The 72,089-nt window shown below is 41.8% G+C and overlaps 1 long non-coding RNA gene across 1 annotated transcript; it reads right to left on the bottom strand.

Annotated features, from left to right (window-relative positions):
- Positions 1-15,562: 15,562 nt before the first annotated feature.
- Positions 15,563-48,082, bottom strand: LOC129627185 (uncharacterized). The gene is made up of 4 exons (XR_008702465.1): positions 47,984-48,082; positions 32,468-32,530; positions 16,723-16,838; positions 15,563-15,728 (listed from the first exon to the last, which is right to left on the bottom strand). It is a non-coding gene; the product is annotated as an uncharacterized LOC129627185 (long non-coding RNA).
- Positions 48,083-72,089: the final 24,007 nt, after the last annotated feature.

Genomic DNA, 72,089 nt, shown 5'->3' with positions numbered 1-72,089 from the left:
AACCCAGAACTTCATATTATATAGGCCTCTGGTCAGTAAAAGTTTGCTTATGATAATGATGCTGACAGTAACACAAAATCTGGACAAACCTTTTCCCTATCACAGAGATTCCCTGCATAAACCAGAGAATTAAAAATGCATTTATAAATATTATTTGCATTATGAACAGTAATAAAATAGCAATCAATTGGGAAGTAATTAAAAATAAAAAGAAAAAAAAAACCCTTTAGTTCCACCATTTCATCACTGAAAGATACTAATATATTTTATAAATGAAGGATTGTAAGGTTAGAAAAGTTAAAAACTCTCATTCCAGGTTGGAGATTGGATGAGAAGACTTTTTGTTTCCCTTCAACTCTAAAATCCCTAGATTCCAAGGGCCTAGAAAATTCAATTTGGAGATATCCTGTTTTCCCAGTATTTTTGAGATTTAACTCTGAAAAAGTAATGAAACATTGTTACCATGAAAATACCATTGATTTTTATTAGAAGCGGTTAAAGATACAGCTTCATTTATTCAACATTTAACAAATATTTCATGATATTAAATATTTATATGCATTTGGAGCTAGGTACTGGGGATACAGTTGTGAACAACAATAACAAAAAATATATATAATCTCTGCTTTTGTGGGCATTGTAATCTGATTCAGGAGACAGACTTCAAATAAGGCATCACATACATAAAAACACAGAGTTCCAAACTGTAATAATCATAAGGAAACACAGAGCCTCCTCAGAGACAGTGTAACTTGAGGGCTATTTAATCCAGGAATCAGAGAAAGACTTTTGAGTGCTGTTCATGATGGAGGATGGGTAGATACTAACAAGCCTATAGGATGGAATTAGATTAGAGTGGCTGCATTAATTTACATTCCCAACAACAGGGTACAATGTTTCTCTTTTCTCCACATCTTTGCCTGCATTTGTTGTTTGTACCCTTTACTATTATAGCCATTTTAACAGCTGTTGGGTGATATCTCATAGTGGATTTGGGTTGCATTTCTCTAACTATTAGTGATGTTGAGCACCTTTTCACGTGGTGTGTTTTCTTTGGAAAAATGTCTATTCAGGTCTTCTGTCCATTTTTTAATCAGGTTGGAGTGAAGTTAGATTAGAGGAATGGGTGAATATGGGAATTAAGATCCCAAAGTAAGAAATAATTTGGTGTGTTTGAGGATATGCAAGCAGAGCGGTGTGGTTAGGGCCTGGAAGTTAGCAGGACGTGCCCTGGCAAGGGGGCCTTGCTGGGTATGGTAAGTTATAGTAAGTTCCCTACATATGAGTGAGCTCCATTCCAAGAGCAAGTTTATATGCCCTGTTTGTTCGTAAGTCCAACAAAGTTAGCTTATCCTGGGTACCCAGCTAACGGGCTATATAGTACTGTACTATAATAGGTCTATCATACTTTTCACACAAATAATGCAAACATAAAAAGAAAGACAAAAAGCAAAGAAAACCTGTTTGATCTTATAGTCAGTACCTTGAAAAGTGCAGCACGACGGTACAGCAGCTGGCATACAGGCGCTGGCGTGCATGTTGGCGTCTTTGAAAGTTTGGAACTTGAAGGTTTGTATGTAGGGGACTTACTGTATTTGGATAATATGTGAAATGCAAAAGTGAGTGTTGAAGTGTTTTTAGGGAATAAGTGGCCTGATCAACTAACACATTCAGGGAAGGGAATCTCTGCTGCTGTATGGAGACTGGATCAAAGGAAGTGGAAGGACAAGGGTAGACACAGAGAGAACAGTGGGAAGGCTCCCAGGTGGTCCAGAAAAAATGATGACATCTTGACCCTGGATAGGGTCGCTGAAGAGTTGAAAAGTGGGAGATTCGAGTATTTTGGAAGTCAACTTGATAAGAAGAATTCATGAAAAACTTAGCTTGAAGGTTAGGGAGAAGAATGTCTCTCATACTTCTGGCTTAAGAAACTTGCTGGATGCAGCTCTTGTCACTGAGAGAGGAGGTCAAAGGGGAGGTTTGGGGGTTTGATGAAGCTTTCAGTTTGGATCAGGTTGAGTATGAGAAAGTGTGATATGTCTAAGTGCAGATGTTAAGTAGCAGTTGAATATACAAATCTGGCAATTGCTTGTATATCTCATTTCTCCCATGGATTCTGAGAACCAATGAGCTTCTCTATTGCTTTAGTAATTTTTACTAAGCTACATCTAATAGGCATCTGTGAGGCAATACTTGGTGGCTCAGATGGTAAAGAGTCTGCCTGCAATGCAGGAGATCCCGGTTCAATCCCTGGGTTGGGAAGACCCTCTAGAGAAGGGAATGGCTACCCATTCCAATATTCTTGGGCTTCCCTGGTGGCTCAGATGGTAAAGAATCTGTCCATGGGGTCCCAAAGAGTTGGACTCAACTGAGTGACTAACGCTTTCTCTTTTCACTTTCATGAGGTAATACAAGGCAATTTCCAAATATTATCTTATTTTGGACTGATAGGCAGTGAAATGTTCTTCTCTAATTTCAGTTGAGCAAATTGGGACCCAGAGACATTAAACATCTGAGATAATGCACACATTTTGGAAGTAAGTAAAGTCTGCTAATAACGGATAAAACAAAGATTCAAACCTGGGTCTTGTTCTAGACTGAATCGATAGCTTCTTATGCCATTTCTGCTGTGAACTTCCTTCCCTTCCTTCCTTCTTTCCTTCTTCCTTCCTTATTTCCCTCCCTCTTATCTGAAGGAGATCAGCCCTGGGATTTCTTTGCAAGGAATGATGCTAAAGCTGAAACTCCAGTACTTTGGCCACCTCATGTGAAGAGTTGACTCATTGGAAAAGACTCTGATGCTGGGAGGGATTGGGGGCAGGAGGAGAAGGGGACGACAGAGGATAAGATGGCTGGATGGCATCACTGACTCGATGGACATGAGTCTGAGTGAACTCCCGGAGTTGGTGATGGACAGGGAGGCCTGGCGTGCTGCGATTCATGGGGTCGCAAAGAGTCGGACACAACTGAGCGACTGATCTGATCTGATCTATCTATCATCCATATATCTCTATCATTATCTTTGTTATCATCTATCGTCTCTCTTTATATAATTTAGCTTTCTGGGTTTTTTAAAGTCTATCTATCTATCTATCCATCCATTTCCCCAGGAATAAATATATCTCTTCCAAACTGAAGGCACTTAAAAGGTCATTAATTTGTATGGGTAAGGATATTGAGACCCACAGGAGAGAAACCTCTAGACCAGAAGCACTGGTTAATATTCCACTTCTGCTCATAGCATCCCCCCCTCCCACTTATCCAATACTTTTCATCACTGTGGCTCCTTAGGGAATGGCTCTGCTAGAAGGTGAGCCCCGAGAACACTGCTAGGCCTCACTAGGTAGAGTTTGCATCTATTTCCAGCATTTCCTTCCCATGGTGCTTGACAGTACGGGCTCCCCCTTGAAGTCCTGCAAGTGAAAGTATCAGCAGGTGGCCTCTTTCAAGGAATCTACAGTCAGTCCGCTAACACACAGCTGGTCTCCCCTGCTGCTGGGCAGGACAGAGAATGGGTTTATAACCGGGACAAAATAGTGATCAAAGGGAAACTTAGAGTAAGGGTTCCAGAAATCTCTCCTGTGGTTGATTTATAAGTGGAGAAAGCGGAAGCTGCCAGCCTCAAGTCTGCATGCAGATTTGGCAATCTGCCAGGAGTTAACTCTTTGGGAGCCGCTGGACCGCAGAGCTTCAGAACAGGAGAGGAGCATCAGAAGAGAGGTAGAGAAGGATGCTCTTCTCATCAGCCCTGCCCATTCCTGACTCATCTCTGCTTTGAATTCTCTCCAAAACTCAATGGCATGGAATGAAGAATTAAAAAAAAAAAGGAAAAAGGATAAATCCACTGTTCATTTTTATACCGACTACATTTAATCCAGGAGTCAAATAGATACTAAGGAGCTCAATGGTTATGTCTCTTGGCTGATTACTACAGCACATATTTATCAAGTGCCTGCCAAGTACGGGGCATCACCAGGACACTAGGGAATCAACTGTGAAAAAGACCATTTTCTCTGTGCTGTAGCTCTGGGCTCCATGGTTTGCCCTATTTACACTCCCAGTCTCCTTCACATCATACCCCAGACTCGTCTCCTGGTCAAAGGTCTTGGCATGTGCTCTGGCCTTTGTTGAGACAGTCCTACTGTGCTCTGATCTGCCAGTGAAACATCTGTTTACCCTTCTCATCTTATCTCCAGTAATGACTGCCCAGGCTTCTTATCAGGGGCGAAGCCTGATGTTATGGAAAACACTTAAAGACCTCCCCTTAGAAACTTGACTTCAAATTAAGGCTGCCATATTCCACCGAGTAGACTAGATTTGCAGGGATAAAAGATATAACTACCCCCACTCAAAGAGATGACAATCAACTGGAATGGAGGTAATTGAAATTGAAACTGGCACTGTATCACAATAGGTGCAGTGATGATGTGCAGTGATGGAGGCGAGCCTGCATGTTGGGAGAACACAAAGGAGAGATCACTAGTCCAGACTAGACTTACTGGGGAGGTCAAATGAGGCTTCCTGGAGGAGGGGTCATCCAAGTGAGTGGTACAGAATGAGTAGAATTTAGCAAGCAAAAATGATGGGAAAAGAGCAGGTGCAAATACAAGGAGTCTTGAGAGATTGCAGCCTGTTCAAGCAACTGCTGTTAGTCCAGCCTGAGTGGGAAGTAGGACATGCATTAAGAAAAGTACTGAGAACCAGGAAAGGAGAAGATGATGCTGGTGCTGGTGGAGTGTAGATCGTAGAAGTTCTTGCTTGGAGTTTGGGTTGATCCTAAAGGCTTGTGACAACATCTCTCTTTCTTCTTCCCTTCCTTTTATATTTTAAATGGGAAGATAATTGCTTTACAATGATAAATGCTTTACAATACAATAAATGCTTTACAATACAATATATACAAGATGCAAGATAAAAGCTTTACAATACAATATACCCCTTCCCTCTTGAGCCTCTCTCAGCTGTAATGAAGTGGATGAAGCTAGAGCCTGTTATATAGAGTGAAGTTAGAAAGAAAAAAAAAGTATTGTATATTAACTCATATATATAGAGCCTAGAAAAATAGTACTGGTGAACCTATTTACAGAGAAGAAATGCAGACTCAGACAGAAAACAGTCTGATGAACACAGTGGGAGAAGGGCAGGCTGGGATGAGTTGAGGGAGTACCACTGACATACATTCGCTATCGTGTGTAAAATAGGTACCTGGCGGGAAGCTGCTGTGTAGCCTGGCGCTCTGTGACATCCTCCCTTCCTTTTGATGAGTAAATGTATCAGGTTTTGCCATAAGATGCTATGGAAAAATCCAAGCTAACTTTTTGGCCACCCCAACATTAACAAACCAATGCCCCGACATCTCAGGGTGCCAGGACTTGATTTAAGATTCATAGTTCTTTTTCTCATGTCTTCACAAAACCACGAAACCACAGAGGTGAGCACCACTGTGAGCTCCTGTCCCCTACCTGCCCAGCCCCGGGAGAAGCTGCAACCCGCAGACATGCAGCCGTCCCGGCTATAAACGCGACACCCACCCGCAGCCTGGCCCCTGTTACTAGTGCAGCTCTGAGCACGCCGAGCAAATGCCCTCCTCTTAGGAGCTGCATGAGAAACGGCCCAGAAAAATCATATGAAGACCTAAAAGATGCAATTGAAGTTTCCTGCGGCTGTGGAGATGGCAGTTACGTGGTAATTACTGATGTTGGGCAAGGACAATGCAGCAGGGGACCGTGTAATTGGAGGTCCCAGGCTGTGGGCAGTAGAGAAAGGTGAACTCCTGGCAGAAGGCCTGTGTGCATTGCTAGACTGGTTGGGTGTCACTGGTGCATGGCACCCATTCTAGGGGCCATTTGTTTCAGAGGTAGAAGGGGCTAAAGAGAGTGGTGAGTCCAGAGAGTTTTGTCTTGTGACTATGTTCAGCATATTCAGAGCTGTCTAATGTCTGACCCGGAAAAATAAGGAACCCACCTTTGAGGATCAGTGGAACCATTAAGAAAAATCCTGTGGCCACTCTCTCAACTATCAACAAAGTCTGGAAGAGATGCTGCCAGAGATGAGTCTGGCACTAAATATGTGAATACAGGAAAATCACTCATCTCTCTCAGCCTCGTTTTTCTCATCTGTCAAACGGGAGGAATCATCTTTGTTGACAGGGTCGACAAGAAGTTTAAATGACAAAATAGGCATAGAAATCTCCAATTAAAGACTAAATTGAATGCTACGAAGACAAAAAAACTGCTGCTAATTCTGAGCAGGCAGACGTTAATGTGATGGGGAGTCACCAGAGATTCTGGTGGAGAAGGTGGGTTAGACACAGTGAACATAGAGGAGTTTTGCTGATTTTTAAGTTTTTATCACACCATTGAAACAGTAATGCATGCTCATTGTGAAACATTTGTGGCAGAACTATAAAAAAGAAAATTGAACTAATTTCCAGTCTTATCACTCAGAACCAATGCTTGTTAGTATTTCTGGGAAAACTTTTTCACATATACCTTAGTTTGGTGAAATAGAAGAGGAAGAAGATTCTGATCACTTAATATTATTTGAATACAGAGGCTTAGCTTGAGCTAGGAGAACGTTTGGGTCAGGGGTGGAAGAAAATGAAGCAGAAGATAAAGTTAGAGACAATCAGATGAATCTGTATGCAAAGGCACCAACAGTTTTCCCTTTCTACATTTTTTTAAAAGAAAAGCCATAAAACCCTAAGGTTCTGTCTCCTCTTCCTGCTCTTTCACCTCCTGATCTTTATCAGTTCTCTCAAACAAATTGACATGATTTGTTATGGGAAAGGCAGACTCCCTTTGGTCAAGGGAACAGAGAGTTTGAGGACACTTTGGTCCTCAGTGGAATTGTTGTGCCTGAGTGAATAGTCCTCTCCTGCAAAATAAATTGGGAGTCTGTGCTGGGTTAAGGTATGGGTCACCCACTGGGTTATTAATGATTGGAACACTTTGCAACCTTCAGGCTCTGAACCCTGCTGCACACATGAGCATCTTCTTAGAGTGAATTTTCTGGCTCCTGGCTTTCTGGAAGTGGGGCATTCTCCTCCCACCTTCTGCATCTTTTATAATACATTTAGATATATTTCAAAAGGTGAGATGAGATGGTGGAGCAGGAGAGAAAGGGATGTGTGTGTGTGTGTGTGCACGCACACGTGTGCTTGCGATAGAGAGAAAGAAACCCAGAAAGAAAGTCAAAGATGTGGCATAAAGAATGGATGGAGAAAAATGCAGAGAAGAGGGAGAGAAAGATGATGGGAGACAGTAAAGGATGCTTGAGTGACAGAGTGAGTGCAGGGGAGTCAGAGACAGTCTAGTTAATGATTAATACAGGATCTAAATGAAATATTCATGAAAAGAAATTGGAGCTATAGACAAATCCAAATGCCACTTCCCCAATCCCCACCTCCCCATTTCTGCTCAAAACTGAATTCCTTGGAGATTCATGCCCTCTATTGTCATTACATGGGAACAATTGATGGATGTAACCTTGAGAGCAAAGCTTGTTCCTTTGATGGTATTTGGCTCCATTAAAAACATGTTGACTAATTAGCTCTGAGCTTCTGCAAGAGTGAAGCACTTTGGGGAATGTTCCTGGCACCTTGGCTTCTCCCTTCCTCTGAGCTCTATCTGTGGTCAGAGGCTCCATGTTCCCTGACTCAGGATCTTCCTTTCCTGCAAGTGACAATGAAAACATCCTTTGACATGCCTACAGGGCCCAGTGGTGGTTAAGTAACAGAAACTCAATACATCCAGGTGTACAGCCATTCGCCCTCTGACCCCTAGTGACTCAGATGGTAAAGAATTCGCCTGCAATGCAGGAGACCTGGGTTCAATCCTTGGGTCTGGAAGATCCCCTAGACAAGGAAATGGCTACTCACTCCAGAATTCTTGCCTGAAGAATCCCATAGACAGCCTGGTGGGCTATAGTCCATGGGATCACAAAGAGTCAGATGCAACTGAGAAACTAACTCTCTGTGTCTCGAATCGGCAGGTGATGAAGCTCATGTCACCTGCCGGGGTCCAGCCCCGGCTGATCCAGGGTATTCGAAGCGGGGACGGCGTCGGCGACCTATTTATATTTATTTATTCATCAAAGATTCAAAGAGTAATAGAATAAGGATAGCTCAGTGAGGAAATTCAGTGGAAAAAAGCAGCTGAAATAAGGATAGCTCAGTAGGAAAATTCAGTGGAGAAAAGAAGCTGAGTGGCTTGGTTTACGCGGAAAATCAATATAACCCGTGACACCAGGTTAGCTCTGACCACGGAGGCCGCAGGCGCCCTCTCGAATAGCGGAAGGTGCCCCACCTTAGACACCTTCTCGAGTGGGTCTTAGAAGCCCAGGCAAATAAATGGTCGCAGAGGACATCCGCGCTCCAGATGGACGCTCAGCTGGAATTTGGGAGAGAGAGTGACATGGGGAGACCAAGTTTCAGTGAACAAGGCCCGCACTTTATTTTCCAAAGTAGTTTTTATACCTTAAGGTATGCATAGAGGATAATGGGGGAAGGGGTAGAGTCATGCAGCAAGCCAGGCTTTCTTCTTGCAAACTTATCATATGCAAAAGTTCAGGTGATTGACATCATCTTCTGGCCCGGAGGCCTGTTAACATTTTAAGAAACTTATCTTTCTCTAAAGGTGATTATTCCAAAGTCAGGCGCCAGCCTTCCAAAAAGCATTGGACAAAGCGGCATTTTACATTTCTATACACCCATTATATCAATCAATACACTGCCAAAGACACAGTAGGTAAGGAGTATGGAGACTTAGCAGCAAACATTGGCCCAACAAGTGAAAAACCCTTCACCAATACATTTTCTAATCAATCTTTTAACTACTCAAAGGAATCTGTGTTTAGGCAGTTTAGAACATCTCCTGCCTCTCACAGTTGGGAGGCTCTGAACAATCACATGTGGCCAGAAAAACCTATTCAGGCAGGCTAGAGGATTTCCAAAGGAGTTTGTAGGTTAAACACTGTCACATCCAAGAATTATTAACTGGAGCTGTAAGCTAACTCTTTTTTCAGAGAGAGGTAGTGGGAGACAGCCCCCCGTAAAGTCAGAGGTGTAGGTGAAAGCACAAAGCAGAAAGTAGGCAGACTCTGGTTTTGGGGGTAGATGCTCGAGAATTTCCAGGGGGACTCCTGAGGCTCGATCCCGCCTTTGCGTATGCCGAGCCTCCTTCCTCATGACCTTTGTCATGGGCGGAGTGCCTCACGCTGGCTCCCGGAAGTGATAGAATTCCAGTTGAGCTATTCCAGATCCTGAAAGATGATGCTGTGGAAAGTGCTGCACTCAATATGCAATATGCACTCAATATGCAATATGCCGGCTCCCAGCATCTCCCCCTTTTTTATTTCTTAAAACAGCCAGATGCAGCTCAGTCGCGAGCTTCTGAATGTTCTGCCGAAGAATCCTGACAATACAAGGAAGAATGAATATGAGAAGCAAAATTAAAGCACCAGCAGCGATGTATCCAAGGATATTAGACAGAATGTTTTTTCCTGAAATGAAAGTTAGAGAAGGTGTGAAAAAAGTCATTAGCTGCGGTAAAATCCAGTCAAGAGTGTTTCAGGGTCTGTATTTGATTATGAAGTTTCACTAAGTCCAGGCCAAATGTCAGAGCTGTTCCAAACACCTGAGATATGATTTTTGATTTTTTCCCATTCATAATCTGTCTCATGTACCTTTAAAGATGTCACGCATATCCACCGGTAATCAGCGTGGCAAGACAAAGCCATTTTCACTTTTAAAGCCTGTAAATCAGTCCCAATATGCATTATTGCCTCTTCTAAGGCGTCTACTCTCATCTCTAATTTCCTATCTATAGCTTCCTGTGTTGTTAGAGTTAGTGAAACATTTTTAGACATGGTATCAACATATTGGGCAGTATGCACTTGTTGAGTCAATGATATTGCTGCCACAGTAACAGAAGTAATTGCGGTTATTAAAGCTGATATTCCTAAAATAAGTAAGCCCACAAATCGTCGCAATCGCATTAAATCCTGAAGTTGTTGTAATACAGCAAGACTATAGTTATATCAATAAGTGGTTACATTATAAGATAAGGTGGACGTTGTAACACTACAAAGGAGCAAACATTATATTGAGGGTTTAAACAAGATGAGAGCATACATTATTCACAGGTCACTACATTGGGTCCACCAGTTTAAAGTCACATGTACATTAAGTTTTCCAGAATCATTGGTAAAGAGAAAAACATAAGAAGAGGGTAGACAAGCCAAAACAGAATAAGTAGAATTATTTTTTGGTTGGAGTTCGCGCTGCAGCAGCCCCGTCGGTCCCGCCGGGATCTCGATGTTTATCTTGCCTCCCCTTCTGGCGGGCTCCTCTTTTGTGATCGAAGCAATGGGTGAACTGGATGTCTGGGGGTCTGCAACATGGCGAATCAGCCTGTCTAAATTGAAGAATCTGCATTTTGTGGAAAAATATAAGCACATCTTCGACCGATAGTTAATAATGGGTCAGGACCCTTCCATTGTCTTGAGAGGGCCTTCCATTTGACTAATGGTTTTGTATTTAATTGTTCCAGGCACCAATGACGAAGCATTGCAATAGTTCTGGCTGAAATCAGTATTTAAAATATTTATTACGAAAAGAGCATGTTGCAGCAGTCACCCCTAGATCTTGTCCCCTCGGGAGTAATGCTGAAGTTAGTGATTGGGAATTAGGGTCCTCTCTGCCTGCCCCTGCCCCTGTAGTGTTGGGGAGGCTCACCCTTGGGGAAGTTGTACAGACGCTCTACTTTTCACACTCCCCCATATGCCTGTGCCAACCCCCCAAAAAATGTTTTGTTTTTATATTGAAGTTATGTATGGGCTAAATTGTTGCTTTTGCATGGTTTTTAAAGTACCGTGTTGCCTCAGTTCCGGAGGAGCTGGGAGGTTAATCTTCTTACCATAAGAATAATGGGAGCTGTCAATTTCCCATTAGAATGATGTCTTAAATGGTCTCCTTACCTTCTGACTTTCCTTGCATAGTCTTGGAATCTCAGTTACTTCATTTAAAATGAAGATGATAATATTTATTTTCTTACGGTCATCTGAGGACCAAAGGAGGGCTTTCGATAGTGTTAAATCTATTCAGATGTTAAATATTGTTGTGACAGTGTGCGTTCAATCTTGCCTTAGTCTGGAAGCTCAGGGAAGATAAGGAGACACCTCCATTTTTTCACTGTTGCATACCCAGCGCCTGTGCAAAATGCCAGGCACATGGTAGTTACTCAGTTAATGTTTTCTGAACAAATGACAGACCACAGATCTTCAGATGTTAATCTTTACTGCCTTATACCTATTTTCATCCCCTTAAAAAAAATCAGACTTTGTAGCTGCTGACATCCTTACTTCAGTCCCCTCAACCCGCCACTCCCAGTCCCTACCCTGGGCTCTAGGGGAGAGTTAATGAATAATTCAGCATTTCAGATGATCACTTGGACCAGACAACACTGGACCACAGGACTTGCAAGAGGCAAATACAAAGAGACTGGACCACTGTAGGCAGAATTAACACAGGTGACACAGCTGTGCTGCCTTCAGGAATACAGGGTTTCTGTTTAACTCTATGGAATGGGTAAGAGGTAATTCCAAAGCAACACAAAGGTCTGAAAAGGACACTGTCTCTACAGAGATATGCAGGTGTGACAGGCCAAGGATGGCTGGATGTAGATATCCAGAGGTTTCTAGGTACAACCTCAGATGATTCAACCACAGTTGGTCCCATCCTACAAACAGGATCTGTGTACAGTTTTCATATTATTGTATTTATTTCACTGAACCGGGATGTGTATTTCTGTTTCAAAGGCCAAAATAGGCCTGACTTTCTATAGGGGTTTAGCAGAGTTGGTTGATTAAATGGCAGGTGCTCTCCTACCACCTTCCCCTGCATCGTCTTTCTTCTCTAACCCTTAATACTATCTAGCTTGCTGCCCATTTTCCTTATTTATCTTTATTCTTCCATGTTTCCTTCCAGATCTGTAAGCTCCACAAGAGCAGAAATATTTTTATTTTTGTTTTTCTTCTGCTCTACGCTTGGCATTATTAAGCATGCACTAATTATTATTTGTTTATTTAGCTAAACAGTGAATTTCCTATGTAAGTGGTGCTTATTCCTTCATGTTAAAAGAAAACCAAACAAATATATGTAACTGCATCTTCTTGTGTGATAGAAATGCCTTAGAATATATTAGCCAATCCCCTAAGTTTCTCAACAGAGCTTGAATAATAATAGATTGGATTTTTAGTGCTATTTCTCTTAGTAATGAGTCCTGTATTGAATTTATTTAATTTTTGTTATCAGTTTTTTCTGTAGATGAAGAAGATGAAGCACAGAGAGGTGAGTGATCTGCCCAAACTCACACAGTAATTAAGTTACAGGTCTAGCATTTGAACCCAAGCCATCTGGCCTCAGAATCTGAGGACTTAAGCTTTACACTAGACTGTTTGTGAACGAGTTTCATTATTTGCAAAGAGTCAGTGTCTCCTCTATGAAGGTGAAAATCTGTCATAGTGACTCCCTACCCTTGAGGTGGGAATGCTTCTTCTTCACTGTTAGCTATTACTAGGTGATGTTGGCAAGACTTTCCTGAGAAGTCCTACTGCCATGATGCTTCTGTTTTGCTAGATCCAAGAGGAAACCAGATCATGAAGACCTTGTTTCATGCCCCAAGGGAATTCGTCTGAATCCCATTAGCAAGCTTCTGGAGAACTCTATACGCTATAGAAAAATCAATACCCCCTGAAGTGCAACCTCTTTACAGACTGAAACTGTTGAGAAAATGTTCTCCACAGGCTTCGAGGACAGAGGTGTCCAGGTGTTGGACAAGTGACCAAACCAAGCATTGATGTGTGTTGCTCAAGGCCCTTTATCTGTGACTGTGTTAACATGTGCTGGTTAGCATTAATTGTGTGTGTGTCAGTCACTTTGCTCTTCCTTTTTCATTGCATTGTAAAGGTGATGGGTAAAAGCAAATCAGTGTGATACTTGGTCATAAGGCACAAAGCGCCATGCCCCCTTCCCCAACCCCTTGCAGACCAGAACAGAATTTCCATCTTGGAGACAAGTCAAGTCCTCAGAATTCTCTAAATATGAGTTTGTTCTATACTAAAGCGATCATATGGGCTTCCCAGGTGGCTCAGTGGGTAAAGAATCTGCCTATAATGCAGGAGATCCAATCCCTAGGTCAGGAAGATCCCCTGGAGGAGGGCATGGCAACCCACTCCAGTATTCTTGCCTGGAGAATCCCGATGGACAGAGAAGTGTGGTGGACTACAGTCCACAGGGTCACAAGGAGTTGGACACAACTGAAGCAACTGAGCATGCATGAAAGCAATACTACGAACGCTGAAGCCCTCGCTATTGACAAGAGCTAAAGGTAGTAACATGTATGGGCTTTGCGACAGCTTACAAGCTTTTGCCCTTGCGTCTGCGTCTGTGGTGGGAGGAACCAAGGCCTACTATCTATATAGATTGTGCAAATTTACTGTCATTGTCTTGACCTTTCAAAGTGCATTCTCCAGCCAATCAGGAAGGCACCAACCACATAAAATCTGGGTGAAACAGATACATGGCCACTCATTTCTTTCCTAACCAGGTTTTTTTTTTTTTCCTCTTAAGAAATAACTATTGACAAGCGTGGGAAAAAATTCAGTGATCATCAATATTTTTATCAGGATCAAAGATCCATCCTATAGATAACATTTTAACACTTATTTCACATTGGGAACAGTATTAAGTGCTTTATTGGATTAACCCATTTAATTCTCAAAACATAAATGAAAAGCATGAGAATCAAGAATGTGGAAGGCTTTTAAGACAATTTTTTTTAATGAGTGTAAATTACAGTATAATGTACCCCAAAATCTGCCTTATTGACTATGCTGTTTAGGTCTTCTATGGTCTAACTGTGTCATCACCTCTTTATCTCTTCCTAGGAGTGACATCTCAGCATCTTCTTTTTCTTTTTCTTTTTAATTCACTTATTTATTTTAATTGGAGGTGAATTACAATATTGTAGTGGTTTTTGCCATACATTGACATGAATCAGGCATGGGTGTACATGTGTCCGCCATCCTGAACTCCGTCCCACCTCCCTCCCCATCCCGTCCCTCAGGGTCACCCCAGTGCACCAGCCCTGAGCACCCTGTAAGACCAACTTTTTACTCATTCCATATCAGAGAAGCCAGCCCTGGGGAAACCTGTAAATATTCCTTGTGACTAAGAATCTCCTCCTGATTTCCACTTTCAAACCTCTGATTCATCAAACATTGCTTCCTCTACTGAAGCCACCCTCATTTCTCCTAAAATAGGATCTCCTCACCTCATTTATAACCCCAAACAACCTGGCTGTAATGTTCTCTGCACTGATCCTATTCTGCCAGGAACTGTCATTTCCTGAGGGTATGTAATATGCTGTGAGCAGGGGATTTGGAATCAAAAGACACCGGTTTGACTTTTCCAGACTCACTGGGTAAGTGGTGCCTGTGCGTGTGCTCAATCGTGTCCAACTCTTTGGGACCCCATGGACTTTACCCTGCCAGGCTCCTCTGTCTGTGGGATTTTTCTGGAAAGAATAGTGAAGTGGGTTTTCATTTCCTCTTCCAGGAGATCTTCCCGACCCAAGGATTGAACCTACATCTCCCGTGTCTCCTGCAAAGCAGGCAGATTTTTAACCTCTGAGCCGTGGGGGAAACCTAAATGATACCAGCAGCAGTGTTATCGCCCTCAGCCATCTTATGAGACCTAATCAGGAAACGTACAGATAGCATTTTGTTACTGGAAAGAAGGTTCACAAAGTTTGTTACTTTTGTGTAGAAACAAGTGGTGAGTTGAGATCACCACTTTATGACACTTTGAACATTGCCTGGAAATTGGCAGTCTGGTCTGATATTTTAAAATTAAGTTTTAGTGAGTATAGTTGCTTTACAATGTTGTGTTAATTTCTACTGTACAGCAAAATGAATCAGCTATATGTAGACATACATCCCCCCTTTTTTTTTTGGATTTCCTATTCATTTAGGTCAGCACTGAACACTGAGTAGAATTCCATAAACTATACAGTGGGTTCTCATTAGTTATCTATTTTATACATAGTATCATTAGTGTGTTCTATGGAAAAAAATCCCATGGACAGAGGAGCCTGGCAGGCTATAGTCCCATGAGCTCTCAAAGAGTCAAATATGACTGAGCCACTAGGCATGGGTGCATCAATAATGTCTATGTGTCAATCCCAATCTCCCAATTCATTCCACCCCACCTCCCAGTCTTGCCTGATTTGTATTGAAGGCATCTTTTCAGGAGATGACTAAATGTCTTCTTAGAAGCCAAATAGCTCTGTAGCATTCCAACAGCACCCTTCCCAAGACTCAGAAGTAGGCTAGTTAGACCCTTAGTTGGTGCTGGGTTTTTTGAGATCAGTGAGGTACCAGGAATCTTTTTGATGGCTGGGAGGAGATGACTGATGGGGATGCTTTTGTCAGCAAAGAAGAAACTACTCTTTTTTTAAAAATATCTTTATTAATGTAATGAAATCCTTGATCATGAGGTCAAAAGGCTCAAAATGAGAGATTAGCATGGTATGCTCTATACAGGAGAGATGGACAACGCTTTACCAAGTTCAGTTCCCAGCCATGCAGACATGCTTGGTTGTTCCGTACTTCTGGAAGGAAGACTCCATTTGCAAGGTGACGGAACGATTTCCATGGCAACAGACTGTCTGGTGGCAGAACAGAAAAGAAAGCTTCACATGCCAGCTCCGTGTTTATGTGATGCTTATCACATAAGCTGCCTCCTGCAACCCTGAGAGGGCTTGATCTTTCAGCAGACAAGGATGCCAGTGCAGAAATTGTGCCATCCTATCAGTATTTTCATATCTCAAAACTGAGTGTGCTATTTTTGTCTTGTAAAGTTTTTGGTTGTCTGAGTGGAGCTGTCAGGGTCCTTGTAAACAGATCTTCTGGGACCTGCAGGGGTGAACAAGAGGGAGGCAGCGAGGGCTTGGGTCTTCTGGGAACACGGCATCATCACCTACCTGCCCCCTTGCTGCAGAATAAAGGGAAGAAGGAAGTGCAGTCAGAGGACCTGGGTGGACCCTTGACTCTGGGTGGCTGGCCAGGTTATGGGCCTGAGCAGACTGGCTGGGCTGGCCTGTGTGGCCGCTGCTCCCTGTCGCTATAAGCATTTTCCTGCTGTTGCTGACCCCTGCTCTCACCCTTGGGTCCTAATCTTTGATACTTCCAAGGCTTTCTCACTGTGATCTGTGCAGGCGAGACCTCAAATGAAAAGACTTTGCTCTCGGTGCCTTTCCTGACCTCAGGCTTCTCCACAAACCATGAAGCCCTATCGTGTTGCTTCTTAGGACTTAGCCCTTTCCGACTCATTCCTGTCTGTGCCAACCATAGGCCAAGTACATCAGGAGATGCCTGATCACACCTGCCTGGCTCAGAGACTGGATGCTGCATGATGTCTCCCAAAGGGCAGGGCTTTCTATCACTGTCAGTCAGCAAGAGGCCCACAGGAGGCAGGCACGTGAGCATTTTCAAAAGGGTGTTTGTTTTTGTTGCTTAGTTGCTAAGTTGTGTCCAACACTTTCATGACCCCATGGACAGTAGCCCACCAGACACCTCTGCCCACAGTATTTCCCAGGCATGAATACTGGAGTGGGTTGCCATTTCCTTATCCAGGGGATCTTCCTCACCCAGGGGTCTAACCTAGGTCTCTTGCACTGGCAGGTGGATTCTTTACCACTGAATTACCCGGGAAGCCCAAAACGGAGTTGGTCTCGATTAAAACGTCCTCAATTTGCTTGTGGTCATGGCTGCATGTTCTGTGAACACATTGAAAAACATTTTGGTTTCCCCTTTTTTTTTTTTCTCATTGGAGTTAGCAAAATTGAATTTTGCTCATTTTTTTATTGAATGAAGTATTCTTTAAATTTCGTATTTTTCAATATTCAGAAGTTTCACACACATAATTTCATAAAATCCTGTAATAATCCCCCTTTTCCCACCTCAATATCACCTCTCCCCACTTCCCTCTCCCCACTGGTGACCACTAACTTGTTCTCTATACCTGTGACTCTGCTTCTTGCTGGTAAAAAACGACTTTGCTGGACACTTTACATGGGTGGATTGTATGATACATAAATTACATCTCAATAGAACTCTTTAAAAATGAGTTAATAGGAGAATGACAATGACATAAAACTAGAGAGATCAACATCTTACAGGTATTTAGCTCAAAACTGAGTGGATTCAGAGAAAAATATTGTCTATATCATAGAACAGGTGGTATGTGGATATGGTCTGGATGTTTAGGGAAAACTGGTAGAATGGGAAAAGCCTGGTTGTTTCCTCCCCTTCTGCCCACTCCCACCATAATTTCTGAACTCTTTCTGGCTGGCTTATATGCCATTTCTAAGACTCCATACACTGTGACCTACCCTTAATAAATCAGTCATCACACACTGTGGTTACTGTTTTCCCCCTCCTAAAATCTTCTGCATCAAGCACTGATACTCGGCACTTTGCACCACATTTGGTAGGCAACTTGTGGGCTAAGAGTCAGGCTTTCTCAATCTTGACACTCTTGACACTTTAGATTGGACAGTTCGCCACTGCAGGAACCCTCCTGTGCATTGCAGTATGCGTGACAGCATCCCTGGTCTCTACTTACTAGCAAGATGCCAAGAGTACACACCTCAGCTGTGACAGTATGAACTATCTCCATGCTAAGTTGCTTCAGCCGTGTCCGACTCTTTGTGACTCTATGGACTGTAGCCCACTAGGCTGCTCGGCCCATCTCTAGACCCTAACAAATATTCCCGGTGTCAGGGGAAACCATTAGTACTATTATGAGTCAGTTCTTGTTGAATATTCAGTTGATATTTGTGGTCACTTTGGATGAGCCAAGTGCCATTCTAGGCAGTGGGGACACAGCCTGAATGAGGTGAACAAAGTTCCTACTGTCAAGAAGTTTATATTCAATAGAGGGAAACAGGCAGAAACTAACTGAGAAAATTAACAAACACTCTGATTCAGATGGTAGTAACCACTAAGGAGAAAATTAAACAAGGTGATGGGATTGAAAGTGGTGGATGGTCAAAGATAGCCTTTCTGGAGAGGTGACATGGGAGTGAGACCTGAGGGTCTAGAGGGGCCAGCCATAGGGAGGGAAGGGACTGGCATAGAGACCATTGGAAGGAGGAAGACTTGGGAAGTCTTGAGGGAAAGAATAAGCTTGGAGTATTTGGGGACCAAGGAAGCTGGAGGGACCCAGACTAGTAAGAGAGGTGGGAAGTGGACCTGGGTCATGTTAGGCTTGCAGAGTTCAGGGCAAGATACTTGGATTTTGCTCCGAGTGAGATGAGAAGCCGTTGCTGTGTGTCAGCATGGAGTAATTTGTGTTTTTTGTTACTCACTCTCGCTGCTTCATGCAAACAGTTTACAGAGGTGCCCGGGGGGGAAACTAAGGTCCATGAGACAGCAGCTGCCATCCAGGAAAGCGTTCCTGAAGCCTGGACTAGGACGGTGGTGATGGAAGCGAGGGCAATGAAGATGAATGATCATAATTGAGGGAGGGTAACAATAGCGATGACAAGATGAATGAATGAATGAATGCTTTGAGAGGACACGTGAGCAAGGCAAAAAGAGAGATGGAGCTTCTCTCTGAAATGGGGAGTCCACAGAGCTTATGGAGAGGAGAAACATGACTGGCTAATCCAATTAGACTACACACTCATGAGATTTTCCAGCCCATGGTTCAAGTTGGGTTTCTATTTTAGAAAGACCATTGTTTTCTTCCTATAAAGGGGGTTAATAGACTGTAACACCAGCTTAATTATACCTGTTTCTTTGACCGCTTCTTTAGTTTAATATTTACTCAGCTTAGCATTTATCATTATCTAAGGGTAGGGTGAAGCCACTGGAAAAAAAAAAAATCCCTGAATGTAAGCTTTCAATAGTTTAAACCTTGCATTAAAAGCAGGCCAGTCTTTCATCACATATTTTGGGGACAGGAAATAAAGTCCCTGATTATTGCTTTGATTCAATTTTTTGTGAAATTCATAGAATTAGTAACAACAATGTGATAACTACAACTACTGTTATTGAGCACCCACTAAGTACCAGGTTCCTATGTTATTTTAGGTTTAACTCCCACTAAAACCCTATAGGTAGGTGTGCCTTTCCTCATCTAATATATGGAGGAAAAGTGGCTCCAGCCACTTCAAGTACCACATTCAAGATCACACAGATGGTGTGTTATTAATAGTTTCCTAGGCTGGCTGTGATCAATTACCATAAACTGGATGACTTAAGACAATATAAATTTATTTCATCATCACAGTTCTGGAGGCCAGAAGTCCAAAGTCAAGGAGTCAGGTGGGTCACTTGATCCTGAAGGCTCTAGGGAAGAATTAATCCTTGGCTCTTCCAGCTTCTGGATGCTGGCTTGTTGTTCAGTAGCTAAGTCATGTCCGACTCTTTGTGAACCCATGGACTGCAACACACCAGGCTTCCTTGTCCTTCACTATCTATCTCCTGAAGTTTGCTCAAACTCATGTCCATTGAGTCAGTGATGCAATCCAACCATCTCATCCTCTGTCACCCCCTTCTTCTCTTGCTCTCAATCTTTCTCAGGAATAGAGTCTTTTCCAATGAATTGGCTCTTAGTATCAGGTGGCCCAAGTATTGGAACTCGAGCTTCAGCTTTAGCATCAGTCCTTCCAGTGAATATTCAGGATTTATTTCCTTTAGGATTTAGTGGTTTGATTTCTTTGCTGTCCAGAGGACTTCCAAGAGTTTTCTCCAACATCACAGTTTGGAAGCACCAATTCTTCAGCATTCAGGCTTCTTTATGATCCAACTTTCTCATCCATACATGACTACTGGAAAAACCATAGCTTTGATTATATGGACCTTTGTCAGCAAAGTGATGTCTCTACTTTTTAATATGCTTTCAAGGTTTGTCATAGCTTATCTAGTGATTGCAAAACTCTGCCTTTCTCTTCTGTTTCTCCCATGTTTTCTCTGTGTGTCTCTTATGAGGACACTTGTCATTGGATAGAAGACCCATCCATATAGCACACAATGATCTCATCTTGATATTCTTAGTAAGCACATCTGCAAAGGCCCTTTTTCCAGATAGGTTCATATTCATGGATTTCAAAGGTTAGAATAGGAACATATCTTTTTTGGGGAGTGGTAAGCACCATTTGACCCCTTACAGCTGGTTACTTGTAAGTGTCAGGGCCTTTGCTTTACAGTATAGAGCCTTGTTCCTACTAAGTTTTCATCATAAAAAAGTAGATATGCCTTTATAGCCTCAAAAATTCTTATAGCCTGTTTTGAGTGACTCTGGACTAAGAGTCAAAGAATTTTTTTCATCTAAAATGAATTTAGTAGCATAACATGGCAACATAAAAGTTAGAATTATAGGTTTCACAAAGGCAGACGTCTTTTTAAAGAACATTATCTTGTGAAAAGATGCTGGTCCTGATAAGTCTAATTATAAAAGAGGGTAAATAATCTCAAAATATATCTTGGGAGTTTTCAATGCAATAAAAAAATAAGCTACAACAACTAAATGGCAACTGATATATAGATGGATAGATGATACAGATTTTTCTTTCTTTTTTTTTTTTAAATTTTATTTTATTTTTAGACTTTACATAACTGTATTAGTTTTGCCAAATATCAAAATGAATCCACCACAGGTATACACGTGTTCCCCATCCTGAACCCTCCTCCCTCCTCCCTCCCCATTCCATCCCTCTGGGTCGTCCCAGTGCACCAGCCCCAAGCATCCAGTATCGTGCATCGAACCTGGACTGGCAACTCATTTCATACATGATATTTTACATGTTTCAATGCCATTCTCCCAAATCTTCCCACCCTCTCCCTCTCCCACAGAGTCCATAAGACTGTTCTATACATCAGTGTCTCTTTTGCTGTCTCGTACACAGGGTTATTGTTACCATCTTTCTAAATTCCATATATATGAGTTAGTATACTGTATTGGTGTTTTTCTTCCTGGCTTACTTCACTCTGTATAATAGGCTCCAGTTTCATCCACCTCATTAGAACTGATTCAAATGTATTCTTTTCAATGGCTGAGTAATACTCCATTGTGTATATGTACCACAGCTCTCTTATCCATTCATCTGCTGATGGACATCTAGGTTGCTTCCATGTCCTGGCTATTATAAACAGTGCTGCGATGAACATTGGGGTACTCGTGTCTCTTTCCCTTCTGGTTTCCTCAGTGTGTATGCCCAGCAGTGGGATTGCTGGATCATAAGGCAGTTCTATTTCCAGTTTTTTAAGGAATCTCCACACTGTTCTCCATAGTGGCTGTACTAGTTTGCATTCCCACCAACAGTGTAAGAGGGTTCCCTTTTCTCCACACCCTCTCCAGCATTTATTACTTGTAGACTTTTGGATCGCAGCCATTCTGACTGGCGTGAAATGGTACCTCATAGTGGTTTTGATTTGCATTTCTCTGATAATGAGTGATGTTGAGCATCTTTTCATGTGTTTGTTAGCCATCTGTATGTCTTCTTTGGAGAAATGTCTATTTAGTTCTTTGGCCCATTTTTTGATTGGGTCATTTATTTTTCTGGAGTTGAGATTTTTCCTTTCCTTTCCCCCCCATGTTAATTAAATGTTAGTTGTACCATTAGAGTTAGGCCAAGTTTTTCAGTTCAGTTCAGTTTAGTCGCTCAGTCATGTCTGACTCTTTGTGATCCCATGAATTGCAGCACGCCAGGCCTCCCTCTCCATCACCAACTCCCAGAGTTCACTCAGACTCATGTCCATCGAGTCAGTGATGCCATCCAGCCATCTCATCCTCTGTCTCCCCCTTCTCCTCCTGGCCCCAATCCCTCCCAGCATCAGAGTCTTGTCCAATGAGTCGACTGTTTGCATGAGGTGGCCAAAGTACTGGAGTTTCAGCTTTAGCATCATTCCTCCCAAAGAAATCCCAGGGCTGATCTCCTTCAGAATGGACTGGTTGGATCTCCTTGAAGTCCAAGGGACTCTCAAGAGTCTTCTCCAACACCACAGTTCAAAAGCTTCAATTCTTTGCTGCTCAGCTTTCTTCACAGTCCAACTCTCACATCCATACATGACCACTGGAAAAACCATAGCCTTGACTAGACAGACCTTTGTTGGCAAAGTAATGTCTCTGCTTTTCAATATGCTATCTAGGTTGGTCATAACTTTTCTTCCAAGGAGTAAGTGTCTTTTAATGTCATGGCTGCAATCACCATCTGCAGTGATTTTGGAGCCCCCAAAAATCAAGTCTGACACTGTTTCCCTATCTATTTCCCATGAAGTGATGGGACCAGATGCCATGATCTTCGTTTTCTGAATGTTGAGCTTTAAGCCAACTTTTTCACTCTCCACTTTCACTTTCACTCATGTTAAATCTTAAGTCTAATGAAAACCCACAGCAACTGGGTCTATGCATCACAGAGTGAAGCAGAGAGTAAATGAGTCACTTTCTAACATGACAGGGCATCTGAGCAAATCAAATGTTCTTGGTTGAGGAGAATTTCAGGCAGTTGACTGCACAGAGTTGGCTGGATCAATTTGTCTGTAGTCTGAATGGTAATCTTTAAGACAGTTGATTAGTTGGCCATTAGTTGCTTGCTCTGCAAGGCTTCTCTCTCTTTCTCAGGAATGGGAATGGCTCTGTCTTGGATGGGCCTGGAATCTCCAGGCAATGGAGACCATCCTCCTCCCCTCCACAGCAAGAATCTTGACATCCCCAGGTCCCAGCTGATGTTTAAATGAGAAAGGAAGGGAAGGCACTGAGCACAGTGAAGAGGAACCTGAGTTCTTGACTTCAGCAGCCTCCAAACTCAATGACCTTGATTGGATCCTGGTGGGAAAAAAAAAAAACGCATGCACTGCACACAAACACGCACATCAGTACATATGTATGTAAGAGGATATCAGGACAGTGTAAAAGACATTTGGAAAAAATACGATACCTTAACCATACTGTTTGCTCAGTTCTGTAGACTGCTTTTAAAAATATAAAATTATAGACATCTTTTTAAAAATGCTGCTGTATGACCCTAAGACATTATTTAAATTGCTCTCTACAATTCTGCAGAAGAGTTCTGCTGCAATTTAACCTACCTCAGCATAAGAGGTTGGTTATGTGGATTGTTTGCTCTCCTCTGCTCTGTTTAGTAAGAGCAAAGAACATCTGGCTAGACCATCTTTGTGCCTGAAGCCTTAAAAATATATCTATCTATCTTTCGGGAATGAAGAAGCTGCTTGCAGTAAACAAAGGATGCTGTGGCCATCAAGTCATCAGCCACTGCAGCCACCCCCACTGTGCATGCTGAGGCAATTTGGGACAGAGAAGAGCAGGATACTGGCCGTAGATAGTGAACGTGCATATCAAAGGAAGGATATCAGTAAGCCCAAACTCTTGCATTTTCCCAGCATAGATAAGCAGCAAATTCATTAACTAGAGATATCTGCTTTTCTTGAATTAACACGAATCTTCTGATGTTCCAACTACTGTTTTTCTTTTCTTTTTTCTTATTTGCAAAACCTCTTATATATCCTGGCTCTCCCCTTTACCTCTTTGGAGCAGACTCTCAGAGTTACCTGAGAAGCTGCCTTCTGGGCTTAAGTCCTCAGCAAGTCTACCAAATAAAACATAATTCTCATCTTTTAGGCTGTGTATTTTATTTCAGTGAATGCTATTTTCCATCCATCCATCTATTCATTAGCTATCTATTCACCCATCGATCCATTATCCATCTATTTATCCATCATCTATCCATCCAACCATCCATCTATTAATCTATCTCTCTAGCCATCATTTAACCATATATTCATTATCTATCCATCAATTTATCCATTGTTTATTTATTATCTATCTACCCATCTATCTGTCTACTTTCCTGTCTCTATATCTACCTGTTTATGTATCTATCATGTATCTATTTTTCTGGAGTAGATTTACAACTCATAGGGAGAAAAACAACCTTTTAGGACCAATTGGATAGAGCTGAAGTCTCCATCCTTCTCTCTCTTTCTCCCTTCTTTTCCTCGTTTCTTCTTTCTCTCCCTATTTCCCTTCCTCTTTTCTTTATTCCCCACTTTACAAATTACTAAGACAATTATCTCTTCTCAGTAATCCTGGAACATTGGCTGTTAGGAGCTTCCAAGGGATGAATATAAAAATCATGAGAAGGAATGCATTTTTGTGCATCAATACCCATGGACTTATGCATATAATTGATGCAAAGAGTCTTAAAGTTGGAACTAGCTTTGTGCTATCTTTTCTGTAAAAATTGATGGGCTGACATAAGGCTGATGACATTCTGATTTGGCATTTAGAAAATACACAAATATATTAAACCACCCAAACCAACACCATATTCTGTCACCACAAATTCTTAAAAGACACTAACACCCTACCCCAAATGTCAATATATTTAACTTCATGAAAAATTAACTTCATTGAACTTATTTTTCTCCTTTTATTGCAGATGAGGGAGTGCTTGATCATGAACTAGCATTTAAAAGTCATTGGTTCTGCCTGCAATGCAGGAGACACAGGAGATGCAGGTTCAGTCCCAGGGTTGGGAAGATCCCCTGGAGGAGGGCATCACAACCCTCCGCCTGTATTGGACAATACTCCAGTATTCTTGCCTAGAGAATCCCCAAGGACAGAGAGCTATAGTCCGTGGGGTCACAGAGTCAGACTTGACCTAATGACTGGACAACTGGATTCAAAGAACTGCTTTGAGCCCTGCCTACTCCTTTTAGTTTTCCCCCACCCTCTCAGATCTCATCTTTAATCCTTCTAATAAATTACTTTTTTGGCTTAGATTACGCAGTCTGTCTCTGTTGCTTGTCATTGGGTGGCAGAGCCTGGAGATTAGAAACCTAGGCTCTTAAACCTCTGTTCTTATCCCAATTCTGCTATTTACAACTATGTGACATTGGAAAAATTGCCTAATCTCACTAAGGATGTTTTCTTACCTATGAAATAGGGCTAATAGGAGTGTTGAAAAAGTGAGCCACTTCATATAATTCTCTTAGTAGAGTGCTTTTTAAATTAAGTCCTTAATAAATATTAGCTGCTCTGATGTGCCTTAGCAAGCTAAAGAGAAACATGTTTGCCCCCATCTCAATCCAGGACCAGACAGTTTGAGCAATATTAAATATAGAGAGATATCTGAAAAGAAAATCACAAGAATGAAATTTTACAGAGTCAGAACTAAGGATAAACTGAAGACATACAAAGCAGTAGAATATGGAGGATTTGGGGGCTAGAAATTTTGCAGATTTCAGAGCATTAAGAACTCACAAAATCATATGATCCAGTGTCTTGATTTTCAGGTATTTAAAAGTTTCGATTCCCACTTTACAGCAGAGGTAACTGTTGATCTTTTGTTCAGTGAGTATTTATTGTGAGTCTGACAATGTTCTTGGGACAAAGAGGAAAAAGATACAGCTAGGAGTGGAATCCAGGTTGGATCCAGAAACACAAGGCGTCATGGATGCAGCAAGCATATCTGAATAATGGCATGAATCCTGAGTGGACAATCAGGAAATCTGACCAATACTAATGATCTGTGCTACTTAGGGTCACATTAAGCCACAGGAACAAGCAAAATCTCTAACATTTCAGTGGTTTAGCATGAAGTTAGTTTCTTGCTCCCAGAACTCTTCTGCATGGGTATTCTTGGTTTATAAGGAATGTTTTCCATTTGATGATTCAGCGATGTAGGTTTTTCCCATCTTGTGGAATTATCACCCTCAAAGGCCTCAGCATCCTCTGGGTCTAGTCAGGAAATGGGGGAAGGGAGGTAGGAAAAAGCACAGCTGCTTCTTAACCTGAGATGGTTTAGGTGCTGAGAAGCCTGGGAGTGACACTTCCAGCTTCCCCACCCACTCAGTTGATGTGATCACATGGTCTCATTTGGATGCAGAGGCCACAAGACATGTGCTGCCTCTCCCAGCAACTCTGCTGTATGAAGGGAGCAGAACCATTGCTGAAGGTCCAGCCGTCTCTGCCCCTCTGAAGACAGAACTCTCCGGGCATCAGTTCTTTAATATTAAAATGATGGTTTTGCACTGCCATGTGTAAAGCAGGTCGTTAGTAGGAAGTTGCTATATAGCCCAGGGAGCTCAGCTCTGTGCCCTGTGGTGACCCAGAGGGGTGGGATCAGGGGGTGGGAGGGAGGCCCATGAGGGAGGGGATATATGCATGCATATAGCTGATTTGCTTCATGGTGCGGCAGAAATTAACACAACATTGTAAAGCAACTATTGTTCAGTCACTAAGTCCTGTCTGACTCTGTGTGACCCCATGGACCGCAGTATGTCGGGCTCCTCTGTCCTTCACTATCTCCAGGAGTTTGCTCAAATTCATGTCCATTGAATCAGTGATGCCCATCTAACCATCTCGTCTTCTGCTGCCCTCTTCTCCTTTTACCTTCAATCTTTCTCAGCATCAGGGCCTCAAAAATAAAATAAAATAAAATAAAATGACGGCTTTGACCTCAAGATGACACATTCCAAGGTTCTAAAAGTTTATGAACACTAAGAGATGCTTGGTTTTTATTTGACACACCAAATTTAAGATTCCATTTATCCACCAACAGACACAGACACACAGATAGTAGAAAACAGATGGAGTATTGAATCATTCTATTAACATTATACTAGCTTGGTAATTCTTTATAGCCTTATCTAGAAATAGTCTACATACCTTAATTTAACACCACTGTACCTTGAAAGGTAAATATTTTGTGTTTACATATATTTGTGTGTATAAAAGTTTTTCTTATCTAAGGAAATTCTGGTTTTATTCTTGAGGAGCAAAAGAATCTGATATTTTGGCTATTATTTATTTTTATTTTTAGTAGTGAGGTTTGCTCAAGTGATATTTATTAATTTTTATTAAAAAAAATTTTTTTTGGTATCACATGGCATGTGGGGTCTTAGTTCCCTGAACTCATGTCCCCTGCCATGGAAGTATGGAGTTTTAACCACTGGACTGCCAGAGAAGTCCCATGGCTATTATTGAAACTGCAAGCTTTGAATCTGAGGTCAAGTTTTCCTCTTTCTTCCCCTTCTGCTCATTCTCTTTTTCACCCTCTTGTTTCTCCTCTTCTCATTTTTCATCTTCTTGAGCAGCTGCAGAGACACCTAAAATGAACTGACTCCATGAAGATTAGTTCACACAATGTAAATCAGGAGATAGGAATTTTAGTGTGATTCTATGAGTATGCAAATTAGACTATGCTTCATATCAGGCCAAAGAGCTGCCAAGAAAATTAAAGGGAAATGAAATCTTACTTCCAAATTTTCCCTACACTTGTTGTGAACTGGAACTGACCATTTTGATTTTTTAACAGTGTTTGTGTGCTGAATGGACTTGACCTCTGTATCCTTCCAATATTTTTCAACCACAGTCTGTATAAACATTGCATTTGTCCCATGTGTTAATTCAAATCAAACTTGAACACAAAATTGTGATGGCAAGCAGTCATTTTCTCCTTTGTCAGCTGTTTCAATCAATCATTGACCCAAAGGATGGAAACAGAGCTGACAATACTACCTCTGAGATCCTATCTATCTATCTACTCACTAGGATTGTTTTAAATAATAATGTACCATGACTCCATAAAAATCAGCAAGTCAACATCTTTTTCCCTCCTATGGCCAGGGCTACTAGATACAACACCCTGTAGACACTCCATAGACACTTGGCAGCTAAGCAGTAATATGTCAGTTCTCTTTCCAATAGTGGAGACAGAGATGCAAAAATGATGTATGCAATAGTTAAAAGTAAGCTCCAAGATCACACTGCTTAGAACTTACAAAACCAGGATTTCACACTGAGACAAAAATGATGATGGGGAGGTGACCACTGAGAGGCAGAAGGACAGCAAGTGCTTGTCTCTAAAGCAGAACTCTTCTGTTGGAATCACAGAACATGAACATCTCATCTTGAAAAGGCTTCTAAATCAATTTCATCCATTGCTTAGTTCATAGATGAAGTGGCTGAGGTGCTTCTAGTGGCAGGTGACCCAGCTAGATACTAGGATTCAGATCTTCTGGTCCCCAAGGCAGTGCATGTACCGCTATTCCAGAGTCAATTCATGACGCTGGAGGTAAGAGGTTCTATCAAATCAAGGGTTTCTTTCAACTTTTTTTTTTTAAGTTAATTAATTATTTATTTATTTTTGGCTGTGCTAGGTCTTGTTGCTATGTGAGGGCTTTCTTGTTGCAGTGAGCGAGGGCTACTCTTTTGTTGAGGTATGCTGGCTTCTCATTGCAGTGGCTTCTTTTGTTCCAGAGCACAGGTCCTAGAGCACAGGCTCAGTAATTATGGTACACCGGCTTAGCTGCTTTATGGCATATAGAATCTTCCCGGGGCAAGATGGAACCTATGTCCCCTGCATTAGCAGGTGGATTCTTAACCACTAATCCAAGCCGATTACAAAGGAAGTCCCCGAACTCTAGGTTTTATTAGCTAGTTCTTTGCTTCCATTAAATAGATCATGACATTGAGGGCTGAAAGCTGTGGTACATATACACAATGGAGTATTACTCAGCCATTAAAAAGAATACATTTGAATCAGTTCTAATGAGGTGGATGAAACTGGAGCCTATTATACAGAGTGAAGTAAGCCAGAAAGAAAAACACCAATACAGTATACTAATGCATATATATGGAATTTAGAAAGATGGTAACAATAACCCTGTGTACGAGACAGCAAAGGAGACACTGATGTATAGAACAGTCTTATGGACTCTGTGGGAGAGGGAGAGGGTGGGAAGATTTGGGAGAATGACATTGAAACATGAATAATATCATGTATGAAACGAGTCGCCAGTCCAGGTTCGATGCATGATGCTGGATGCTTGGGGCTGGTGCACTGGGACGACCCAGAGGGATGCTATGGGGAGGGAGGAGGGAGGAGGATTCAGGATGGGGAACACATGTATACCTGTGGAGGATTCATTTCAATAAAAAAATAAATAAATAAAACCTTCCAAAAAATAAAAAATCAAAAAACAAACAAACAAACAAATGGTCCCTATCCTTGCTCAGATCTGAGTTTCCTCTCTGAGGTAGAATTGTCTGCTTATTCGGTTTTTACTGAGTACTTGTATCTCACATCCTGGACCTGGAGTAGGAGGCAGGGTTCTAGCATGAAGGTCACAGAGTCGGCTCTGTTGCTTACTAGATATTTGGTCATGGGAGAATTGTTTAATTTCTCTTTCTCCTTTCTTTCTCCCACCTCTAAAGTGAGGGCCACTGTGAATACTTATCTGATAGGGTTGTTGTAGTAATACAAGTTATATATGGAAATGAATTAAAACAGTGACTGTGAGTATAAGGTAATATAATACCCTTATTTAGGGAGGTTATAATCTAATGGAGTGAGCTGGCATTATTTTTAAAACTAAGGTACAAGTGTTATGTTAGAAGGAGACCAGGGTTCTGGAGGGCTATACAGGATGGAGACTCAGGCTAATGGAAGTGGGGACTCCAAGGGTCCAGGAAGATGGCTCATCTGGACCAAGTCCTAGGGAGGGCATGTTGGAGAGGGAAGACCTGCAGGGGAGAAGAGCCTGCCGCTTCCTGGGTATGTGTAGCTCCATGTGCTCCTTTATCAGCAGAGAGACAGGTGTGGACAGGGGCAGGAGTTGGATGAGCCGGGAGAAACATGGAGGTCAGACCACATGGAGCCTTGTGTGTCATGCTAAGGAGTTCAGACTTGGTCTTTGAACCAAGACAATCCAATTGTTTGCAAAATCATTCAAACCACCTGTTGTGTGATAGGAAGAATAGGACTGGAGAAACTCAGAATTTGCTTGTGATACAGAGCAGTTTTGTTCCATGAATCCAGAAGCATTGCTAAAGTTTTAAATTATGCAATGACTATTCAAAATATTAACAATTGGTTTGAACATGGAATGCAGAGTAGATCTCATGTCTTGTACAATTGCTTGCCTCCAAAACTTAATTTTTTTTACCTTATTTAAAGTGACGTTTGATAAGAAGAAGAAATTTATTTTAAAATGCACAAGAAGGACTTGCTGGTGGTGATTTTGAGAGACTGAGTAGGAAATTCATCAGGAGACGGTGAGGGTGACTAACAGGATTTTGCAAGGTTTTGTCAAACACTTGTCAGATGAGACCTGAGGATGAGACTATTTTTCCCTCTTCACAAGGGAACACAAGCCAGGCTCATCTCTATTACTGCTCTCTGGTTCCATGGACTTCTCAGGCTTTGGAACTCTGGAAGGGGTTTTGGTGACCATTTTCATAATTTCCATACTTTTTAAAGCTTTCTCCATATCTTTCAATAAGCCTCATTTTTCAATACAGTCCCAGATGATCTATTTCAGTATCCTATATGTTCTTTAATTTGGTACTCTCTCTTCACAAATGAACATCCAGAGGACCGGCTTCAGTCCACTGGGGATTCCAATATAACCAAAGATTGCTTGTTTCAGCACACCGAGTGGTTTTTGTCTTTGTCTCAATTGTTTAATTGCTAGTGTCAGTGCTTATGTTTTTCCACTTCCCACTCATCCTTATAAAACACCAGGGCAAAGTGCAGGAGAACACCAAAATGATTGCACAAACACAGCTACAAAGGCCAGTGATGCTGCAGAATATATCTGGATTCTGATTATGAAGTGGCTTTAACGAAGTCCACAAGAAAAGGAAATATGTGGAAATCAAGAATTGCTGTCATGAATTTATTCAGTCAACACGTTGTCTTAGGGTGACTTTTCCAGAAGCAGAATCTAACACAAGGATTTGCATGAAACTGACTCATTTAGGAAGAGTTCCCATTAAAGCCTCCAGGAGATTGAGGAAATTAAACAGGAAAAGGAAGCAAGCCAATCAAGGGTATACAGTTACTTTGGACACACTAAGAAAATAAGCTAGGAAGGTCCTGTGGAGGGGACCTTGGTTCACTCCTGTAGGTGAGAACCGCAGGCAGGGTAGGTCAGAGCCCAGAGTTGTTCTGGCCTGGGGGTAAAGGGTCTGGAGTCTTTACACCCACTACCACACTTCCTCCCTGATGGCTCAGCAGTAAAGAATTGCCGGCAATGCAAGAGACATGGGTTCGATCCCTGGGTCGGGTAGATCTGGAGGAGGAAGTGGCAACCCACTCTAGCATTCTTGCCTGGAGAATCCTATGGACAGAGTAGCTTGGCCGGCTACAAAGTCCATGGGGTTGCAAAGTGTTAGACACGACTGAGTGCTCACACACCCCGTTTCCTGATCATTGGCCTGGGCTATACACATTCCCAGTCTTCAGTTCTCTGTGCTTCATTGCAGGTCAATCCACCTGGTCTTCATCAGCCATGGGGGGAGCCCTCCAAAAGGAGAAGCAAGGGCTGGTTGTTGAGAGTGTGCAGAAGTGTGCACAAAAATGGTAAAGGAAGTTTAAGGGAAGGCGGACGAATCCCTCTGCCAGGCATTCTGCAGTGGAGAATGGGATAAATATTCTACCTCCTCTCACAGAGCTTACAGTTGGGTAGGAGGAAAATAGGCAATAACAAACCAGTTGCAGATTATTATACATGCATTGAAAAGCAAGGCAAGGGACTGGTATGGAGACTAAGAAATCTACTGTATATAGATGATCAGGAAAGGATTTTCTCTGGTGGTGATTTTAAGCTGAGGCCTAAAGGATGTCAAGGAGTAAGCCACTGGATAAGGCAGGAGGGGGAAATTTCCCTTGTCTAGGGCTCAGAAAACTGAGAGAAGACCAGAGAAGCTGGAGCCCAGAGCCTGAAGGGTGATGGTAGCCCCGTTATCCTTTGCTGCCTAACATACCTCCCACCAACTTAGGGGCTCGAGACATGTCTTGGCACTGTAGTCACGTTGGAGGCTTTATGGTCAAGGAGGGCCTCGTTCTGGCAAACGCTACTGGTTCTTGATGGACCATGTCTCTAATAGGTTAGTGTGGATTTCTTTATGTAGATGGAGTATTTGCAACTATGAAGTAGAAGCTGTAATGTCCTGTGAGGCCCTGCTTCATAAGACATACAGTATCACTTCCACCAAATGCAACAGGTCAAAGGCAGTCATAGACCAGCCCAGAATCAAAAGATCAGGAAAATGACTTCACTTCTTGATGGGGGAGGCATTGCTAGTATTTGTGACCTTTGAAAAATCTACCACACGAGAAGGATATGACTCGAGATATGCCATGGGTCATGTGAAGCAGGTCATTGTGGGTCATGGTAAGGTGCATAGATAGTGGATATGTGGGTGTCCAGGATCCATTCTTGATCAAGATCTAAATTAATATGTAAATATATTAAAGGTGTTAAGATGCCTGGACATCAAATACTTCCTTTATTGCTTAGCATGTGGTTTGTGTCTGTGAGCACATGAAGTCCCTAATAGAGAACCACAGAATTTAGCAGAATTACCCACCTGGTCACTGACAAAGCTCTTCAATTATTAGATGCGTGATCTTGAGCAAATTGCTTACCCTTCCTGTTAAAGAGAATACAAGAAACAATGTTTTCCAAGTGTATAGTCCAGTCTGTGGTGTGGAATGGGTGTTCTACAAAGTCTGCAACTGTTATTAATAAAAGCAGGTAACTCTAGGTCAGTGATCTGCACAGAGTTCATGGAGGGTAGTATGCCTCCTGTTTTCTTCTTCCCTTATCTTCTTTTTTGAAAAGCCACTATTCCTCCTTTAACATAGCCTTTTCCTTTCCTTTTCTCCAACATTTTTGGTATTTGCTCTCATGGATGTCTCAGGCATAAGAATGAAAGAGATTTCAGCAGAGAAACATTTGTAGATCTTAACAAGTGGTGGTGGTGGTTTAGTCATGGTCGTGTCCGACTCTTTGCAATCCCATGGGCTGCAGCCCACCAAGCTCGTCTGTCCGTAGGATTTCCCAGGCAAGAATACTGTAGTGAGTTATCATTTCCTTCTCCAGGGGATCTTCCCAACCTAGGGGCTGAACCTGTGTTTATCGTGTCTCCTGCACTGGCAGCTGGATTCTTTACCACTGCGCCATCTAGTACACCCCCTTAACAAGTAATCCTTTGGTTTATTATCTTAGTGAAGATGACAGTGAATTTTAACAAAAATAATCAACAAATCTCATTCTTTTATTCCATTAGGAAGACAAAAACCATGAGAAGTGGTTCTTGGCATCACCTGGTATAACTGTTCCTCAGAAGACAGACAATGAAATATTTCCTCTCAGGAAGATTCCATGAAAACACACAGATGTATCTGATGCAGTCTCTCAGACCTGAACTTCCAGACAACTAATCATTTCTGTCTTTAACACTATGTACTGCAGGGAATCCATAAATTCCATAATTTGCTATATGTCATTGCTCATACAAAAATGATGGTCGTTATCTCAGACATATTTATGGACCTGGCTAATACTAAGTATTTAAAACGTTATTGGAGATTTAAATCTAGGCAAGTGACTTTAACCAAGCTCCCAGAGATATCCAGTTTGCTGCTCCCGTTCCAGAGTAAGCAAGCCAGATATGGAAAAAGTATTACATGGTTGGAAGAAAAGGAAACAGAATAACAGAAATAGCTTCCACCCCTAAAGGACAATGATCTATGAAACAGCTAAAGGGAATAAGGAAATTAAGTTTCTCAATTAAAAAGGAGAGTGAGACCTAGGCATCGAGACACTCTACGTCCATCGAGAGACAATGAACACTCTTGGAAATCAACTTTCTGTGCATGCTTGCTGCATTTACATCTCTTGCTTAATTTCCTCCAACTGTTTCTTGCAGAAATAACAGTCTATTTCAGAATATTCTTGTATAGTGTCCAGAATACGTTTATATCACTTTATCTGATTTTCATAGTTTCATGAGACCTGTAAGATAGGGCTGGCAGATGATAGCCCTGCCTCAAAACAAGCTAATACAAAGGGGTCCTCACACTCTAAAGCTTTATAGAAAATTTTTCTATTTTATCTCAGCTTATAAGAGCAGGGAATAATTGAGAGAGATAAAAAAGATGAGACACACACACACACACAAAGACACAGGGTTGGGCTCTGAACCAGATCTCCCGTTATTGGTCTGGACAGCTCTAGAAAGACCCTTGGGAATAACCAATTCCAAATTCTTCACTTGTCACAAGCAGAAACTGAAATCCAAAGGCAGGGAAGTTACTGCCTCCGTTCTCTGTAACAGCTGAAAAAGCTCATTTTAGAACATGGGATTTCTAGAACTTGGCCAAGAGTTCTTTCCTGATTCGCAAACCAATTTTCAAAGCACACGGTGAGATTTCTATACAAGAAAATGTGAAGAAACTAAAAAGGGAGCTAAACTAGTAAATTTTCACAAAGCTAAGGCCATCACTCTGTCTCAATGCATTTTAATGATGCATTGATTAATGTACAGCAATTTTTCTCTGTTGCTGAAATCTGTCTCTGTTTAAAAAAAAAAAATCACACAAAACAGTGAATCAATATGTGTTTGTATATTCTGACTTCCACCTTCCTTTGTCCTTCCTTTGTGCCCTAAACCTCTTATTATCCCTCTCACTCTCTTTATCCAGGTATTTTCTCAAATCTCCTGCCCAGTTTCATCTCTGCAGGGAGGTCTGGTGGAAAAGAGACAGACCTGAAGACAGAGAGGGTTGGGTTTAAACACCTCACTGGTCTCTTGCCGGGTGTGTCAGTTTGGACAAATCACTCATCTTTGACATGCTGGTTTTTCTAGAAGTACAACTCTTCCCTTAGTAAGCACCATCCCCTTTTTGGCTTGAGTCGATATGTACTCACTGACCCACTCTCCATCAACTATTTTTGAATCTTTGCCTCGTTTCAGTGTTTGTAGGATGTGATTACCTGAGCAGGTCACCTCCAAGGTTTCAGGGAGGCAGACAGAGCAGAGATAGCTCTGCAATTTACAAGCTGTGCAAAATAGAACACTTTTTAAAATTCTAATTGAGCCTCATGCATTCCCTCATTCATTAAGCACTTGTAATGTGGCAGGTAGAGGAAATACCCCTGCAAACAAGATAGTAGGAAGACAGACAACAACCAGACTAGGAAACTCTCAGGTTGTGATGAGTGGTATGCAGTTTATGATGGGGGTGTGTCCTCCTGTTACACTCTCACTGGGTCTTTTTGTTTTGATTTTTTGTTTGCTTTGCTTTCTTTTACTTGGAACTATTTTAGGGCTTTAAAAAATAAACCCATTTTTATTGGAGCACAGTTGATTTGCAATGTGGTATTAGTTTCAAGTGTACAGCAAAGTGAATCAATTATACATATACACACTCTTTTTTAAGATTCTTTTCTCATATAGATCATTACAGAATACTAAGTAGAGTTCCTTGTGCTATACAGTAAATCTTTATTAGTTATCTATTTTATATATAGTATTGTGTATATGTCAATCCCAATCAGGTCTTGTACATTTTTTTTCAATTTTCCCTGGTACTCTGTAATTATTTACATATTAGAATATACATTAAGATCCTCCATTAGAATCCAAGTTTATGAAGAAATGTGACCTTATCATCTTACTTCTAAATTACCAGTTCTACTTGGGTCAGCTCAGTAAAACTTTGTTTACATTTTCAGTGCTAACCTCATCCTTTCCTTCATCTTATTTTTTCTCTACTCTGACTTCCTTTCTTCCTGAGGTCATAACATATTTGCACATGTTTTTATAAACTACCAAAAATCTTTTCAGAATGAGATGACTTTGTATAAGTCACTGGCAAATAAATAAATAGAAATATAAAATGCCTGAAGAGTGTGGAATGGGTAAGTGAGTAAATTAAGAAGTATGTAAGCCTAGGTTAAACAGCATTTCAACTTTTTTGCTGCTAACACTAATTTAGGACTTATGATGGAAAACAGTAAAATAGTGAAGTGAAGACTTATCAGACAGACTTGAGTTTGAATATAAACCTTTTTTGTGACTTTTGGAAAGCAACTTATCTTTGTTGACCCTCAGTGTTCTCATCTGAAAAATTAGGTTAATGATATTCGATTCATCAGGCTTCTGAAAGGATTAGAGAGTATTATGTACAAAGAATTCTGCATGTGATCGTGAAAGATCACCTCTTTGAGTCCTACTTTGTACCAGTGCTTTATGTTTGCTAAAGACAGAGGCTCAGAGGGACTGATCAGTCTACCAGATGGTTAGAATCAAACTGATGTTCTTAATCACAACTCTAGATCTTTAGGACCACAAAGTAGGCACTCAATAAAAGGTAGCCACTGTAGGCATTGTTTATTACCTCTTTTTGCATTATCTCTTTGGCAACAGTTAACATTCCACAGAAATGCATTTTATGAGATGAGAAAGCACAGACCTACACTACTGATATAAGGCATGATGACCTCAAACTAGGATGAACACACTACCTTGCTTTCCAGGAACTGTCCCAGGTTACTCTAATTGTCATTGGGTAAGAGTGCCCCACCCTCCTTTTTACAAAAATGTCCTGATTTATGCAGTGACCCAATAAAGCTGATTCATATCCAATGACAAGGGTGCCTAAGGAGGAAAAAAGAAAGAAATAGAAACACAAAGCACTCTCACTGTGTAAACATGTCTTCTTCTCACGCACACATCCTCAAAAGAGTCTCTGATTTATGGGTCCTGATTCATAGCAACTGGAAGCGTGTAAGACTTGTCGCCTTGGATTTTGAGGGTCTAATTATTTACACTCTAAAACCATGTCTTCACTTCCCAGGAATGATTGAGGGGTGGTATGTGAAGACTCATGTTAATGGGAGGGCTGCAAAAATCAATGGCAAGATTGGGGATGGAGCCATTTAATCTCATTTCTGCAGTTAGACATGCCAGCCCATTTGTCTCTCTCAAGAGTATACACACAGCTCTATTAGGTGCTGGGCATGCCATAATTCTACTGTAATTGCAATAGCATTATAAATTATTGTCATAACACCATGGAGTAAGTGTGCCAGAGCTTTGGTTCATGGCTCTATATGTTCTCTGTGTGTGGCCATTTTTTTTTGGAGATGGTATACTTGGCTGTGGGCATAAATATGCCCATACCCTCATGTCACATGATTAGCCTGCTATCTGCTTCTCTGATCAGCTTTGTGAGATCGCGCAGTGAAGTGAGGATGGAGTTGTGTGCTCTACTTAACATTACTCTTACTACTACCTATGTGACCTCGTAAAGGTCATATTCCCTTCCTCACTTTCATGGTATGTCAAGTAAGTGCATTGAATTGAATCATGGATTTCAAATTTCAGTCATTTTGCTATGTCCTCATTTTGGGATCCTTTGTGCAAATTGCATGTACTATTAATCTTTTTTCTTTTAATTGCCTATGCTCCATGCAAATCATTGTAATCACAGAGTTATGCAAATAGCGTGCACAAGGATATATATATATATATATATATATATATATATATATAGAAAGTGGTTTTCTCCAGGTTTGAGAGTTTGTGTCCGAGATGGAGACAGAAAGCACAAATGACCTCTGTATTATTAGATGCACCTGAAGTCTGTCTTTTGGGCTTCCAAAACTTGTGTCCTGGCTCATCATTATTCTTGTAAAATATGGTGCCTGCCCCGGCAGACATACAGCTGGTGCTAAGAAAGTATGTCTGATAACCTTCTCCTTCTTATGTCTACTACCCACACTGATATGCTTCTGCTTTAGAAGCCGCTGGGGTGAGCCCAACATCACCACACCTCCCCAGTCTCTTTCACAGTCTACTGCTAAGTCTTGAGATTAAAGGCATTCTTGGGACTCAACTTCCAAACCTTTTGAAACTGAATTTGGAGGCAAAATGGTCTGACCTGCCTCTTGAGAAATCTGTATGCAGGTCAGGAAGCAACAGTTAGAACTGGACATGGAACAACAGACTGGTTCCAAATAGGAAAAGGAGTACATCAAGGCTGTATATTGTCACCCTGTTTATTTAACTTATATTCAGATCACATCATGAGAAATGCTAGGCTGGATGAAGCACAGTCTGGAATCAAGGCTGCCAGGAGAAACATTAATAACCTCAGATACACAGATGACATCACCCTTATGGCAGAAAGTGAAGAGGAACTCAAAAGCCTCTTGATGAAAGTGAAAGTGGAGAGTGAAAAAGTTGGCTTAAAGCTCAACATTCAGAAAACTAAGATCATGGTATCCAGTCCCATCACTTCATGGCAAATAGATGGGGAAACAGTGGATGACTTCATTTTGGGGGGCTCCAAAATCACAGCAGATGGTGACTGCAGCCATGAAATTAAAAGATGCTTACTCCTTGGAAGGAAAGTTATGACCAACCTAGACAGCATATTAAAAAACAAAGACATTACTTTGTCACCAAAGGTCCATCTAATCAAGGCTATGGTTTTCCCAGTAGTCATGTATGGATATGGAAGGTGGACTATAAAGAAAGCTGAGCACCGAAGAATTGATGCTTTTGAACTGTGGTGTTGGAGAAGACTCTTGAGAGTCCCTTGGACTGCAAGGAGATCCAACCAGTCCATCCTAAAGGAGATCAGTCCTGAGTGTTCATTGGAAGGACTGATGTTGAAGCTGAAACTCCAATACTTTGGCCACCTGATGCGAAGAACTGACTCATTAGAAAAGACCCCGATGCTGGGAAAGATTGAAGGTAGGAGGAGAAGGGGACGACAGAGGATGAGATAGTTTGATGGCACCACCGACTCAATGGAGATGAGTTTGAGTAGATTCCAGGAGTTGGTGATGGACAGGGAGGCCTGGAGTGCTGTGGTCCATGGGGTCGCAAAGAGTCGGATACAATTGAGTGACTGAACTGAACTGAATTGGTCTTGTCCATCTGTCTTTCAGGCAGATCCCCATTGTACCATCTCTTCCTAATCCTCTACTCTTCTTTTCTGGTACTACAGAGGCAATTCTAGAGATTTACAATTATGCAGGCAACAAATCAGGCTTCCCTGGTAGCAGAGCAGTAAAGAATCCACCTGCAATCCAAGAGACAAAGGAGGCGCTGGTTGGATTTCTGGGTCAGGAAGATCCCCCGGAGGAGGAAATGGCAACCCACTCCAGTATTCCTGCCTGGACAAATCCTATGGCTAGAGGAGCTTGGTGGGCTACAGTCCGTGGGATCACAAAGAGTCAGACATGACTGAGCGACTGAGCACAAAAGTAGCTAACTTAGCACCCAGAGTGATCATTTGAAATTAAATACAGGGGGTCTCCTGGCAGTCCGGTGGTTAAGACTTTGCCTCCCAATGCAGAGGGTGCAGGTTTGGTTCAATCATTGGTCGGGAAGCTAAGATCCCACACGCCTTGTAGCCAAAAATCCAAAACATAAAACAGAAGCAGTATTGTAACAAATTCAGTAAAGATTTTAAAAATGGTCCACATTAAAAAAAATCTTTAAACAATAAATTAATTAAAGTAAATAGAAATCAGATCTGTTCACATCTTTGCTTGAAACTCTTCAACATTTTCTTCCTATCACTCAGAGAAAAAGATATAATCCTTAAAATGATACTCAAATCCATGTACATGCTGGCCCCAGCTAAAATCTCCATTTGTACTTCCTCCTGCTCACCTCTGTCCTCAGTCAATCTGGCCATGCTGGGTGCCACGCAGGTTTTAAAAAGCTAAGACATTTCTGCCTTGGGGTGTTTAATGCTTCCTCTTGCTTCTGCCTGGGATATTTGTCTGTTATTCTCCCTCTAGAGTCAGACATGACTGAAGTGAATTAGTACACACTCACGTATGCACACATGCACACACTCCCTCACCTATAGGTCTCTCCCAAGTGTCCCCTTAGCTATGAAGCCTTCCCTGACTACCCTATCTAAGGCAGCAACTTCTCTTTCCCCTGGCCTGCTCTATTTCCCTTACTGTGTTTTATTTTTCTCCATCTTTTATCTTTTGACATACAATATGTTTTTTTGGTCTGTTGTCCATCTCTCCTCTTTAGAATGAAAGTTCACAAAGACAGAGATTTCTATCTGCTTTCCTTATTGTCTCATACTCAGTACTAGACTGGTGACTGACACAGAATGGAATTCAGCACGAGTTTGTTGAACACATTTGAATCCATAATTGTTGAAGCAAGCCTATTACTTTTCCTTCCTATTTATTATGTTTCTATCTTGTTCTTTTTTTTTCTGCTTAAAAAATTCACATGTAATAATTCATGTCATCCAGAAATCGTAATAAATAAAATGCTGTATAGTGTGTAGCATTAAAAATATTACTTGTATTTTAAAAACATGATTTCTTAGAAGTGAAAAAATGCTGACTATCTCATCATGTTCATGTGGGAAATTCTTATCCTTGTTTTTGACTATGTTGATTCTCATTAGAATTCCCTAAAAAGCAGATGAAGTAGATTTCCTAGCTTTTTTTTAATGCTCTGAGCTTTCTGAATTGAAGTGTTTGGGACTTCCGTTCTAGCAGTGTAGATCCATGTTTGCTGAGTCAATCATTACCTCTCAATCAGACTCCTATAAAAGAGTTGCCTAGGGATAGAAGTGTGTGGGCTATGAAAAGAAAATTTACATCTGAAAGGAATGCATTTTGCTATTGGGAGAAGTACTGGAGTTCACTAATACTCTTGCTTTAGAGAGGGTCAAGTTTATTTTCGGTCACATAATGTAACACCAGAGCCCAAAAGAACCACAGATGCATCTTGCCTCATACATCACTTGAAAGATGTAGAAAGTAAGTTTAGAGTCTGGAACTGACTTACCCCAGGGCTTCAAGGCCAAGAATGTTGATCCAAAAAGTTTAATGTAAAAGTAAGTTGGAGGGTACAGGAAAAGTAACATTCTGGAACACTATTCAGATTATGCAGATCAGTGGGCAGGATGACTGTTGTATATATATATACAATTGTTAAAAGGTTGCGGTAATAGCCATTCCGACTTTCTGTGTCTTATTCTTGTTAAAGACTAAAACAGTAATCTAACAATTCTATACAGCAGAAGCCCCACAGGTTACTCTTGCTCTACTACTCTTAAACATGTGCTGCAGTTGTTAATCTCTCAAATCTTTCTTTCCAAGGGCCTCCCCCCAGAGGACCATGGATTTGTGTCTGGACTTGGAGGGTAGGTGAAACTCCTTAGGCTTTTGTGCAGTGTGTGAGCCAAGCCATGTCTCCAGCCCAACCTACTGAAGAACATATAACTGGAGTCAGCTGAAAGCTCATGTGATTATAATAAATATGTAATTATATAATATATAAATAAATAAAGTGGCCCTTGATTTTTTGTTTTCTATTTTCTCTTGTGAATTTATCTCTCTTAAGACTCTATAAGAAGGTAACATGGAAACATACCTTACCATATGTAAAACAGATAGCCAATGGGAATTTGCCGTATGACTCAGGGTACTCAAATGGGGGCTTGGTAACAACCTAGAGGTGGGAGGGATGTTCAAGTGGGAGGGGACATGGGTAAACATACCTATGGATGATTCATGTTGATGTTCGGTAGAAACCAACACAATACTGTAAAGCAATTAGCCTTCAATTAAAAATAAATAAATTAAAAAAAAAAAAAAAGACTTCTATAAGAAGGGGTGATAAAGCCTTGGCTGCTGCTGCTGCTAAGTTGCGTCTGCGGTGTCGACTCGGTGTGACCCCATAGATGGCAGCCTATCAGACTCTGTGGTCCCTGGGATTCTCCAGGCAAGAACACTGGAGTGGGTTGCCATTTCCTTCTTCAATGCATGAAAGTGAAACGTGAAAGTGAAGTCGCTCAGTCATGTCTGACTCAGCGACCCCATGGGCTGCAGCCCACCAGGCTCCTCTGCCCATGGGATTTTCCAGGCAAGAGTACTGGAGTGGGTTGACATTGCCTTCTGCAAAAGACTTGGCAGGGTGTGGGTTTTCATGGGGCCTATAAATGCCCTCTATATGTGTCCCCAAACTCACCATAATCCCAAATTGTCAGGACACTTCAGCTATGTACCCAATTGAGAAGTGGCTATCTTACTGCCTGTGTGTACAAGTACAGCTTAGCAGGGCACGAGATGAAATTCTCTCCAAGTTTAAAGGCAGCCACGTATTTAATTAAGCAAAATCATATGTTTATCATTTCCCAATATTTCTAAAGTATTGGTTCAATCTGTGCTGCAGATGCTTTTTAAGATGTATTGTAAGCTGGCCAGGGTGACTTTGGGAATGCTTAGATTATGACTACATAGCAGTGCAAGCAAATAGGCCACAGCGGGAACCTGCAAAGCAGAAGGCCTGATGAGGCCATAATGGATCCTCTCTTTGGTTAGCAAACTGGCATCTGCTCCTCTTTGAATATCATTAGAGCAGATTACCTTTCCCTTCTCTGTGCATCGGAGAGACTGAGGTTTTCTTCCATTCTTTTTAAAATTTAATTAATTAATTTACAGCTCTACTAGGTCTTCGTTGCTGTACAGGCTTTCTCTAGTTACAGCAAGCGAGCGAGAGCTACTCTCTAGCTGCAATGCACAGGCTTCTTACTGCAGCGGCTTCCCCTGTTGCACAGCACAGGCTCTAGAGCACGGGCTCAGTGACTATGGGCTTAGCTGCCATTACAGCAGGTGATATCTTCCTGGACCAGGGATCAAACCTGTGTCCCCTGCACTGGCAGGTGGATTTTTAACCCCTGGACCACCAGGGAAGTCCCTGAGGTTTTCTGCTTTAAGCAAGAAAAAAATTATTTTTGGATCTAATCTTTTGAAGATAAGATTGGAAAGAAAGGTCTAGGCAAGAGGAAGTACAGACAGAGGAGTACAAGTAAATGGAAGGATGTCTTCATGATTATCAAATGGCTCTGTGTGGCTGGAAGTTCAGAGCAAGGACAGGAAATAAGGGGAAGAAAAGAAAGGCAGGGGAAGATAGCAGAAGAAGCCAGGGTTGGATCTGGAAAGGTGTAATCTGCCACATTAAGGGTCCTCGACACTATTCTATGAACAATAGAGACCTATTAGATTGCTTAATGCATGGAAAAATATGATCAAGTTTATATTTTAGAAAACTGACTCTGGCTGCAATTTTGAGAGTGGATTTAAAGGAGGCGAGATTAGACATAGGGCTAACTTTGAAGCTATGGAGGTGGATGGGGATGACTGTGTAATAAGGGTAGCATGGCAGACATGGAGTTGGTCATTGTCATGCATTAGGTGACTCAGTTCTCATTGCAACCCAGAGGTAGAGAATATCATGTCCCCTGCTTTATGGATGAGGACTTGGCAGTCACACAGAGAGTAAGAGGTAGACTAGGATTCCAACATGGGGGTCTAACTCTGGAGGTGGAATGTATTCTGGAGCACAACACATGGAGCGCCTGAAATAAGCCAGACCTTGTAGATCACAGATCGCCAGGTCAGGAAAGCACCTATCCACTGGATGGTTCTAGTTCATCATTGACTCTTCCCAACTTTATTAGCTTGAGCATTTCATTTATTCTTAACACTGATATTGTAGAGGTAAGTGAGATAATTTACCTGATGCGAAATTCTTAAAGAGATGGGAATACCAGACCATCTGACCTGTCTCTTGAGAAACCTGTATGCAGGCCAGGAAGCAACAGTTAGAACTGGATATGGAACAACAGACTGGTTCCAAATAGGAAAAGGAGAACATCAAGGCTGTATATTGTCACCCTACTTATTTAACTTATATGCAGAGTACATCATGAGAAACACTGGACTGGAATAAGCACAAGCTGGAATCAAGATTGCTGGGAGAAATATCAATAACCTCAGATATGCAGATGACACCACCCTTATGGCAGAAAATGAAGAGGAACTAAAAAGCCTCTTGATGAAAGTGAAAGAGGAAAGTGAAAAAGTTGGCTTAAAGCTCAACATTCAGAAAACTAAGATCATCGCATCTGGTCCCATCACTTCATGGGAAATAGATGGGGAAACAGTGGAAACAGTGTCTGACTTTATTTTTTGAGGCTCCAAGATCATGGCAGATGGTGACTGCAGCCATGAAATTAAAAGACGCTTACTCCTTGGAAGGAAAGTTATGACCAACCTAGATAGCATATTTAAAAACAGAGACATTACTTTGCCAACAAAGGTCTGTCTAGTCAAGGCTATGGTTTTTCCAGTAGTCATGTATGGATGTGAGAGTTGGACTGTGAAGAAAGCTAAGCACCGAAGAATTGATGCTTTTGAACTGTGGTGTTGGAGAAGACTCTTGAGAGTCCCTTGGACTGAAAGAAGATCCAACCAGTCCATCCTAAAGGAGATCAGTCCTGGGTATTAATCGGAAGGACTGATGTTGAAGCTGAAACTCCATGCGACCTCATGCGAAAAGTTGACTCATTGGAAAAGACCCTGATGCTGGGAGGGATTGAGAGCAGGAGGAGAAGGGGACGACAGAAGATGAGATGGCTGAATGTCATCACCGACTCGACGCACATGAGTTTGGGCGAACTCCAGGAGCTGGTGATGGACAGGGTGGCCTGGCGTGCTGCGATTCTGTGCAAAGAGTCAGACAGGACTGAGCGACTGAACTGAACTGAAATTTTTTCTCATCCATCCTGAGGAAGTTTCTTATGCAGTTATAAAGGAGAAGGAGAAAATTTAATCCAGAATTTATAAAGACTTTCAAATGAAAGTGGTTAGATTAATGGAAAGTGTTGTCCCAGAAACACTCTGAAATCCTTGAAGGCAAATGTAAGTCAAGTAAATTACACTTAATGGTAGGGCAGATATTCTATGAATAAATGTAATTTGGTCTGTTTTTCATTTCCATGAAAAAAAATTAGTGCCCTGTGTTAGATCTATTAGCTAAAAATAAGTCTCCTACATGTTAGGTTCAGAAAGAGTCATATTTTAGATTCTAAAATTGGAATACCACTTATTTATCCAGTTTTCATAGAAAATGGATTTTTTTTAACCTTTCAGTAACTCTAAGTTTTTTCTTATGATGAAAATAAGGACTGGATTAATTTCCCCAAACATCTTAAATTAAATTTAGTAGATTTTTTCCCCACCTTCTTTCCTTCCCTCCCTTCTCCTGTCTCTCCTTCCTTCCTTCTTCCCTCTTTTTTATCCTATTTTTGGCTGCACCACATGACTTGTGGGATCTCAGTTCCCTGACCAGGGGTTGGACTCAGTGAAAGCACTGAGTCCTAACCACTGGACCACCAGGGAACTCCCACCTTTTTCTCATTTTAATTAAGCACTAACCAAAGGCAGGGAAATTCATTTGAAGAAAAAAGTGAGCTCTTCTCTCTTCCTCCTTGTGCTGTAAAATCTGCACATCGTTGACAGAATGTTGATTTAGAATTACACTAATTGACAGTGAAAGACTTCATATAATCCTGTTTATATGACCTCCAATAATGTTGAAAGATCAAATAAAAGACCTACCCTGGCAATTTTCAGAAGCCGTCATAGACTATAACAGAAATGATTTAGATGGATGAACTTCCAGTTTCCACAAAATGTGAATTTACATTTTACACAAAACCCACTTCATCAGTCACCCGGCCTACTGCACAAGGAAGCCTTCCGTGGGGACCAAGTGCCCGCTTTTCTTTATAGGCACATTCAAAAAATCCTTATTAACTGTTTCTAATCAGCTGCAAACACTGGTCACTTCTCCAGGAGAATCATCACCAGGTCTTCGTGTCCTTTATTCGGGAGGGACACTGGTTTTCAATATCAATGCCAAGACCCATCAATAACACAAGTGGCAATAGTTCCTGATGCTAGTGAGGGTCATCATAACCTTTTCACAGGTAGATACTGAAAGAAAGGGCCAGATCTTTAAAGACCGGTCTAAAACAATATACATGACAAAATCTGAGACCATTCATGCTTTCCTAAAGGCATACCTTTTTTTCTACTTTGTTATAAAATAGTGATTCACACAACTGCTTATGTAATTTTCAACATACTGTATCTTTTATATAACCTTCATCATCTTTCTTTCCTATTCTTAGAATAAGAACATCAGAACCCAGAGTGACCTTACTTAAGAAGCATCCTTTCCATCAGGGTCCACCAGGGGCAAACAGTGCTGAGAATGAGCAGCAAGACATGCACACTGGAGACAGAGAAGAATGGAGGCTAGGGATGTGGGTAACAGAGGGACACTGTTTCAGGCTGAGCAGCCAGAGACTTGAACAAAGCTAGGGTGTGAGCCGTGCAGATGTCTGGAGCCAGGGTATTCTTGGCGGAAAGAACAGAATGTGTACGCCACCCGAGGTGGGAGTGGATGTGGCTGTGATAATAGTTATTTGCAACCTTACAGGGCTCTGGCAAAGCTAGCCTAGGACACCATGTGTGATAGTATCTAGAACACTCTCTGGAACTTACTAATCATTTAAAGAATGCTTTTAAAGAATGAGAACTCCCCTCAACTGCTGACTTGACAAATTCAAATGCTATCTATATAGCGATTATATGGAGCACGGTTGAATTCCTCAATGATTGACAAGTCAAAGGCTTTAGAACCTGACAGTGTCTCTCAGCAGAGTTGGTCTTCATAGTATTGTTGAAATAAGCTTGTGTAGATTCTAGAGAAAGTGAAATATGCCATATATAACAGCTATCATTTAATGAGACTTTAGTAGTCAGAGTAAATAACAGTAACTTCTGTAAACAACTAATCCTCTAAAATGTGACTTAACCCCAAAACATTTTGTTCTCACTCACAAAATTCAACATGGATATTCTTGGTCAGGTAACTTTCCTCCACATGGTGATTCAAGCATCCCACTCCTGCTATCTTGGGATGCTGCTATCTTTAATATAGTTCGCGTGGAAAGATGACAGGAGTAAAGTGGGGCCTGTGGACTTCTAGGAACAGACATACCACTTCTGTATACTTTCATCATGGCCAGAACTCATCACAAGGCCCCACCCAGCTGCAAAAGTCTGGAAAGACCATTTACCTCAATATCCAAAAAGAAAAAAAATAATCTGGTGAGCACATGGGCACAGACGGTATAGCCATTGTCTCACTTATAATATCGAGGAGACAGGCGATATTGTTCCCATTTGTTTCCTGGGAAGGAACCTGTAAAAGGTCACAGATTTGGCGGGTGTCCCAAAGAGATTCCATCTTACGTCTGCATGAAGAGCCGATGTCTTTATGACCACTTTACAGTGTCTCCTGAACAAGAAACAGGAGACGGTGCCAGAAAGAGCCTGGACTGAGTGCAGCTTGGTTTCCTGGGGCACCTTGATGCTGTGCCCTTGATAGCTCAGCAGCTCTGGGAAGACAGCAGCTTTTGGAAGTTGGCATGCCAACTTCCTCATAAGAAGCGGTACTGTTTGATCATAACTGCCACCCAACTGGACTCTCTACTTCTACTCTTGTTCCCCTAAGTCTTCAATCGATTTGGTTCCCATATAGAAGTCAGAATGGTCTTTTAAAAAACATGTCAAGTAGAGACACAGGCGTGGACACAGGTTGGGGAGGGGAGGGTGGGATGAGTTGGGAGAATAGCTTTGACATATAAACCTGTCAATGTGTGAAACAGAGAGTTAGTGGGAAGCTGCTGTCTAGCATAGGGAGCTCGGCTTGGTGGTCTGTGGTAACCTAGAGGGGTGCATGGGGAAAGGTGGCAGGAAGGCTCAAGAGGGAGGGGATATATGGATACATAGAGCTGATTCACGTTGTTAGCGGAAAAAATTCTCTAGCTCAAAAATCCATTTAGCTCTCTGGCTTTTACATTTTTTATGTCAGTTGGATAACTACTTACTTCTGCATCCCTTGTAATGGTCCTTACCAGGACTAGAGGATACTGGGGAACAGTTCTGCTAGAGTCATATCCGTATGGAATACTCGGCTCCTTCTCATTCCCTTTATTTCTGTTCCTCTTAAAGAACTTCCCATCTGTTAGCAGACCCCTCTGTCAGAGAGCAGCTGATTCCTGTTGGTTTAGGAACGAGTCCAGAGTGGCTTGTGTTCAACAGCCTTGTTCTCTTTTCCGGAGCACCCTGAGAATGGAAACTGCCAAATCGCTTTCACCCTAAACACGACATGAAATGCACCCACCTGTCCAGGCTTCAGAGCCGGCCAGCTCATAAACCAGAAGATTGCTGAGGAAAAGCGGCTCCTTGCGCTGCTCCGGAACTCCTCCTCCTCCGCGTGTCCAGACTCCGCCCTCCTGGTTGCTGGAGGGGATGCTGAGGTTTTACAGGTTTAAAGTCAAGACTACAACTCTGGCCCTCAGCCAGCTTCCTCAGGGGCGGGGAGGGCGGGGTGCAGTGAAAGGCCCTATCAGAATTCCCTCCGCCCTTCTCTTCACCTTTTCTTCTCTGTCTGGTTGGAGCAGAACCTGCTTTCCCTTTCTTTTTCTTTGCCAGAAACAGGAGGCTGTTTCCTATTCACAGGAATGAACAGTGGCAAGTAAATAATGTCAAACATGATACCATGTTACTAAGACAAGATGGTGATTTTTGCAAGCCTCTGACATGGGAAAGCTTGGCCTGAGATGAATAAGGAATTTCCAGAATGTGGTTGATGAACGTTTTTCAGAGTAAGTCGAGTGCTGTAGGTGTTACGGGGAAGGAAGAGATATTAATCACAACCGGCTGGTAAAGCACCGGCTGGCCATAATTTTTCTGTGAGCCCGAGGGTAATCTAACCCATTCGTTCACTCATTCTTTTATATTGAGCGTTTTATATTGAGCGCCTCTGCCCAAAACTGGGTGGGGGGCATCCCAGGTGTTGCAGTGGTAAAGCATTCCACCTGCCAGTGTAGGAGATACAAGAGATGTGGGTTCATTCCCTGAGTCAGGAAGATCCCCTGGAGTAAGAAATGGCAACCCATTCTAGTATTCTTGTCTGGAAAATTCCATGGACAGAGGACCCTGGTGGGCTATAGTCCATGGGATTGCAAAGAGTCGGTCATGACTGAGTGACTGTGCTCATATACACCCAGAGGAGACATTGAGTTCGGTCATGGAACAATAACCCCTGTAACTGGACTGTCTACTCCTCCTCTTGTTCCCCTAAGTATTCAATGTATTTACTTCCCATATAGAAATCAGAATGGGCTTTTAAAAAACATAATTCAAGGAGAGAAAGGACACGTGGACCCGGATGGGTGATGGGAGGGTGGGATGAAATGGGAGAGTAGTGTTGACACAGACACACCACCTGGTGTGAAATAGATAGCCAGCAGGGAGCTGCTGTATAGCACAGAACTCAGCTTGGTGATCTGTGATGACCTTGAGGGGCTGGGGGGAGGAGAGTGGTGGCAGGGAGGCTCAAGAGGGAGGGGTAGATATATACATGGAACTGATTCATGTTGTTGTACAGCAGAAACTAACACAACACTGTAAAGCAATTATACTCCAATAATAAAATAAAAAGATAAGTAGATAAATAATAAATAACACAAGTCAAATAATGTCACTCTCTTGTTGTTGTTTAGTCCCTAAGTCGTGTCCAACTCCTTTGCAACCCCACGGACTATAGCCTGCTTGGCTCCACTGTCCACTGGATTTCCCAAGCAAGAATATTGGAATGGGTTGCCATTCCCTTCTCCAGGGGATCTTCCCAACCCAGGTATCAAACCTGCATCTCCTGCATTGGCAGGTGGATTCTTTGCTGCTGAACCACCAGGGAAGCCCCACTCCTTCAGTAAATACATTTTAATACCTTCCCACTGCATTTAGAATACCCAGAACTCTTTTTTGTGGCCTGCAAGGCAGAGCCTGATCTGGTCTGGCTTTGTGTCTACTTTGTATTTAGTCTTGCTTCTGTCTCCCTGTTTCTTACCACTTCCCATGGTCACACTGGCCTCCTAGCTCCCCCCATGTACTGAGCTCTTGCCACAGCATTCAGTGGGGCTCCTATGGGCTTGTCCTTGGTCCAGCTCATAGTGGACCTGAATCGTTCTTTTCCTTTAGACCACAGCATAAATTCAACTTCCTCTAAGAGCTCTTTTCTGATCGCCCAAGCTTAGAAGTTGCCTTTTCCCTCTATTCTCTTCTGTATCACCCAATTATGTTCCTGCCAAGAAGTTATCACAATCTATAATATTTTGCTTGTTTATGCATTTGCTTTTCCATTCATTGACTGTCTCCCCTACTTGAATGAGGGCTGTTTTTCTTTTTCACCAGAAAACAGAGCCATAAAAATGATCTCATTAAAGCCCATTCTCTAGGACTGTCAATTGAATGGGGAAGAAAGATGTTCCAAGGCATACCCCAGGTATGCAGCGATAATGGCCATGTCCAAGGGAAGCGGGGGCAAGAAGACTAATCCTTGATCTTCTCAGGCTAGGTGGTCAGGGGAAGCTTCATCAGTAAGGTGAATTCTGAGCTGGGCCTTGAACTTGACCTTGATGTGATTTGTGGATAGGGCTTAGGGGATAGAGTCTTCAGCGTGTTGAGTGATGCAGGGATCTCTGGGCAGTTGAAGCACAGTGCGTACGAGCTGAAGGAGGGAGAGAGAAATTGGTAGGCAGCTGTGGTCAGATCCGGGAGACTTTGTGATGATGGAGTGTGGAGAGCGTGTCAGTCACCACAACAGCCTGAATCCAGTGAAAAACTACATTCCTCCCTCTGCCGACAGTTTGCAAGACAGCTATGCTTCTGTTGAGAGCTGTCTCCTCGGTGTGCTTTTGAAGGGGAAGAATCCATTAACTACACTTAATTTCTTGCCCTTATTATGGCCCCCAATTATATGTTTCACATGACTTCAAGCCTATCTGTGTCTGGCTTGGAAATCTTGGAGCCACTTAGGAGAAGAGAATGAGACAGATATGACAGGATTATTTTCTTTTTCATTAATGTCATTCAAATATACCTTTTGGAGAAGGATCAAGCTATCGTTGCTGTTTAAAGAAGGGCTGTTTAAAGTGACAGGATGGAGGCCTGTGCCTTTAGGAAGGTGCTCACCTGCTGTCCCTGAACAGTCTTGAATGCATTGCAAATACAAAGGCTTCTGTAAAGAGCAGTGTGACTGGGGTCGCTGCTGTAGGATTTGCTTTTTCTTCAGTTGCTTTCTTCACTTGCTTTCCTCCCTTCAGGAGGACGGGAGGTGGTAGAAAGTCATGGGTGTGTACCAAAATGGGAAACTGGAAGGTCAAAAGAGAGTTCACGCATCTTTATTTGGTGTTGTTCTCTATTAGTGCTAATTGGTATAATTCTGCTTTTTTATTAAAGTCATTTAGTCAAATCAGTTTGTTTTCACAGTGGTGAGTTAGCGAGAATGAGGAAGTTCAGCATGAAGGTTAGGAGGGTGAATTTGGGTCAGACAGACCTGGGTTTGCCTCTTGGTTCTGTCCCACTTCCAGATGATATGATCTTGGTCATGTTGTATAACCTCTCTGAGCTCTGTTCTCTCCCCTGTAAAACGGAAATAATAATTCCTATCACAGAAGATTGCTTAAAATGCTAAAGAGATGATGCTGGCAAGATGCCAGTTATTGTGTCTGGAATGTACTGCACATCAGCCTAGGCTAGTGCATTATCTTATTATTATTATTATTTACTTCTACTGTTACTGGAGCAATTTCTGCATGTTTACTAGGCTATACATGGTAAGTAGGCAGAATTCATATCTAATTCCTTTTTATCTTCCATAGCAGCAAAATGACTAGCACATAAACAGCCCTTGATAAATATTTATGAAATGGTTTTTAATTATTAATATATGAATTTGATTTATTAATAGTTTCTTAATATTTTAATTCTCATTAAATTATTTGTTTAAGAAACATTTGACTAAATTTTTTTTTCTCTCTTGGACTCTTTTTCCCATGGGTTTTAGCCAAACTCCATGAGGCAAGAGGCAGGGTGGCACTCTTTTGATAGGGTTAAGAAGAGGGGTTTGAAGTCAGGCAGAACTGGATTAGACTACCTGCTATGTGGCCTCCTGGGCTTAGGCTTTTCCTCTACAAAATGGGGCTAGAGTCTGTGGTGTTGCAAAAGAGTTGGACCCAACTTAGTGACTAAACAGCAACAATATTTGTAGTAATAATACTGATGACAATACATACTTTGTAGATTTGTGATGCTAAGCCCTTAATCTACATTATCTCATTGATTCTCACAGACGCCTAGGGAAGGACATGTCATCAACTGTTAAGTGGTCTCCTACAGGGAAACAGAGGATCAAACCAGGTGAGATGAGTGAAGAGCCTGGTCCGTAGAAGAGGCTGATGACATTGCAGCCCATCTTCCTCTCCCTTCCTTCAGGTCACGGGGCACTAAAGTGCAGAGACATTCCAGCCACACAGCTGCGGAGGGCTGGGCTGAGCGTCCCAGTTCATCCAGGTGGTTCCTGGCCTGTGCCATTCCCACTGGGCCCTAGAGCTTCCATCGGAGGTGCTTGGAAGATGTTTTTGCATTTATATGAACCCCTCCCTTGCTCTCTAAGCCATCTTCACCTAGCTGTTTCAGGGCCAGGCAGAATGAGTCAGCCAGTCACAAGCCTGCTCTCAAGGCCAACTTGCAGGTGATGGAGACAAATGCCACACTCGACCCGGACATAAAGACCTGCCTGGATTGGCAGCCCTTATGTTCATGTCCCCGGAAGCACCCTGCCATCGTCCTTATAAAAGAGCCAGCACTGTCTGCCCACCAGCTTCCTAGTGGGTAGTAGCTTACTGTGGAATCAGTTTGAGGTCTTATTGAAGCTGCCTTTTCTTTTTTAAAATAGCTGATGGTTGAGCCTTGCTGAGGGCCAGAGCTGAGTCATCTTCGGCGTAAGCTACTTTCACGTCTGCTGCCAATTGCCAGATGGGCACTCTCTGCTTTTCTGATGCAAGGGACAGCAAGCTTCCATCTCTGAGTCAATGTCACCCTGCTGGCTGGCTCTGTCCACACAGTTCAATAAAACAATTTAGCCTGGATAGAGGGAATGAGCATGAGAGGGAGAGAGAGAGGGAGGGAGGGAGAGAGTTGGAGCTGGTGGAAAGGGAGGGAAAGAGGGAGGAAGAGATTCCTTAGACTCTAGGATGAAACCTGAGCCCTCCAGTTCACATACCTGGCATGACCAGGCAGAATGAAGACGTCTCGTTTGGAACCACCCCTGCCCCTGCTCTCTACCCTGTCGCTACTCAGAATCTGGGAATCGTGCCTCAAGGAAGAGTTTTGACTCCCTGCCCTAAGCCTTTGTTTCTATGGCATCATGACTAATAACTCGCGAGGTTGTCTGGGGACTAACCTACCTAATATGAAAGAGCCACTGCCTCCGTCTCTGACTGCCACCCTCAGACTGTGCTGGGACTCGGTGTGGTCCACTTTCAGAGGCCAGTAAACTTCCTAGAATGTTTCATTCTAATAATGTGATTAATTGTGCTTGTTGTTTAATATTTGTCACCCTTACCAGAACAGGACACAGGTAGGTGTGTGGATAACGTCAGCCTTCTTCACCACTCTATTTTGTCTGTCTAGCCAAGTGTCTGGCAGCAAGGGTAGGTATTAAATTAATAGTTGTTGAATGATTACACTGAAAATTGTTTGAACACATTCCTAATGGGTTTCCATCAGTTCCTTGTATTTGGTTATATCCCTTCCCCAAACCATGCAGCTCAGAGGTGATGGGGTCATCTTTGTAAAGTACAAATCCTACTTTTCATGCCTTTCCTTAAAGTCCTGCTCCTTTACAGACAAGGAATATTCCAGCTCCCCATTTTCAACCCCTGGTCTTTCCTGTTTGTAATTCAAGCTCTCACCATCCCAGAGTTTTGGGGTGGCTCCAAGACATGGCACTATTTAGAGCATCTCCATCTTTTCACATGAGATTCCTTCTGCCTTGGGACTTCTCTGGTGGTCCAATGCAGGGGGGCTGGGTTTGATCCTTGGTCAGGGAACTGGATCCCACACGCTGAAAATAAGAGTTTGCATACCTCACCTAAAGAGCCCATGTGTTGCAATGAAGAATCAGTGTAGCCACATAAATAAATAAACATTAAAAAAAGGTTCCCTCTGCCTGAAATGTCCTCTCTTGTTTGGAAGTCTTCTTCATACTTATTCTTTTTTTTTTTTTTTTTGGCCATACAGCAGGTGTAATCTTAGTTCCCTGACCAGAGATCAAACCCATGGCTGCTGCATTGGAAGCACGGAGCCTTAACCACTGGACCACCAGGAAAATCCCATACTTGTTCTTCTTGGAAAACTTCTGCCTGTTTACCTCCACTTGAACCCCTCCCTGAGCAGTCACTCAGGCCTCCAAGTAGGACCGTGGGGCCCCTCTTTGTGTCCCTAGCTCTGTTCTACCCTCATTTGTTAACTGTCGGTTGCATACTCATCTTCCCCTAAAAGATAGTAAGTCTGGGGGAAGGGGCGATGGGGTGGGTGAGGATGAGACAGTGGGAGGGGAGAAGAGGCAGAAATCATAATGAGTGAGAGGACTGAAAATAAGACGGCTGCAAGGACAAGCCTACACCAGAAACAGTGCGTCTCTAGCCCAGGTTGGATGCAGGGTGCGCTGGACCCGTCAGGCACCTGCAGCAGCCGCAGCTGAGTATTCTGAAACAGACTGCACACCAGGAGAGCGTGTGTGCACCCGTGCTCCAGTGCAAGGCCTGGCACGCGGCCCAGAGTCAGGCACCGATCCAGATTAGGCTTGAATTCCCCCATCAGCAAACAGCAGGGCAGGGAACAGAGGCGCCGGTTAATTTTGAGTGAGTCAATGCCTTCTTTGCTGGAGACATCCTAAAACAGGTCAAGAATTATGCCAGGATCCTGGACTGCCTCAGCTGGTCTTCAGTGATTCTGGAGGCGTGTGATTGGGGTTTTGCCCCTGACTTTGGAGAACTGGTTAATTGGCCCATAATATCAAGCTGGTTTGGGGCATTTTGAAATAGAAAGTTGAAATTAACGGCATAGTAGAAAGGACCTAGGCCTTACAGTCAGACAGAACTAGATAATCCTCCCAAGTGACCATGGATAATCATTTAACTCTCTGAGCCTCAGTTTATCCTTCAATAAAATGGAAATAGTTTTAGTATCTGCCTTATGCCCTGCTGGGGATTAGATATGATACTATACTGTATCCCTAGGAGGCTTCCCAGGAGGTGCTTGTGGTAAAGAACCCACCTATCAATGCAGTAAATGTGAAAGATGCAGGTTTGATCCCTGGGTCTGGAAAGATCTCCTGGGGTGGGGCACAGCAACCCTCTCCAGTATTCTTGCCTGGAGAATTCCATGGACAGAGGAGCCTGGTGGGCTACAGTCCATAGGGGTGGCAAAGAGTCGGATGCGACTGAAGCGATTTAGCACATACACTATATGGTATCCCAGTGTTTAGTGGTTAAGTGCTTCTTACCTAGGGGCGATTTTATCCTCCTGGGAACATATAGCAATGTGTTGAGACATTTTTGATTGTTACAACTGGGCAGTGTGCTATTGCCATCTACTCAGAAGAGACTGAGGATGCTGCTAAACATTCTGTAATTCACGACACAACACCTCCCTCCCCACCAAAAACAAAGAATTGTCCAGTCCAAAACGCCAACAGTGCTGAGGTACAGAAAATCTGCCTTAGAGTAAGCTTGGCCATCTGGAGGCAGTAAAAATGCTAACTATTAAAATATAATCATTATCTCTTTCCACTTATATTTACTGAACATATATTTAGAAAATCTGTAAGAAGCTATGGCAAATTAAAAATGGCTATAATTTCTTTGGTACTTCTTCCTTTAAGAAGTGGGGTCTCTGTCACCTCACTTTGAACCTAAGAAGGCTCTTCAAATTTGCTTTGAACAACAAAATATGGTATAAATGAACATCTGCCAGTTTATGAAACTAGTAGCTTCTGCTTCCTGCCTCTTAGAACATCCTCTTTGAGAATCTTGAAATACCATGTGGGAAGGCTGGCTTCTTGAGAATATCATGCTGGAACACCCAAGGCAGGTCATCTGGTGGACAGCCCCAGTGAAGCCTTCCAACCACTCCTGCCAAGGATCAGCCATGTGAGCAAATTCTCTTGAACACTTCAGAGCCCCCATCCACTAGGAAAATATCACTGGCAAAGTGACATAGTCATCACACTGAGAATTGCCCAGTTGGGTCCTGCCTGGATTTCTGCTCCACAAAACTGCATGATATAAAAAAAATTTACTGTCTTTAGCTATGTCCTGGGGTAGTTTGTTTTGCACTGATACATGATCACAAAGAAGGATTAGATCTCCTCAATTGATAATAAGTTGATAATTGATAAGAAAAGATCCCATCAACAGAAAAGAGAAAAATGCAAGACAAAATATTTGTAAGTATGGTCATTAGAGGAAGCCGCTGCAGTGGCCTTGAAGATTACTGCATTTAAATCACAAAGATCAAAAGTCTTGCTACCTGAATGATTTGGAGCCAGTTGCTTAAGCTCTTAGGGCATAAAGGTTTTTAACTGTATATGTCAATAATAATAATACCTACCACATGGAGTTATTCTGAATATTTAATAAGAAAAAAATACATGAAAGTGCCCAATGCAGTCATTGGCACAAAACAAGCCTTTGTTAGTATCTGTTGAATTTTAATACTTTTAGGAGTTAGGAGAAAAAAGATTAGTAAAAGCTTGTGTTATAGAGGTTAATTCCTGAGAGCCATAAATCTTGAAGAAAATCATAAATTATTATAATTCTGAACTTCTTCCTGAAGTATAAATAGGAAACATTTGGATTTTCCATTGGTTTAGGATGGGTATGGAAATAGTTTTCTGGGGAAAGGGCTCAGGTGATTATTCTAAAGCCCATTTGAGTTGGGCTAGAAGCCTTCTGAGAAAGAACTCCTTTAAAATACACGTTGGGCTTTACTCATGGAGAAAAATGAAGACGGAGTAGTTAGGAGAGACCATAGAAACTAAATTTCAAAGATGAACTGTGGGTCTCCTGGGGAAAGTCTCTTATGTGTATTATCAAAAAACAACTTACACAACTTGAAAGTTATGAGTTAAGCTTTATTTGGGGTAAAATGAGGACTGCAGCCCAGGAGAAAATGTTTTCGATAGCTCTGAGAAACTGCTCCAAGTAGGCGAGGGGAGGAATTAGGATACACAGGAGTTTTGCAACAAAAGCAGGTAGGTGGGAACATCAAAAGATTACTGTTAATTAAAGCAACCAGATATGACAAATTGAGGAATTTAGTGCTTTTTTATGTATGGGAAGACGCAAGAGTCCAGGCTCACTGAAATCATTCCTTTGATATGCACCTCAACTGTGTGGGGCCAGTACCCCGTGTTTTCACATCCTGAGTCTCCTTAGGGCTCACGGTGGGGAGAGGCTGCAGTCCGGGACTGCTATGTGGCGGGCGTTCTTTCTCCCCTGAGTGTCCTCAGGGCCCACCAGCTCACCACAGGGAGTGGCGGCAGTGCCTTCGGCCTTCTTGGCTTACCCATTTGGCAGGAAATATTCCATTTCTCAGTATCAAGGCCTAGTAAGATGGGTTTAGTAACTCAACCCAAGGTTTGGAGGGGACTAGATCTTTATGAGGGGACTAGACTAGATCTTCAGTGTCATGACTGTAATGTCTAAGCAACCGCAGGGAAAGACACTTGCATCTGGAGAGAAAATCAAGTGATTGCGACTCACCCTTAGAATCTGAGCAGTGCTGCTGTGGAATCCACTTTGAGAAGAGGAATGAAGGAGTGAGAAGCATTTTCTCACCAAGAGAAGAAAAGTGACTTTTCTTTTGCAGGGGATGTATGATCCAAGAGGAACACCAAATATGGCCTCCCCTAAAGTAAGAGGCCCACAGCAGCATGGAATTTAACCTCAGGGACTCAGAGTGACCCAAAAGACCAAGGAGAGAGACCCCCAAGAGTAAAATAAGGTCATGAACTTAGAAAAGGGGAAGTAACTAAGCTAGCACAATTTGGGTCTAAATCTGAGTCCATGGGTTAATGAAGCGTGGAGACATTTGGTTGACAGACATAATATAACACTAATCCTGAATTGTGAATTTCTTAACCTTGAAAAATGTTTACTTTTCTCATCCAAATCTGTCCAAAGGAATGATTTGAAAAAGCTTCCTTTCAGAGAGCTCATGATCTTTCCACTCCCTGTATAATTCACGCTGTATGTCTGGTATATTTTGTTTCTCTAAGGGTAATGGTTGGTCTGTAAAATTGGGCAGACTATGGCTCCATGGCTCCAAGAGTAATAATTGGTCTGTGAAATTGGGGAATAGCTCATGAAACAGTCACAGAACAAGGCATGACTGCTGTAGGGAGAAAGACAGAATGTATGCCAGGTGGCTCATTGGTAAAGAACCCACCTGCCAATTCAGCAGATGCAGGTTTGATCCCTGGATTGGGAAGATCCCTGGAAAAGGAAGTGGCAATCCTCTCCAGTATACCTGCCTGGGAAATCCTATGGACAAAGGAGCCTGGTGGGCTACAGTCCATGGGGTCACAAAGAATCGGACACAACTTAATAAGTGAGCACCCATACAATCAAAACAGAGCTAGATGGAAGGAAGAATTTGCCTCTGACTGATTACTCATCCTGACTCCTGCATCTATCCACAGGGGAGCCCTAGGCCAGGCTGAGCCCAGGTCAACTCCATCTCCAGGGCCTGTCTGTGCTACAAATTCTTTCCCAACTCCCTACCCTGCATGTAGTCCTCATCTTCATGGTACCACAGAGTTCCTCACAGATGCTCCTATCATGTCTATTCTCCTTTTGGAATAAGAGAGAGTGTGCTTTGAGGATAAAACCTAGGATTTGTAATGAACTTTCTTAGTACTATGATTTAAGAACTCCATGACTTGGGGACAGCTGTAAAACTTTCCGAACCTTGCTTATTTCATCTGTAAAATGCTAATAATAAACAAACCTTTTCCAAAGGCATGTGGAGGAGATGGATATTAAAATGCTCTGTAATATTATTTGGATGTTCTTTGGCTGATTCCTTCATTTTCTACTCATCAGTCTGAATTGGAATGGTCTTTTTTAGAACCAAACAACCATAAGCGGTCAGAGTGCCCAGTATGCTTGAATTTATACCCTTCCAAAGAGGTCTTCTTAGGGCTGAAAATCTCTTATGTTCACTTGTCTTAGGGCAGAGAAACCCCAAGATACTGAGGAACATAAACAAGAAAGATGAATATGAGCCATGGTGTTTGGACTTGTGTGGTCTTTCTCCACTCCTACCAGGGACTACCGAAGGAAGAGAAAAAATAAGAGTGCGTGAAGTTGTTTACTTCTTTCCAGAGTGTTCACCATCATTATCTGATCTGAGCTATAACATAACTCTGTGAAGCAGGAACAGCAGACATTATTATTGTTACCCTTGGTTTACAAGCCAAGGCACTAAGCCTCAAACAAGTTCTGTGTTTAATGATTGCTTGATATACAGACTTTGGTTCATGAGGACAATCGCTAGAATGTGGTTGATCTGTCTTTTGTCTCCTGATTTTTACTGTATTGGATCACATATGGAGTTAGAGGGAGGTGCTAGTATTTTCCAAAATAACAAATACGTTCTATAGAAGAAATACTTTTTTCCATTTAATACTTACAACAGCCCTTGTAAGAAGTGGTTACCATCTCCACTTTATTTATGAAGCAAATGAGGCTGAGCAAGGCTAAATGACTGTACTAGGTTATACAGCAAGTAAGTGGTGAATCCAGGATTTGAACTCAGCTCCTCTATCTCAAAACCCTGTGCTCCTTTCTTCCCAGTGGGCCTCCTCTGTGTATGGTATTTCATGTCAGAAGAGTACTACTGTATATCTAAAATGACCTTCTGGAAATAATTCTTTTTACTAAAATGACAAGGTTCTTTCTCAGCAGAAAGAGATTTCACTTAATGGCAAGTCACACACCCACTGACATTTCTCTTTGCTCTGTTAACTTAATTGTTAAAAAAAAAAAAAGGTTACAATCAGCGATTTTGCCACAAGAGTGGAACTGACACCCTTAGCCAGCTGTGACCGAATGATCCATTATTCATGAAGCACAGAGGCTCCGTGACTGCTCACCACCTTGCTCGTCTGTGATGGACTCTCGTTTGCTCTGGTCTCTTTGGGATATTTTCTGATTGTGATCACACAGAGCAAGCCCACTGGATCACTTATACCCAACAACCTCCCTATGCTAAAGATTCAGAAGGACAACTTTCTCTATTTCAATGTTATAGAAAACATCTTTTTGTTGCTGTTACAAGCTAAAGACATTTCTCACTGTATCCAAAATGGGAATCGTCTGCAGTATGGCTTTAAGCCACATGGAAGCAAGTGATAGTCAAAAAGAAGTCATTCCAAGGGGACAAGTGGAGTGTTTTAAATTCCAACAGCTGTGGCCAAGGTGATTGATCGTAGCACAACTGTAGGGACTGTGGAGAGATGGTCTTTTCAGAAAAGGAGGAAAATATCCTAGTAACATTAAGTATGGAAATTGTTCTTTTTCTGTCCAAAGCAATGGAGATTTACAAAATCTTTTATAGTGAGTGCGTCGATGTTAAGTTGCTTCAGTTGTGTCCAACTCTTTGTAACCCTCTGGACTGTAGCCCTCCAGGCTCCTCTGTCCGTAGGATTCTCCAGGCAAGAACTCTAGTGGGTTGCCATGCCCTTCTCCAGGGACTCTTCCCAACCCAGGGATTGAACCCGTGTCTCTTATATCTCTTGCATTTGCAGATGGGTTCTTTACCATTAGCAATACCTGGGAAGAGTTGGGTTTCACTTACTCATTTAAAAATGGTTCCTTTAGTTATAAATTTATGGGCTTCCCTGGTGGCTGAGGAAGATCCCCTGGAGAGGGGAAGGGCTACCTACTCCAGTGTTCTGGCCTGGAGAATTCCATTGACTGTATAGTGCAGGGGATTGCAAAGAGTCAGACAGGACTGAGCAACTTTCACTTTCACTGGTGGCTGAGATGGCAAAGAATTTGCCTGCAATGCAGGAGACCCAGGTTCGATCCTTGGGTCAGGAAGATCCCCTGGAGAAGGGGATGTCAACCCACTCTAGTATTCTTGCTTGAAGAATTCCATGGACAGGGGAGCCTGGTGGGCTACTGTCTATGAAGTCGCAAAGAGTTGGACACAACTGAGTGACTAACACTTATTTACTCATTTAAAGATGGTTCCTTTAGTTCTAAATTTATGCCAGATTCACAGATTTCCAAACTAGCAAACAAAACAAAAAATCCATGTCCTTGCTGCATGCAAAATCCAGGTGTATAGTTGAGTACATATAAGCACTTGGGTTTCAGTTTCCATATAACCTTATATAATTTTATGCATATATGCAAATGCAGATATGTATATATAATGTATAACATATGTATAAAAATTATATAATTATGTGTGGAGGGAGAGAGGGGGTGCTAATAGCTCTCAATGAACCCTTTGTTATGCTTTTTAAGTCCTGAGTTAGAGAATCCACTAAGATAACAATGAGAGGAGGAATCTGAATTGAAGTGATTCAACTGTCCCATCCATTCACCTTCTTAGTGACTGGAATGGATCAGTAATAGTCTCTCCCCAAGGACGATTCTTATTTGGATACGGCATCCCTTACATGGTTGCTCGAGATAGCAAGGTCAACAGCCCATCTGAGGCTGCTTGGTTCAGCTAGTTAAAGATTAATGTAGAGGCTGGAGTGCAAGTTTCAGGGCCTGGGCGAGTCTGCAGCCCTATCACTTGTTTGATAAGAACAGCAGAGTTCAGGGTAAGGGAATGTGAGCAGATCTCACCCATAATCGATTTTTGGTCTTAAAAGACAATGTAGCACCGCAGCACGGAATGTTCCAAAGTTCTGGATTCAGGAAATGCGGGTTCAAGCCTGGTTCAGCTACCTCTTTGCTTAACAAACTTTATTAACTTAATTAATCTCTCTGAGCCCAGTATTCTAATTAATGATGAGTGAATGACAATATTCCGTTTTGGCATGACAATGGAGAGTAAATTAGCTTGTATGAGCAGAGCATATTACATAGTATCTCATCCACAGGAAGCAGTTAATGAATTCTACCTTTGTTTGTCTGTCTCTTACCCATCATCTATCTATTCATTCACTTATCAATATATCTAACTCAGAGTTATGTATGGTTGGTCAGAGTCAATCTGTTGTGCTTTCCAGATGATGATTTTGGAACAATGAATAAAGAAATAATTACCTGACACATTAATACTATAATAATCATTGATCTGTAAAGTTTGACAATGGTAAGTACAAATAGATAATGACAGGAAAAATTACATTTATTTTGGAGGATTTATTTACTTAACATTTTAAAATTAAACATAAAATTTCTGTAACACATATTATTATTAAACACATAATATATTCTGAACTCACAAAATTAGTGGAATTTTATGAATTAATAGAACACACAAAAGCATTTATACAAATTGTGTGCACCTTCTGAGCACCTTCTAAGTTCAGTGGGGCTTTCCTAATGGCTCAGACCATAAAAGGTCTGCCTACAATGTGGGAGACCCAGGTTCAATCCCTGGGTCAGGAAGTTCCCCTGGAGGAGGAAATGGCACCCCACTCCAGTACTCTTGCCTGGAAAATCCCATGGATGGAGGAGCCCGGTTGGCTACAGTCCATGGGGTCGCAAAGAGTCAGACACAACTGAGTGATTTTACTTCACTTCTAAGTTCAGTATATGTTCAAAAATCTGCTTAAAATTTCCAAAATTTGCTCACTTATGAATAACCTTTTATTGATTGCTTAAGAATTTGATCATTAGATTCATTAAATGTTGCCTTGAAAAGAATAACATTGTTTATTGTGATGACAATAAAATATATCAAAAGTATAGAAGGTGAACTAAATTTTTATCTACTAGTGAAGTCATTCAGGATGCTATATACAATTGGTTGCTATTGATTTTCATTGATCAGCCTTATTTCTGGGCTCCTGTTGTACTCCTGATCTGTATTCCACAGTATATCCATCTTTCACATTCACTCTGTCACATGTTCTTCTCAAGTTAAACCTTTTAATTGTTTCATATCTGTGCATTCAGTTTATTCAGCAACCTATTAAATGCCTACTGTGTGGGTTCATTTATTTATTTATTCATTCATTCAACTTCTTTGGGGAGTTTAATATATTACAGACGTTAAATTAGCTTCTGGGGACACAATGCAAACTAAGACATAATCTTCACCCTAAAGCAGCTTATGATACAATGTGGATGAGTGGCAAGGCTGTATAAATATTAAAACAATATAATACAGTTGGCATAGACAAGAACTCTGAGTCATGGATCATTTTGGAGAGTCAGTTAGCCCACAGTTAACCTGGAATCTGGGGCAGCTTCTTGGAGGAAGTGACATCTAAGCTGATTATTTTAAAATAAAATAGATTAACGCTAGATGAAATTGAGAATTAACATTTGAAGCAGAGGAAATAGCATGTGCAAATACCCTGGAGCAGAAGAAACAACAGCATATTGAGAAATAGAAGATAGTCCAATGTAGGTGTATTAGACATTGAAATTGGATAAATTAGAAAAATATTTCTCTTGAGTAATGTTTCATTTGCAGTAAAGGAGAAAAATGTATCAGAAAGTGTGTTAAGTTATTGTATTAACATGTGCCAAGTCTTAAGAGAGTGAAGGAGGGGGTGCGTCAGTCTGCCCGGAAATATCAGGGAAGGCATTACAGAGGGGGTGACTTTATTCCTCTGTTTGATCATAAGCTCCTTGAAGTCAGAAGCCAAGTCTTTTTTTAAAAATAATGCTTTATTCATTTTGCTCAGCGCAGTAACATGTGCCTCATAAGTACTGGATCGATCCCTGGCTTAGTGTTATTTGTTACGATGAACCCTGAGTGACTGGAGCAAAGGCTAGTAAGAGAACGTGTGCATGGTGGTGACAGGCCAGGTCAGTACAGGGATATTACCATATTATTTTTCTGTGGCTCCCTCCAGAGGCTGCATAGTTTCTATTCATTCACTTTTGCATTCGTTCATTGACCGGCTATGTGTTGGGCATTGGTTCAACATGGTGAATGTAAAGATTAATTGCTCATGGCCTTGCCCTTGACAAAGTTGAACATGGAGCTGGGAGACAATTATTAGATCAATGAGATGTGAGAAATGCTCTGACATAGTACAAAGGACTGAAAACCATATAAAGAGAAGTGATGATGTTTGTGGGTTTGGGTGATGAAATATGACTAGGACTTTTCCTTGGCTTCTCTCTCTTCTCTTTCTAGGGCCTTCCCCTTAGTAGTTCATCCAGGGCTGTATCTTCTCCTAACCTCTGTGTGTCTAATTCCCAAATCTATTTCTGCAGATACGGCTTCTTTCCAAAGCTTCATCCTAGATATCTAATTCTTGTGACATCGCCACCTAATGTCCTGCTGACACCTCTAACTGAATTTCTTCAATGCTGAGCTCATCTTTTTCCTACAAATCCTGTTCATCATCCCACTTCTTATTTTAAACCTAGTGATACAGACTCTAAGGCTCACCACAAACTTTGATTCACCTCTTTCCTTTCCCCACACTTGAATCCAGTTTTTTTTGGTTAGTTCTTCCTCTGTGATACCATTCATGCCATCTTCTGTCCTTCCTATTGTTACCCTAATTCAGGTCCACATTTCTTCTCTCATGGAAGCAACAGACCTTCAGCCATAAAGAAAACATCATGGATATTTATAAAGCAAAAGCAGACCTCCAAGGTTTACCTTTTTTTTAAAAAAAATTATTCATTTGTGTATTTATTGATTTATTGGACTGCTTTTGGTCTTAGCTGCTTCTCCCAGAGTCCTCCTTGCATCATGTGGGTCTTTCATTGTGGTGCACGAACCCTTTAATTGTGGCAAGTGGGCTTAATTGTGCTGTAGGATGTGGGATCTTAGTTCCCTGGTCAGGGATGGAACCTGAGACCCCTGCGTTGCAAGGCAAATTCTTAACCACTGGACCACCAGGGAAGTCCCCAAGGTTTACCTCTTGATGGACACTTTCCAGGGGAGAAGGGAGATTCTGGACTAAAGTTTCCCAACTTTGGTTGTATTGGAATTACTGGAGAGCTTTAGAAAATGCTGAGTCCTAGCTTCTGCTCTCAAGAGACTCCAGCTTAATTAATCTGAGGACTTTCAAAAACTCTGTAGCTGAGATTTGAATGTGAAGTTAAGATTGAGAACCACCAAACTAGACCAAGAGAACTCAACTCTCTGTTCTTTGATTGACACACCCATCAACACCACTGTAAGGGCAGGTCAAATTTGCATATTAATGCAAGATGGAAATTTTCAAAGGCTTTAAAAAATACTAAACAGAAGGGAAATAAATATAAAATACATGAAGTACAAAAACCTGTTTCTGATGCTATGATAGCTTTCTCTAGTCTGACAGATGAATATGTCAGTACTGCACAATAGTCACAGCATCTGTATAAAAAACTATATAAACATAGAGGCATAGAAACATCTTTCTCAAGCATTACTGTCAAATTAATTTTCATGACAAAGGTTTTGAACTTACCAATCCTTTTCTTAAAATCTTTCAATAATTCCTTACTACTTGTAGAAAAAAAATTAAAAGTTCTTTTCCAATTTGGCCAACAATTGACCATTCCAACTTTATTTATTATAATTCTCTTTCATGCAATCTTGCCTTCCGGGCCTTGCTTTTATTGTTCTGTATCATTTGTTCCTGCCAATTGCACATATATGGAGTCCCCTTATCCTTAAAGATTCTACTCACATGCTGCCTCCTCCACAAAGCTTTTCATGATCATTTTGGCAGGAAGTTACTTTTCCATCCTCTTAAATAGCATAGTCCTTTTGTAGTATATAAAACTAATGTATTAATAATGAGAAACTTTTTGCATTAAAATCACTTGGCTCATAAAAATATTTCAACCATTCAACATGCAACAGCAACCTGCTGTATGGGCTTCCTGCTAGGAATATACATAGACCATGGAAGACATGGTCTCTGCCCACAATGAGGCTGAACTGGATGCAAGACTTTAATTAAGCAAGTAACATTATTATTTGTGATTGTGTCTGGGAATTTGAGGGGAAAATGCAAAGGAGTATCAGACTGTAAACTTTCACACTCTGATAAGAAAGTGAATTATCTTTCTAAATGAAGCCAATAGTTGAGCCAATGATGATTAGGTGCTAATTCTAAGAAGCTGGTCCTAGAAGTAAGGGAAATTATGGAGAAGAAGATCTTAATTTTGATGAAACAACCTTGGAGGAGATGGACAATAAAGTAAGCTTAAAGGAGGCTCTGGGATGGAGGGAATCTGACAAAGCTTAGCCTTGGTTATAACTGGACTTCTTGCAGTGCTCATCCTACACACTGGATGATGTATGAAGACTTCAACCGACTTTTGGGGTCTTGTTAAGGATAAGTGCTATTGGTGGGGACCCACCAGCAGCTGAGCCTCAAAGAACTGATGATTTTCAACTGTGGTGTTGGAGAAAACTCTTGAGAGTCCCTTGGACTGCAAGGAGATCCAACCAGTCAATCTACAGGAAATTAGTCTTGAGTATTTGTTGGAAGGACTGATACTGAAGCTGAAACCTCAATACTCTGACCACCTGATGCGAAAAACTGACTTGCTAGAAAAGACCTTGATGCTGGGAAAGATTGAAGGCAAGAGGAGAAGGGGATGACAGAGGATGAGATGGTTGGATGGCATCACCGACTCAATGGACATGAGCTTGAGCAAGCTCCAGGAGTTGGTGATGGACAGGGAAGCTTGGCATGCTGCAGTCCATGGGGTAGCAAAGAGTAGGACACGACTGAGCCTCTGAACTGAACTGAACACACCAGCAGCAGGTTGTGCACTGAGCAGGATTGCTAACATTTGTCACCAGCTGCATCTACCATGCAGAAGATGGAGACAATGAGGGTCTCACAGAAAAGAAATGGGAAACTGAGGCCGGGAGGAAGCGGTAGCACTACTAATTCATATATTGTCCACTAAAACAAGCAGCACATTCTACTCTTTTATTTCTAAGAGCTTACTGAGCCTCATTGTAATGAGCCCTTACAGCAGGGTCTAGAGAACTATTATCCTTTTTAAACCCTCCATCTACTTTCAGGGAGCCCCAAGAACTTTCACAGAGCCTTTATCTCTTTCTACTTTTGTTATATTAACTTAGATAATGTTTTTATCACCCCTACTAGGCTAGGAGTCTCTTAGAGGAAGATACAATTACCTTGATATTCCTTCAATTGCCTACTGCTATTTTTAGTACTGAATAAGTGTGTGGCATCCACTGGTTCGGTCAACAAATGAATGAACGATGAATGTCTTAGTAGGTTAAGTCTGTTGTCACAAACTAAGTGGCTTCAAGAGAATTTTATCATCTCATAGTTTTGAAGGCTTGAAGTTCAAAGTCACAGTGTCGATAGTGTTGGTTCTTTCTGAGGATCTGTTCCAGTCCTCTCTCCTTATAGATGGCCATCTTCTCTCTGTGTCTCTTCATATCATCATCCTTCTATGCATGTTTCTCTGTCCAAATTTCCCTTTTTTATATGGACACCAATCACACTGGACTAGGGCCCATTCTAATGACCACATTTTAACTTTATTATCTTTATAAAGACCTTATAACCAAATAAAGTTCTGAGATACTAAGGATTAGGAATTCAACCTATGAATTTTTGAGTAGACACCATGCAATCCATACAAAGAATCAGGTCTCTCAGACTCCATGTTCTTCTTTCTTTTTGTAGTTCTTCCATTTTCCAGGAATAGTCTAGAGCAATAATGTCCAATGAAACTTTCTGTGATGAGGAAAATGTTCCCTGAGCTTTTCAACATGACTGCCTCTCACCAACATGGCCATTGAGCACTTGGAATGTGGTTACTGTGGCTGAGGACTTGAATATTAAACTTTGTTTGGTTTAAATTCATTTTTAAGCAAAAATGATCATATTTTATAGCCCACATTTTACAAAGGAATACTTCTAATACAAAACCATACTATAATTGATCTATTCTGAGAATAAATTCACACTATACAATGGGTTTGGTTATGGTCTACATGTCTAATGCTCCCAGGTGAAGTTATCTTCACTCTGTAACTCTGTGACACCGTTTGTCCTCATCTGGAGACGACATCAAAACATGTACATTTGTGGCCTTTGGGAATATAAGGCTGGGCCTTGTGGTCCCTCTGACTTCTCCTGTTCATAGACCCTGGTTTGGACCCACACACTGGTCTTACTTCTTTGGTGATGATGGCATCTGATTCCTTCTCGAAATGCTTTATCACTAAATGTCAGTTGATTTACATTAATTTAAATTTAAATAGCCACATGTGGCTGGCAGCAAGCACACTGAAGAGCATAGTTCTATACATTGGAAAGTAGGACCAATTACTCATCAAAAGTGAAAAATGTCACTTCTGTGGTTTGAGGTAGATAAGGCTTATGTGAGTTCATGTTTGCATGGCTTTTAATATCACAGATTAATATTAGGTATATGTACTCCTTATAATGATAAGAACAAGACAAGGCAGAAAATGGAGGTTGCCTCCAAGGGCCAAGTGGTAACTGGTAGATGCCAACACAGTAGAAGTGGAATGCTGACTCTTCTGAATAGTAGCATTTACACTCCAGTCTAGCCAAATGTCGGAGAAGGCAATGGCACCCCACTCCAGTACTCTTGCCTGGAAAATCCCATGGATGGAGGAGCCTGGTAGGCTGCAGTCCATGGGGTCGCGAAGAGTCACACATGACTGAGCAACTTCACTTTCACTTTTCACTTTCATGCATTGAAGAAGGAATTAGCAACCCACTCCAGTGTTCTTGCCTGGAGAATCCCAGGGACGGGGGAGCCTGTTGCGGGTCGCACAGAGTCGGACACGACTGAAGTGACTTAGCAGCAGCAGCAGCTAGTTAAATGTTGGCATGAGAGAAGGTAATCCCAGTGCTGTTGGACTGACTGATTTTCTATGAAAGCCTGGACATCTAGGTCTTCATGTGGGACCTTCTGTTTTTTTACATATTGGAGACTGATTTTACCATTTCTACCTGGCTAAAGCATCTTGTTGGCTGGATGTAACCTTGAGTATCCCAGTTTGTAATCTCTGTTTTGAAACAAAAATTTTGCAGAGACTTTCCTAGAAGATCTTTCCTTATTAACATCACAGAACTTTGGGGAAACATCAAGTTTTAAAAAACATTCCTGTACAACGAGTTCTCTTTATACATTCAGATTTAGAGAGAATATGAATGATGGTCATTTTTAAATGAACGTATTGTGAATTTCAGGATCAGCTATCATCCATAAGCTTCCAAAACTTACGCCGTGTTGTGATATTCCTGGGACTGACAGATGTGTTTCCGTCTCTGATTTTTCCCATCAATTCAATTCATAGAATGAAAAAGAGGAGCTGACAGACGGAAGATTGGCAATTGCCAGCTCCAGAGATGCTCAGATCTCTCTTGGACATACAGGGACTCTTTAAAAATGCATAGGGTGATAAATATAGTAATTTCTTTGTCTCTTACAAAGACATTTGATTTTACTGAAATTTTTTTTGCTCATAAATTTAGTCCTTTCAACCATTTAGCATTCACTGAGCATCTTCCTCATGCCAGGTCATGGGCAAGATGGTGCAGATAGTGGACCAGCCAGGTCAGACGCAGGCTCTGCCCACACCAAGGCTGGAAATTGAGCAGGGAAACTGGACTTTTACTAATCTTTTTCAGTGCATTCATTCCAATGATAAGATGTGCTATAAAATGAAAATCTCTAGGAAATCTTGCAACAAGGAACCCTATGGTTGTCTAGGGGAGTGTGTGAGATTGCGAGTTAGCTCCGCCAAGAGGGAGGTGGGACCAGGACAAGGCATGTGACATTTTGGAGAAGAAGATGAACATGACACTGTCCAGGATCTGAAGGCAGGCCATAGTGACTGTAAGATGTTGAAGGCAAGGTGGTGAGGGAGCAAAATGAAGGTGGTTGGTTTGTGTGGGGATTTGTAGCTCATGTTCAAAGACAATTGTCTAAGATGCCCTTTTTGGCAATAACAATAGGTCCAAGGAAGTCTGTCTTGTAGAAGCTGTGAAGGAAGAACTGGGCTTCTGCAGCTATGCTACCTGTGAATCCGAAGTAGTCCTCAGTGAAGTTTAACCTCAGCGCAAAGCACACAACCCCTGTGCACAACCTCCGTGTGCTGTGGAAGTTTAACTCACACAGTGTTGATTCTCAGTGGAGGCATTTCTGCCCCCCACAGGATATTTGGCAATGTCTGCAGACATATTTATTGTTAGGATTTGTAGAGGAAGTACTCTTGGCATCTAAGGGGAAAAGGCAAGGGATGCTGCTGAACATCCTGTAATGCACTCATGGGGCAGCCCCCACAATAAGGAATTACCAGCTCTAAAACATCAATTACACCAAGGGTTTGAAACTCAAGTTCAAGTGCACATCAAGGGAAGTAGTAATTAATGGAATTAGAAACCTGGACAGAAGCAACAGCAGGTAGAGATGTCGAGAAATAGGGGAACATTTTCAGTTTCATGACTAAATTAGCAAATGTGAAATTGTTTAAAGATACAAACCCTATGTTTTGTCTATTTGCTTCTTTCTTCTCAGTTTACCAACTGCCAGTAGCATTTCTTGAAATATCTGGCCTCAGCCAATCAGCCTTATTTGCCTTAATAATCCTGACTGTAATTCTGTCTGCTCGGCATTGAAATAACTGTTTAGAATATTGATTGAATAAATAAATGAACATTGACTTATTTCCAGAGAATGAAATTTTGTTTAATTATGATAACTATTGAGCTATTCATTTGTGCAAAGCACATTCTACACTTTGATCTAATCCTTTTAAAAGCCCTGCAAGGGAATTATTAACTATAATTGACAGAGGAAGAAACAGAGGCTCGGAGATGTTAAGACCCCTGCTGAAGGTCAAACAACAAGTAAGTCTGTTTGATACCACTGCCTGTCCTTTTTCATCACTTTGAAAGTGATTTTGCATTGAGAATGGGATGTGAGCCAAATTTTATTTGCTTCATGCACCAGTGGCAAACAAGTATGACTACATACATGAAAATGCCCAAACTAGTGACCCAACATATAAGGCTTTTATTTTTTTTTTTAATTTTATTTTATTTTTAAACTTTACAAAATTGTATTAGTTTTGCCAAATATCAAAATGAATCCGCCACAGGTATACATGTGTTCCCCATCCTGAACCCTCCTCCCTCCTCCCTCCCCATACCATCCCTCTGGGTCGTCCCAGTGCACTAGCCCCAAGCATCCAGTATCAAGTTCAAGGTAGACAGAGTGACTGCAAAGCTATCTACAGAGGTCCAGACTCCTCTGTTTTACCTCCACTTCCTTAGCACCTATTTGCATCTCAAGGCTGCCTCATAGCCCACCATGTCAGCTGGATCTCTAACCATTGAGCTGCTCAGAAAGAATGGGGTGGGATAAGCAGGAGCAATAAGCCTTATGTCCTGCTTGATTCAGCTCATGTTTCACTGGACTATCCATCGAAATGCTTTGCCTTACCAATCATTGGCCATTCCTCTGCAAGACAGCCTAAGAGATGTCATTTGGGGGCTGAGAGTATTACTGTTATCAAGGAAGAGGGAGGGATCCTACCAGATGAAGCCAGCAGCCCTCTCCACCAGGCCACAGTAGCAATGATCACACTTAGAGAGAAGCTTAGCGGTTTCTCATGGGGTTGAGAAATCCCAATAGAAAAAGCAGTGTGACTATTCAGTTACTGTCAGTTGATTGTGTTTGGATCCATGAAGCCCTTTAGGACTCCAGTCTGTTCTAATGAGCCACTTGGCTTCTGACTGTCCTCTATCTCTTCTCCCCAAAATTTGACCTGCCCTCCTTGCATGTTTCTCCAGTCTGACACCTCTTTCCATCTTTTCTTTCTTGGTCCTTTTTATCTTTTGCTTCTGGTCTCCTGCTTTTGTCTCTTTTCCACACTTGTAGATTCTAAAAACAAGAAAGAGGGGACTGAACCCTGCAGAACATTCTGTAACCCAATGTTTTTAAGTGAAATTATATTCATTATAAAACACTGCAAGCAGGAGAGACAGATGTTTTACTTCACAAAAGAAAAGAGGTTCAACCTGAAATGAACATAACATTGTAAATCAGCTATACTCCAATAAAAGTTAATTTCAGAAAAAGAGCCAGGATATGATTTAACATGTTACCTTTTCCATGTAATCATGAAACCATCTGTCCAAATGGAACTTCAGTTGGAGATCCTGCAGATCATTTCGGGACACAGCATCA

The sequence above is a fragment of the Bubalus kerabau genome, chromosome 14, assembly GCF_029407905.1.
Source record: "Bubalus kerabau isolate K-KA32 ecotype Philippines breed swamp buffalo chromosome 14, PCC_UOA_SB_1v2, whole genome shotgun sequence".
NCBI lineage: Eukaryota > Metazoa > Chordata > Mammalia > Artiodactyla > Bovidae > Bubalus > Bubalus kerabau.
The sequence above is the reverse complement of the archived record's forward strand: the minus strand, read 5'-3'. Positions and strand labels throughout refer to the sequence as shown.